The 72,089-nt window shown below is 37.4% G+C and overlaps 1 protein-coding gene across 1 annotated transcript; it reads left to right on the top strand.

The window, feature by feature from the left end:
- Positions 1-12,951: 12,951 nt before the first annotated feature.
- LOC126366988 (neuropeptide FF receptor 2-like) lies at positions 12,952-67,886 on the top strand. The gene is made up of 9 exons (XM_050010332.1): positions 12,952-13,070; positions 29,130-29,272; positions 37,910-38,136; positions 42,880-42,982; positions 47,170-47,267; positions 58,790-58,958; positions 61,559-61,674; positions 63,162-63,242; positions 67,707-67,886. Exons 1-9 carry the CDS (start codon positions 12,952-12,954, stop codon positions 67,884-67,886), a joined length of 1,236 nt encoding a protein of 411 aa, XP_049866289.1.
- The last annotated feature ends 4,203 nt before the right edge of the window (positions 67,887-72,089 follow it).

Here is a 72,089-nt window from a genome sequence, read left to right as displayed (position 1 = left end):
TCAAAACACACACACACACACACACATATAATATACTTAAGAACCAATGCATTTAACCTCGATACATAATTATTTATCTCCATTGGATGAACAAATTAACATGGACTATAATTTATACAGGTAGTAGGTAAGCTACAGTAGTAACTCTCGAATTACTAGTTACTAATGCTTATGGCACAGGAATTAATTTTCCTATTTTTAGCATCAGTCGCATCTTCATTTCACTGTAATATACCTGTACAACATAGTGTGTAGTTTATTATACTCTGTAATACTTTTTTATGTACAATAAATATAATTATTATTTTGTATGCGGTTTCCATATCTCGGGTCTATGGAATCCCGGACTTTTGGAAGGCGCGCGTGAGGATTATTATTATAATTATACAGTTTTATCGAAACTATAGTAGTCACAGATACGTTAGAGGTGATTTAAAACAGAACCGTTATAGGTAACTACCTATATCTTTGTAAACATCTGTGATAAATTAATAAATTTAACTTTACTTTAGGATTAAATAAATTTCCAACTCCATCATAAATATTAAAATTCTCCAAGAAGTTTCCTGTATTTCTGATAAAATGTATTATTCTGTACGAATATTTTGCCGAAATCCAAATTGAATTTGTACTCGACTTTCAATTTGAATAATTGGATAAACTAGCGGTCGCGTCGCAAATCTTCGTCCTTGAGTTTACACTTGAATACACATTGGTTCCCATAATCTTGGCCTAATAACGGCTGCAGGGTCTGCATGGCAACCAAGCCGCGCGCCGCGCGAATAATATTGAGGGCTTCGACCAATAAACGCAGCGAATGTTATCTACGTGGATGAAACGTCGTACGGCTATCTTCTATCGTGTAAATACTTCCGTGGTCCAGTGGTTGAGAGTTGGACTCACGATCCGAGTTCGATTCCCAGTGGGGACACATCACATAAATTACTTTGTGGTCCCTAGGTCAGTTAGGATAATACTGGCTGATCACCAGATTGTCCGAAAGTAAGATGATCCGTGCTTCGGAAGGCACGTTAAGCCGTTGGTCCTGGTTACTACTTACTAATGTAAGTAAGTAGGCGTTACATGAGCCATGTCAAGGGCCTTTGGCGGCTCAATAGTAACCTAGGGTTGATGAGGTTGGTACTCCACCAGACAACCTACACGATAGAAGAAAAGAGTACGGCTATTGGTCGAAGCTATCGATATACTTCGCACCGCGCGCGGCACTGTTGCCGTGCCGCGATAGCTGGTGTCGATATCAACTTAATTGAGCTAATCAATCTTGCGTTTTATTAATGCATTTTTTGCTTCACCTCCGAAACCTCCACACAGTGGAGCGGCAGCTTGTCCAGTTGATTTATGGGAGGCCTGTCCGTAGCAGTTACACTTATATTATGTTGTTTAATTAGGAATGTGTTTATATTTACGGAACTACGGAACTATGTGATATACAATCGTATTTATTTATGTCTTTATGTTGGACCATTTATTATAGACGGCGATACGAAACACCGCTGATGACGTCATCATATTTCTCAAGTTCTGACAGCGCGTATGATTCTTAAGAATCTGTATGTCTTTTCAGCATAACCAGCTACGGCCTCCGTGGTCCAGTAGTTGAGCGTTGGGCTCACGATCCGGAGGTCCCGGGTTCGAATCCCGGTGGGGACATATCACAAAAATCACTTTGTGATCCCTAGTTTGGTTAGGACATTACAGGCTGATCACCCAATTGTCCGAAAGTAAGACGATCCGTGCTTCGGAAGGCATGTTAAGCCGTTGGTCCCGGTTACTATTTACTGATGTAAGTACCTAGTCGTTACATGAGTCATGTCAGGGGTCTTAGGCGGCTCAATAGTAACCCTGATACCAGGGTTGATGAGGTTGGTTATCTAACCTCATCAAAATAGAGTTTAAAGATACTGAAGTACCACTTAAATAAAAGCAAAAAGTCTAAAATTACAATCCAAAATCACGAATAAAAATCGCCCATAAAGAAAAAATTTAATAGCCAAAAACTCCGACTGCGCGAAAACCGAACTAAAAGCAGGGATGCAGAATGACGAAGAGAAATAGTAGTAGTCGGTTATGGAATCAGTGCAGTCGAAGACAAACATGTGGGTAGGTGCAGTATATATCTAGTACATATCTAGTAGCAGTACATATCTAGTTATACCTACATCAATAACTTTATTTTTTGTTCTAACCTTAAGTATTTACGTATACCTACACCTTTGCAATAATATTTGTTTATGTACACTATTTCTATTAAAGTAATTTGGTGTTATATTATAATGTATGTACACCATTAACACATGTTTATCGAACACGATGTTCGTGCGTCACCCAATAGGGTCTACATAATATCAGCGTCGTGGTTCACGCCGCGACTTGTGCTGAGTGAGGCCCTTTTATCTCAGGACGTCCACCACCACCTTATGATCATTTCGACTAACATCCGTCTTGCTTTTTTGTAATTGTTTTAGTGGAAATTTGATATGATGTTGATGTCTTTTTTTTGTGTGCGGCGTCTTTTCATAATAAACTATTTCTATTCTATTCTATTCTATATCTAAACACGAATCTGTGTGTGATTCCATTATACACTCTACTATTTTCCTATGACATCTTGTTTCCCTCTGCTCAGTTTTACGTAGATAGTCGCGTTTCTAATCTAATCTAGCCTACAAGATCCCACTCTCACAAATTAGTGATGTGATGATGATTATTTTATTACGATATTGTGTACATACTACAAGTAAATAAAAAACATATCAGTTTTACGACCAACATTTCATCTGATTGGTTTTACGTATTATAGTTCGAATACAAAAAATAATTTATGTTATCGTATTTCAAAACAGATTACCCGAATTCAATATCAGAAAAGTACCTATCTACTTCTTTGATTATTTGGTTTCAATCATCCGTTCAATAGTATTATTTTCTGAGTAAGATTGAAAATAAAACATTTTTACTTTTCATTTCACCACGGTGTTCACAAGTCATTACATCGTCATCAGCCCATTAACGTCCCCACTGCTGGGGCACGGGCCTTCCCTATGGATGAATAGGAAGATCGGGCCTTAAACCATCACGCGGGCCCAGTGCGGATAACAGTCATTACATAACATAACATAAATAGCCTATACACGTCCCACTGCTGGGCACAGGCCTCCCCTCAATCAACCGGAGGGGGTATAGAGCACACTCCATCACGCTGCTCCACTGTAGGCTGGTGGAGGCACAAGTAATTAATCTAGAACAAAATACTAACGTGTTGGGGTTGAAAACCGATAAAGGTTAAGTAAGGGTTTACTTGTGCTGTATACAGAGTGTTAGTGACATCGTAACGAAAACTTTAAAGGACGATTCAGACCACGATTCTGAGTTTACATCGAGAGGAATTTTCCGTCGCAAAATTATTTATCATTCTATATTTTTTACGATGGAAAATTCTACTTGATATTCTATCTGTCTACTCAGCCTGTGTCCACCCACTGCTGGGTATAGGCCTCCCCTCTCCACTCCACTCCACTCCACACTACCACACCACCGCTCCACTCCACTTGATATTAACTCAGAATTAGCTGAATCATGCCTCTCATTATTCGTTATGATGTCACTTACACCCCGTACAAATAGCCATAGGAGTACTTATGGATATTAGTAACACCGTAACGAATCTTTAGGGAGATGGTTCAGACCGTGATTCTGAGTTGATATAAAGGAAAATTTCCTGTCGGAAAATTCATAAAAATTATAGTGTTAATTTAATTATTTTCAGTTCCATACTCTTTCGACGGGAAATTCCACTTGATATCAATTCAAAATAATCCTTTAAAGTTTTCGTTACAATGTGACTAACATCCTGTTTAATACGGCTATACAGGTTGTGAGAAGCTGCAGTAGTTTTAGGCGGATGAGACGTTCGTTATGTAAAAATTGACACTATGTTACCTACTGAATAAAGATATTTTTGAATTTAAATTTGAATTTATATTATTAATACCTTTGCCCTAACTAATAGCTCAACCAGTTCAATCTTTGCCTGGCCGAACGGGCTATACAGGTTGTGAGAAGCTGCAGTAGTTTTAGGCGGATGAGACGTTCATTATGTAAAAATTGACACTATGTTACCTACTGAATAAATATATTTTTGAATTTAAATTTGAATTTATATTATTAATACCTTTGCCCTAACTAATAGCTCAACCAGTTCAATCTTTGCCTGGCCGAACGTATTATACTATTATTTTGTGAGTAAATATTGTTGAAAGCTAATAATAGTAAGATAGAGGGATTTACATCAGTAGCGTAAATATAGGCAGTATTGATACACAATAATACTCTCAATATTGTCTTTATCGAGATATTCGTGCTTGACTCTCAGTATGAGGTCACAGGTTCAAATCTAGTTTGGAAGTAAACGATGGATATTCGGATTGGTTTTCGGATTCATGTTAGGATCTTAAATGATTATCATAATATTATGCTTAGCGGTGATTGAAAACATCGTGAGGAATCTCACATTCTCAAAACACCAATACTGACTCCGCCAGGGTGGTCGCTGAATGATGGTTTCAGCGCTTATCGCTACCGGTTCACTAGGGTCGATTGAATCTTTGAAATTTAATCTCTCTCTTAGAAGTCCTGAGCCGAGGTTCGCGCCTAAGTGGTCAGCCTCAGCGCTCCCCATATTTAAATGGTGTGCTCACATACCCGCTATGTGGGAGGATCTTTTCCAATAAGATTGGCTATATAAGCCACATGCGAGCACATGAACGTCGGAGTTGAAGCAGTCACCGTAGCCGACATCCGCTGGATCACATCATCATCATCATAATTGGTTTGCGGCAAACCCATAATGGTAGGTTTTTTTTTACATGAAAAAAAATATACTTCTCAATAACTCATTAGATGGCGCTGAACGTTACTGGTCTATTTCCAAGATTCCACGAACTAATAAAAGATTGATTTCTTTTTTCCTTGTCATTTGTTTATAATCAGAACATAATTATTGCGATATATAATACGTTTTGTTTTATATTTCCAACATCGAAGAAAAACAGAAATAACTAACATTTCGTTCCTTGCTGTAACCTACCGAGTTCAGCGCCCTCTATCCAGCTGTTAGGAAAAACATAAAAAGAAAATATCTCATCTCAGCCACGTCAAAGATAATGAATAGTCTATGGATACTCAATGGATTCGTTATTCGAGAGCAAAATATTTATTTCAGGTTATCGTACTTCAAACTGCAGACAACACCATTATGTTGTTTTTATTCTGTTTTATTCGTCTTGGCGTCGCTTCAATCTTTTCATTCACGACTGCCGGTTTGTTTATCTAATAGAATACAACGTACAGACAGATGGACAGGAGTATTTGTACTTTTTATGTGTTTATAAATTCTGTAAAATCTTTTGGCACTAAAAACGTGTTAGGTACTTGTTATAAAGCAAACTGAAGGTCTTGCAGCGATATTTTGGTATGACCACATACAAAAATCTTACTCATACCGTCTGTCTTACCTTACCTGTCCGCTTTACCGTGTAAGTGCTAGGAAGATACAGACGGTCCGTGCGCGCTCCCAATCTTCTTAGCGGTTCCAAAAGTTTTCTAAGATACTTAATAATATTGTTATAATTAAGCTGCTGTCACCTCTTACGTTGCTGTGCCCTTGCAGGGCGTCTCATGTACCTAACACCATGTATGTAATACTGCGGCACGCTGAGAGGTGAGGGTATGGTATCCCGACGTGCCGGCAGAGTAGGGGAATGATTGGTGATGACGATGATAAAGTAGAAGCAATAGCAATCAGGAATATATACAGTTTATTAAAAACACTTAACATATAGGATAGGAATATACATAGTTCACAATATTACACACTTCACAAAAGATTCAAGACTTAGGAATTAGAGGGCACGGCCCTAAACAGTATAATATACTTGTTGTTTTAATGAAGGTCGGGGATGCAGTGAGTCAAAAGTGAGTAGAATGAAAGGAAATGCGAATGGAATGGAATGAGAATTTCGTAATTTAAAATGATGATGGTCCGAACAACAGGCCAGTATATGCAGAGTTTGTACTCTGCTACAATACCTATTTGCTTGTGACTTTGCAATGAATAAATGAATGTGAATATGAAAAGGGGTGAGGAAGTATGTACTACCTCGGCGCCCGATACGATTTTTTACAGACCCGTGAGTTACCGTTCTACGCAGTATTGTTCTTTATTCTATGGTATGACAACATTATTATCTGTTATTAGAATCTCAACCCTTTGCCTTGGTATACATAGACCCTATTTATTGGCGTTATAGAACACGCGCAACTGTGTGTGTGACGCCTAAGGGTTGCCAATTTCAATACCTAATTTAATTTCATCCGTCATTACTCATTTAGGTTATACCACACAAATCATCCATTTCCCTAGCATTATAACCTAACCTAACCTAACCTGAAGATTTGACAGGTCCGGTTTTTTACAGAAGCGACTACCTATCTAACCTTCCAACCCATCATCATCATCATCAGCCGTACGACGACCGCGAAGGGAAAATCAGCCCAATTTAGGTTAGGTTACATACGTCCGAAATTTTAAACAATGCAGGTTCACTAAAATATTTTTTTATATGGCTTCAATGTCAAAGCGTCGCCGAGTGAGTTCCCGGCCATACATTTCAATTAGAATAATTTGACGACTGTCGCCGGATACTCATCGTAAGAGAACGCACATGTGAGATATTACAGACCTTTTTTTATGAATTTAGTATCTGTAGATTGCTTTAGACGAACACATACCTATATCATACATAAAATCTACAAAAGGATTTAACTATTCTAAATACAGTCTCACAAAGTGATATTTTGTGTAACAGGATTCCACTGAGATTCTAACCCAAGACTTAAGAATCGTGATCCTAATGCTCTTAGCACAACACTGCGAACTGCTATTTTTTTCCGCCCAAATCCCACATGTAAAAACCCAAAAACATACCCAAATATAAATACCCTTACCGCAACACAGGAAGAACTCTAAAATTCAACCAACCTTTTTTGCGTTAATCCCCGTGGTAATCTATACAAAGTAGAGGTATAGGATGGAATGTCCTTCATACTCAGGTTTTAATCTATTGGATTGAAGATAGATTTGTAATACTTTTAGAATTTTCGTTACTGCTGGCATAGAATAAAGACTCTACTAATATAAAGAATACTACGTATAGAACAGCAACTCTCCGCTCTCCACCAGCGGTTGAGCTAGGTTACACAGATGCGAGTGTACGATAACGTCAATGTGTAGTGTCTGTATAAAACGAGGATTTTTGTATGAAGTGTCCGGGATGTGCTACTGATTAAAATGTCTGATAGCCTAAAAGAACTTATCCAACACATAGTGGATGAGCCTTGAACATGTGTATTTTTCTTCATAGTACCCAGCAGTGGGTCGATATAGGCTGAGTAGATAAAAAGAGTTATGTTTACTTCTTTTTCGCGTAACAGAAAACTCGGTGAGGTGTGGGTACAGTTAATATTGCGATGGATGTACCTCTGACTATCCCAGTTGGGATATAGTCGTGAATTTATGTTATGTTATGCTTTTTGGTGGCTTTTGTATTCTCTACGTGGCCGAGCAAAAAAGGTAAGTTTGTTAAAAAAGACAACATGCTAAAACCACTTAGCAGTCACTTTTGATACGTTTTTTTGAGATAATATATATTATACTAGGATTACGAAAGAAATATATTATAAAGCAAAGGCTGATATTAGGTGTGGCAGAGAAAGACCTAGAAGGCCTTATATTAACCAAGTTGGAGTTGTCTTTAGAAAAGGTTCAGTACGATCTACACTGAACCCGCGTGCGTGTATGAAATTGATGTATGTGGAGGAAGCATTAGAAGTGTGTCAGGATTGAAGCAAATTTATTTACTTTTTTATTGGAAGACCAACAGCTAACGATACAAAATAATAGTTAAGTAATCCTAAAAAACAAACAGCCATTTACAGGTCCTCACCAATAGAATGATATGATTTGTAGCTAACCTAATCATGGTAATGGTACGTAGGCATGTCTCTTTCTTAGAGATAAGCTTACCTGTACTGACTGTTTTCTTTGTGTGTTTCTTTCGTCTCTTTTATTGTGTACACGTGAATTATGATCGCGGTAGCCGGAGTACTCAAAAAAAACCAAAAATTTCTAACACTAATTTAATTACGAAAAATAACAAGTTACAAAAATTACTTATATTAACTTAATTTTACGGGCGAGTTGACCTGATCGATACAAGAATCAAAGTGACTCGCAGTGGCGCGATCACGTTACGTTGGAGTCTCATCGGCGTCAGCAGTTTACCCCACTCGCAGGAATGAGGCCGTGACACGTGTGGGTATTGCAGCGTCTGCAGTTGGGGCCGTGTGCAATATTTCCCTGCAGATAGAGTATTCAGCATATTCCCTTCTGCGTGATGACGTAACACCTCCCTCCCGAAGACTGGCAACTATTTTTTCACGTTTAGTAAAAATGTTGCAGGATGCTGGATAACTTTGGAAGAACCAGGTTTCTCGTAATGATGTAGTTGTTCAGTGGTGGATGGGTTCTTATCGCCTTTCTTTGGGCGGTTGGAATATTTTTTGTACAGTACGATGATAGTGAGTGCACATGTACTTATCAATACTATGTAGAATGGTAAAGTAGTATGGTAAAATGATCCCGTGTTTAGTTTATCCAGTTCAATTGGTTCTTGCGACATGATTCTGGTCTGTATGCTTCTTAGCTCGTTGAGATTGATTGATTCTAGGTTAATCGGAGGCTGCGTCACGGATGCCATCTCGTAGTTTGGCGGAATGTTAATGATCTTCATTGGTTGTCCTTTGACGACGTCGTTGCTATTATAGATAGTGAATTCCTTGGTACGTAGTGAGCATTTGTGTGGTATGGTAACAAGGAAACTTCCCTCCAATGTCCGAAACTCGTCGCGCTCGCAGGTAAGTTGTATATTCGTAGGTCGTGGGAATACTATGACATAACGGCGATCGTCCAGTTTCTCCATAGTTTCTCTAAGCAAAGCAATGGTGGTGTGTTGGCACGATGAATCGATGATCTGGTTGGTGATGAGCTTCTGAATGCAGTCCGGCTCCGTCCTCATCTGTCGGCTTAGTTTGTCCTCACAGAGGTAGCGAGTGTCATACTTCGGGCATTCAGCCTCTACGTACACATAGATATTACCATTGGTTGCTACTAAAGGGTAAGGAGGGACTAGGATCTGTTTTTTTTTATTAGGTACTATAGCAAGTTTAAAGAGATCGTAAGTGTAAGGGGATATTATGGGAATTTTAAAGATTATAACTATTCTATTGCCGGTGTAATACGATCCAGTTTCTATAACGTCATAATATTCTCGCAAATCTAAATCTAATAATTGTTGCTTATCATAAAGGTTCGTAAGACCTGTTAACATTTTACTTAAAACATCTATACCTAAAATAGAATGATGCGTACTCGATGTACGTGCAAACGCTAAAACATCTTCTATTCTCAGTAGTTCATCCGATAGTACTTCTACGTTATCACTAATTATAGTTAAAAGTTGTGCCAGTTTGGCGTATTTTATAAGGCTACTTTGCTTATAGCTTTCGCTATCTAATACCAAGTGTAAAGTCTCATTTATCTTTTTTTGGTTTTCGACCAACTGTGAAATTATAGTGGCATGGCGACCCATCCAGTCTTTGCTAAGACTTATGTGGTTATTTACTTGAGAAGTTACTTTTACCTGATTGTCACTAAGCGCTTTAATTGCCTTGTTATACTTAATCGCGTCGGTATAATCTAGATTCCCGGTTAACGATTTGATAACCGAGCCTAGGCCATCAATAAGGCCTCGCTTCATCCTATGTGGTTCTAAGCTTTGTAATTGATACGATACTTTATCTAATTTCGAACTAAGGTAAGTAATTTGAATTTCGAATAATGAATGGGTATCATTAGGTAATTTGTTTTCCATTTCTGTTATTTGAGACCTTATTAAATTAATTTTGTCATCGATGTTAGTAAGCTCGATGTATTGCACAAAGCTATGGTGGTGTGTCACCATTCTCATCGACCCTAGTTTAAACGGTAAGATGCCCGGTCCGTCATCCATAGTCTCAAGTCTTATTTCCTGTGCCAGTCCTGCAGTCACTGTCAGCATCAGCAGTATCCTGTAACAATTTGGCGCTCTTGGGTACACGTTTGAGCCTAGATTTTGCAATGGGTCCGCGTTTTTTCGAAGTATAAATGTGAATGGGCAGATCGGCTAGGACGTTATCTTGCGTATAACGGGGTGCTAGTTTTTGTCTACTGGCCATGGGGTTCGAGATAAAGACTTGTTGTCGCGGTTGATATTCCTCCTCTGGCTCGCGGGTTTTATTTCGGTTTTCAATGAGGGCGGTTCGGTCGGCTAAACTAGAATCATTAATAAGGTCGTACACGGTTTTCATTCGTTCTCTATGGGTTTGAATATATTGTTGCATAAGATGTGCGGTCAGGTCAATGTCTGTCGGGTCTCTAGGGTCAATATGTCCTTGAATAACGTCATAAGGTCGGCATTTCGTAAAACTGTGTATTGAGCTATTGTACGCAATTACAGCATACGGCATCAAGTTAATTACAACTTCATCCTTATTTTGAAGACGTAAAATCCTAAGGTGCTCAAGAAGGGTCAGATGGAATCTCTCTATATTACCATTATCATTAGGTGCATTAGCAAGAGTTTGATGGTGTATGATCTTATGTACTCTTGTAAATTCAGCAAACATCTGATTGGTGAATTCTGTGCCTTTATCGGTAACTATAGTCAGAGGTAGCCCATGGTGGGTAGAATACTGTAATAAGGCTTGAACTACACTCAGAGCAGTGCCATCGCGAAGGTGATAAGCCTGACCATATTTGGAGAAGACATCAATGAAGGTGACATATTTTTCATTTTGTGCTGTAAATAAGTCCATATGGACTATTTCAAAGGGTTTGGATGGAGGTGGTACAATATGAAATTGTGGACGAATAGGATTGCGGTCATATTTAGCTTGCCCACAGATGGTACACTCATTGATGAAATTCGTGATGTGTTGTTTCATTTTGGGCCAGTAATACTTGCGGGAAAGGGATAAATAACATTCAGTTATTCCCCTGTGGTTACTTTTGCCATCATGATAATGTCTTATTAACTCTTGCTGCCTAAGATACTCTTTCACGTTTTCAATTTCCATTTTTGAAATGACAAGGTTCATTGCCGAACTCCTGAATTTCTCTTGCAAAATCGGGACTATTTTATAAATACCTAATGGGGGTTTTATCAAAAGGGCAGTTTTGACTTTAGGATGTATGTATTCTTTGACAGCATTGATTAAGTCCTCTTCTAAGCTTGACTCCGATAATTGGACTGAGATTCGGGTGTGTGTATCGAAAGGCTTAGTCATAGTCGGTCGTTTTTTTATGTCTCCTACGATTGTTAAACACAGTTGTCTGTTGAATTTGTTGAGTGGGTCGTCGGTAATAGGTATCTCAAGTATCGGATTCTCCTGGTCGGTGTGTACAGTGTCCGTGCGAGAGTCGTCCAAGTTAGCGGGGTGTTCAGTCGGGTTTACTGCCATTGAGTTCGTCTCTTCATTATGTAATTCTACTCTGGAAAGGGCATCAGCGTTCGTGTTAGCCTTTCCGGACTTGTATACAACATTGAAGTTATATTCACTCAGTTTTAGTCGCCATCGCGTGAGTCGTGAATTAGGCTCTTTTAGATTCATAAGCCACTGTAGTGGTTTATGGTCTGTTATGACCTTAAACTTGCGGCCAAAGAGATAAGGGCGGAAGTATTTTGTAGCCCATACTATAGCCAATAATTCTTTCTCGATCGTACTATAGTTGATCTCGCTCTCATTGAGTGTACGAGAGGCATATGCAATGGGTTTGTCAGAACCTATTGGGCCTTGCGAAAGAACGGCACCAATGGCGTAGTTAGACGCGTCAGTAGTTAGGTTAAAGTCGCGAGTAAAATCCGGGTATTGTAAGATTGGGTCGTTAGTCAGTAACTGTTTGCATTTCTCGAAACATTGTGTGTAATTTGAATCTAATGTAATTGATTTACCTTTTTTGAGGCAAATTGTCAATGGTTTTGTCATTTTAGCGAAGTCCGGGATGAATTTCCTGTAATAGCCAATTAAACCCAAAAATTGTTTTATTTGTCTAGTCGTTTTCGGTAAAGGATAGTCTCTAATGGCCTTTATCTTGTCTGGATTGGGCTTGATACCATCCCTACTTATTACGTGACCAAGGTAAGCGGTTTCCAATTTCAAGAACTCGGACTTGTCCATTTGTATCTTGAAATTAGATTCCCTCAATCTTCGAAATACCTTCTCGAGATTGATCATGTGTTCCTGTAAGCTGGTGCTGAACACGATGATGTCGTCAAGGTATACAAGACAAATCACGTTTTGTAGGCCTCTCAGAACATTATCCATCACCCTCTGGAAGGTAGACGGTGAGTTTTTGAGACCCATGGGCATTCTCAAAAATTCAAAGTGCCCATGTTCAACATTGAACGCGGTCTTGTGTATGTCAGCTTCGTTCATCTCGACTTGATAAAAGCCACTTGCCAAGTCTAAGGTGGTGAAGTATTGGCACTTCCCCAACTTGTCGAGTACGTCAGTTATGTTAGGGATGGGATATTTATCGTCAAGTGTTTTTTCGTTCAATTTCCGGAAGTCAACAACCAATCGCCACTTTTGTCTGCCCGAAGCATCAGCTTTTTTGGGTACTACCCAAATTGGCGAACTCCAGGCCGAGTCTGAAGGTCGAATAATTCCCTGTTCTAACATTTTAGAAATTTGGTCAGCGACTTCCTGTCTATGTATAAATGGGTATCGGTAACTTTTGGTGTAAATTGGGATTTCGTCAGTAGTAAACGAGAAATGACTTCATCGGTTCGTGGTGTCGAGTTCGAGTCAGTGCTCGTGCACTTAGTATCAAACAGTTCGGTGTTAAATATCTCCGCCGTTGCGGGCCTATCTAAAGAGAAAATAATGTCAAAGTTGGTTTGATTTTCGATTGTAACTATACCGCGATTATTTTTAACTTTTGTTAGGCATTCATGTATTAAACAATTGCAAAGTATTTGTTCTTCAACGATTACGTCACCGTTAGGCGCGTTGATAGGTATCCGATATAAATTAGAACTATTTGCAGGGATTACATTCTCATAAAAGTTTACATTCCGTGAGTTGTACATTTTTATAGGGTTCGTTGAAGTCCGCGTAATTAGAACGTTATCCTTAAGGTCTATTCTCGCTTCCCACTGGCTCAGTAAGTCTAGTCCGATGAGTCCGTCGAAAAAGTCGTGAAACTTATATACGAACAACTTAATTTCTTTATCATCGTTAAAATTTGGAAAGCAAGGCAACATAATGGAGTAGTTATTCTTACTTGAACCGTGTATATTTGTGACTTCAAAAGGATCAAAATTTAGCGTTAAGTGCGGGTAATACTCCTGCACGGCTTCAGGGTTCAAGAATGATTGGTTGGCACCTGTGTCGATAAGTAATTTTAACGGTGGGTTTTCTATTTGAATGTACGGGAGTTGCCTTTGACACTGTAAATTTATCTCTATTTTGACTTTTTTGAGCTGTTGGGTTTCCGAAAATCCTGACCATTTTCAGACTGAGTTATTTGTGCTTGCTCGTCCTGAACTTCGGGCTGCTGATAGCACGACTCAGGTTGTATCTGTGACGGTTCATCATAATGATAAGGAGTAAAGTTGTCGTATATAATACCGTTATGTGAATTGTAATCCGTGTAATACAACTCGGTGTCATAATTCACCTCGGGGCAATAGTTATAACAGCTGTTATAGTCGTAATAGTCGTCATATGAAATGCATTCATTCACATTTACGTCTCGAGTTTTAAAATAGTTCGACGGGGGTGGATTGCCCTGTCGTGACCAGTCATGTCCTGTCCGTAGTGGTTGTCCAGTTGGTGGCAAGACTCGGGGCGTAAAATGGCTAACACCGCTCATAGGTTTTGGGAAATTATTAGCATTAAAAGTGGGTCTTTGTGTAATTTTAAAAGCGTTATTTTGCGGGTTGTAATTAGGGGGTCGTGCTGCGAACATTTGTTGCGTGCGAGTGGGCATACGCATGAAGGGTTGTGGTGCAAATGGTTGGAATTGGGGTTTTTGCGGAACATAGTTATTGAAGCGGGGCTGTGAAGGAACCTGCATGTTAGGTGGGAACGCAAATGGTTTGGGCACAACATAATTATCGTGCATTGGCATATGTACAGGAGGTTTGTAACTTGACGCGTTCTGTAACTGCTTTGGCAATAATTCGTTACGATGTTGGAGGTATATAGCATTCAACTCTTCCTGTACATATTTCAAGGCATCTTCAATCGTTTCCGGACGCATGCACCTTATACGAGATCCGAGTGGATCCTTAAGTCCACGTACGAACGCTTGCATGGTTAACTTTCTGTACAACGTACGCTTCGCTTCTATGGTGGTAGGCACGTTCTCGTGTAAGGTTACATATGTCATTATGGTAGAAAATAACGATTGGCACTTTTCATAGAACTCTTGCGGAGTACTGTTACCTTGGGTTTGGGCAGCGAGGTCATTATATAGGGCGGTTTCATCCCTTTGATCACTGAAGTTATTTATGAGAATGATTTTAATGCCTTCCCAACTCGCAGGTATTCCGTTAGAGTTTATGGTTCTTGCTGCTGGACCCGAGATTTTATTTAAAATCCCATTTAGCAGAAACAATCTATTTAATTCATCGGCTCCTCCTCCATAGGACTTGACGAGTTGGTCACACAATTCAATGAATCTGGTAAGCACATTAGGATTTCCATCTAAATCCGGCAGCGCGCGGAGGCCTTTGAAGATAGTATCTGGATCTGTGGCCATTGTGCTATAATCGTCGCTACTGGTACTACTGCTATCACTATCAATATTCCTACGACTATCTATATCCTGATTACCACTGGATCGTAAAACAGCCTTACGGCCACTAGAATTACGGGGGTGAAAAATTTTGAAGGCTTATAATATTCAATTAAAAATAAGGAAGTATGAAAGGAGAGCAACGCAAATAATAAAATCTAGCGGTGCACTTACATACACATCTTCTTCTTGGTCTTCTCGAGTTGCAATCGATGTCTGGATTCTCCGGCACTGGATCGTAGATTCAGGATACTCTCGATTGTGACTTGAAAGCCACCCGGGGAGATCTTCCACGTTGTTCTTCGTTCTTCCCGTGAGTATCCTACCGACTGCGCCAATTATGATCGCGGTAGCCGGAGTACTCAAAAAAAACCAAAAATTTCTAACACTAATTTAATTACGAAAAATAACAAGTTACAAAAATTACTTATATTAACTTAATTTTACGGGCGAGTTGACCTGATCGATACAAGAATCAAAGTGACTCGCAGTGGCGCGATCACGTTACGTTGGAGTCTCATCGGCGTCAGCAGTTTACCCCACTCGCAGGAATGAGGCCGTGACACGTGTGGGTATTGCAGCGTCTGCAGTTGGGGCCGTGTGCAATATTTCCCTGCAGATAGAGTATTCAGCATATTCCCTTCTGCGTGATGACGTAACACGTGAATAAATGAATGAATCAATACATAAATAAATAAATAAATAATATATCTGAACGAAAATATTATTCTGAGCAACAGTGCCCGGAGCAAAAGCTAGAATATACCGATTCATCAATATTTGTAATAACTGTCAGTCATTATAAATATTGATGGATCGGTTTACAACGTATACCAAGAATTTGAGAATTCAACAAGGCGAACGTCGTGTCTTATAAGGAAGTCAAAGAATTGGCCTTTGATAGACAAGATTGGAGCATGCTACACCTACAAGGGCGAGGCGAGGGTGACTTGTAAATTAATGATCAATTCCCATAAACATGGATGTATATTCCTTCCCACTCCTCAACTTTCTACTCCAAGTCTTTCACGGTGCAAGCTGTCCGTTTGTGGAATTCTCTGCCTGAAAGCATTAGGAGAGCTTCGTCATTGGAGTCCTTTAAACGGCAAGTCAAGGCGCATTTCCTTACCTCTATTTCTTCTTCATCTTCATAATCTATCTACTCCTTTTCTTCCATAGTATATGTAGTAGTTTAAGTAGTGATATTTATTTATTATAACAATTATAATTATGTGTATTATTATTAAGTATGTAGTTTATGTAGTCGAAAGTGTATTTATTTTTATATGCACAAGTATTCCCATGCTGCGCTATCCCGCTATATTACTTAATATTCAATATCTCCTATACTTAAAGGTTGCCTGGAAGAGATTGCTACTTAGCAATAAGGCCGCCTATTGTACTAATTCTATTTCTCTTTTGTTTTGTATTTTGTTTTTTCCTGTTTGTGCAATAAAGTATTTGTTATGTTATGTTATGTTGTTATGAATGCTGTAGAAACTACATATTCCCCAGTACGTATGGGTGATGTGTGTTCCTGGCTAAGCATTGTTTATGGTCGGTTTGAAGTTTCATATTTCAAATGCTTTGAGAGTCGGTGTTTTACCAGTAGTTGTTACTAGTAGTAAGCTTGGTTGAAAGCCAACGACGCCCGAGGCTGAACACATACATTTAATCTATTCAGGCTATGGATTTGTCTTTTGAGGTCCGTCAGAACTTTAGAAGAAGTTCTTCTCTTTCTCATTAAAGTGGTAAAGTGATTGCGACGTAATAAGTATCGGTCTTAGGTCATAGAATAAACAATAATACTACTTATAGAACGGCAACTCATCGATCCCCACCAGCGTCCGAGCTAGGTTAAACCCCCCTCCCCCTCGAACACAATTTAGACTTAAATCGTATGGTGTCAGATGTCACGATAGCGTCACTGTGTGGTGTGTGTAAAACGAGGTTGCTTGTATGAAGTGTCTGGTGTGTGCTTAGGTACACGATAAATCCTTATACGCAACATCGTACTCGCGTAAAAAGAAGGAGTATGTGATGATGTGACCTCGTCGAGGCACATCATCCTGGCTAGCGCGTTATTTAATTTGTAGCAATTACCGTGCAGAGCCGTCCGTGCCGTCTTCCCGGGCATGTCGTAAAAACCGACAGAGGGATTGTGTCCTCTAACATGATGGACTAATGTTATGGGCGATAGGCTGATCCCTTATCACCATAAGGTTCATCATATCCATCTTTGGACTTCGTATCTACAGTGGCTGCAAGTTGTCTTTGATTACTTGTGGCTCTGCCCACCCCATTAGGGATTACGGGCGTGAGTATATGTATGTATGTATGTACCGTGCAGAGATCGCTGATGGCTGTGTGGCTGTGGTTTGTTGTGTTAACGCTGAGCTGTACTGTGCTGTACTGATAGAGTTTGAGCTGAGCTTGTATTTATTATTACGCAATTAATTTATTTAACAATCAGATTAATCCTCCTTTGTGGATTATAGTGGGTTTAGCGAGGAGGCTCAATCTTCTTCTGTCGTGTGGGTTGTGAGGTGAATAACCAACCTCATCAACCCTGGTGTCAGGGTTACTATTGAGCCGCCAAAGGCCCCTGAAATGGCTCATGTAACGACTACTTACTTACATCAGTAAATAGTAACCGGGACCAACGGCTTAACGTGCCTTCCGAAGCACGGATCATCTTACTTTCTTGGACAATCAGGTGATCAGCCTGTAATGTCCTAATCAAACTAGGGATCACAAAGCGATTTTTGTGATGTGCCCCCACCGGGATTCGAACCCGGGACCTCCAGATCGCGAGCCCAATGCTCAACCACTGGACCACGGATGCCGTTACTGGATCTGGAGGAGGCTCAATAATAAATTTATACAGGCATAATTAAACTTGTTACATTCGGTAAATTTTTAGTCTGTGATTTTATAAAGAAAAGAGAAGATTCGGGTTGTTATTTTTCCCAGCGGCAATTGTGAATGTTGTTAAACAAATACTAGCGTAAATATACTCGTACCACAGAATCAATTTAATATTTAATTCAGCGTTTCTTTTTACAAACTCTTAAGTAGATGTCGAATGACAGAGTGTCGATGGCGCCTTTCGATAATGTCTTTCGATAATCGATGAGGTATTTCGATAAGCTTTCCCCTTTTTATAATTAATGGGTTGTATTAATTAGAATGCGTATACATGTAACGAATTATCTCCACTCGAGTTTGTATTGATATTCGGGTACGACAGTTCTATGTAACTACAAATACTAATCAAATAATTGGTCATATTTGCTGGCTCGTGGTTGCATTTGAATTTCTATTGTAAACATGTATGTATGTATAATTACGTGAAAGCTTTGCAATGTTCAAAATTGCTTCCTGGCTCATAAATGAGTGAATGCTATTGGATACCACGTTTCGGTTTCAGTTTCACATTTGAAATTGAATCGGACTTCGATTATTGTCGAGTCCCAATTAAATTACGATCCACCAGCCCTTTTTTTGACGTGACTTATTGTAGATTTGCCGCAGATGGCATTAACTACTTGGCCGGACAAATGGAGAGCGCTGAAGGCTCTCACCCGGTACAACGTTTAAGACAACAGGCCTGAGGGTTCCAAGTTGGGCGCGAACTTCGGCTCAGGGCGTCGTCTGAGAGGAAAAATATTTGATAGCATTAATCGACTCTAGTGAGTCGACAGCGATAAGCGCTGATTGAGGGAAATCGTCGACCACCGGCCCTAAGAGTTGTAATGTAACTGTCAATCGCAAGTTGGCGATCCATTTTAAAAACATTTTCCGTTTCTTTCTCCAAAGTTTTTTGCGTCATTACCCGGTGGGATTTGACGGCAATACGAGAAGAAACATTTTAATGATAGGAGAATGTTAGGCTTTAAATGATACAAAGATATTGTTAAAAAAATATGAGTTGAAATATATCAGTTTTTGCGACCCAGAGACGGCAATCAATAGTTTCATTGCCGTTAATAATTGATGATTGTGATGAATTTTACTTTAACCTATAAATGAAAAAGACATTGTGTGTACTATACACTATACATTTATTAAATAGGTACAAATACATAATTTACGGTAGAGCGGAGTCTCCTAATACAAGCATGTTTGCCTGCTTAAAAGGAGATTCCAACCCTTAATTAATGCCATGTAGCAAATGTTACTGCAATAAACCTTTTTTTTTATACACGAATGCAAACGATCCCCTTCGGGTACATGCGTGGTGTTATGTTCTATATATGTGGGATAATGAAATAACTTGGATATTTCTTAAATGTCTTTACTCCTTTTTATAGACACACACCTTATATTAAAACCAAAATCCTCTCACCCGTCCGACACCGCACCAAAGACTCCCCTTTCTTACTTTTTAAAACTGCCTTACGTCCCATTCATTAACCATCCTCCTTTCATACCATAAACAATCAAATTCCCATTCATTATCCTTACATAGAATTCTCACTTTCCTACATAAATGAACTCATTTCAATCAAGAGTTTCAAAACTGTTCCAACGTTTTTTAACACTTTAACAAGGTTAAGTCTCTTCCAAATTAATCGGTTCGAATTCCTATTTCTCAGAAGTTGCATAGGAAATCCGACCGATTTAATTGAAAGACGATTTTCAATTGAAAAGTTTTGATCAAAAGATTTTGAAGATATTGATAGGGATAATTGGAGTTTTGAGTCTTAAGAAGTAGGGGAGAGTAACGACGACAATGGAAATAGGCAAGTAAAGCAAAACAAAAAACTCTTTATTGTACATATTCATATAATTGATAATGACAAAAATATAAATAGGTACAAAAGGTGGACTTGTGGCAGAAATAAAATAAAGCCTCATAAATAATGATGAAATGAGAAAAAGACATTTATTTACGTTTTATACTGAATCCGCTATACGTACGCCATCTAGATAACGGATAGGACATAGACTAAGGTCCCTACACCCTTAACGTGCATAAAAGTTATCAGTTATTATCATATAATAACATTATGGTCAACACAACACACATAACACAAACACACACACACACACATACACACAACATGTAGTCATTATAGTCATTGTAGTTATTATAGTCGAATTGGGACTGCCTGTAATGTTTATGTAATTTGTTGTAATAAATAAATAAATGTTTTTTTTTTTTAATTATGGTTTTGTACAGGTTTTTCCCATTTTAGATAGCAACCCAAAAAAACCGAAATTAAATTTTGCGCTTTAATTTCTCTCTTTTCGATATAATAAAAACGCAGCACACAGGAATCCAATCCACTTGGAAAGTTTGCTCTCGACAAACACTTATATTAGGGATTTGCTGGTTTATACTAAAATTTCCTCATCCATTCAACAAGATTACATCGTCTATTCTGTAAAGAATTATGTTATGATTGTTATCGGAGAAAGCAGAGAAATTAAAAAAATATACAGGGTGATAGTGACAACGTAACGAAAACTTTGAGGGATGATTCAAACCATGTTTCTGAGTTGATATCAAGTGGAATTATCCGTCGCAAAAGTATGTAACTGAAAATAATTTAAAAAACCTAAAAATTTTCATGATATTTCTGGCAGGAAATTCCACTTGATATCGAGGTGTAAGTGACATCGTAACGAATAATGAGAGGGATGGTCCATCTCATTATTCTGAGTTAATTTAAAGTGGAATTTTCCATCGCAAATGTATAGAAATGAAAATAATTAAAAAAACTAAAAAGAAATTATGAATTTTGTGACGGAAAATTCCACTTGATATTAATTCAGAATCATGGTCTGAATCATCCCCCTCAGTATTCGTTACGGTGTTACTAACACCCTGTATATCGTCACTGGAAAGGCAAAATTACGTAAGCGCCAAAATAGGTATTTTGGGTTTTTTATATATTCGGAATCAGCGTTTCATTCTGCGTCGATCTGTCTGGGTAGCATTGCGATACGAGCACTTTTTTGGCGCTTACGTAAATTTAAAAATAGTTGACTTTTTTCAATTCCAGTTTCTTAAACGACAAGATTTTGGTGTTTTTTTCGTGACTGGTGTATAAGTAATATTGTGTTCCTATATAATAACTACATATTAACTTTAAGTAAATTTGGCATTCTATAGTTTGAAAAGTATCATTTTATTAGTAATTTTGGACTACTGAAAATAAAAAATAGACTATTTATAAGTCATTTTTATTTACAGCTTTTAAAATAAGTAAGGCGTATAAGAAAAAAATGTCTTAGCATGTTTATGCAGTGAATGGCGAATAAGTAATTTTGACTTACAGTATTTAGAATAAGTAAGGCGTGTACGTAAATTTGCCTTCGCATTTTTATGCTGTTATTAAGCAAGTTTGTGGGCTAGCAGTAAGTTTCCCAGGAAGTTATTTTTTAACAATAGATCTAAAAGTAAAACTATTTTAGAATTGATTTTATAATTTATTAGCGACCCGCCCGGCTTTGCTCGAGTGCATTGCTGAGGAAAAATGAAAGTATTTACGACATCACATTAAAATCCTCAAAAATAACAGTATTTCTACACTATTTATTGGATGTTATTATACATACCTATAAACTTTCCCTCTATCTATTAAAGAAAATTGCATCAAAATCCGTTGCGCAATTTTAAAGATTTAAGCGTACATAGGGATATAGGGACAGAAAAAGCGACTTTGTTATACTTTTTAAGTTCTGTCATTTGCATATTTAGCGCCAATTTTGAATTGAGAACTCAAAATTCAAATTTGTTGGAATTTCGAATATCAAAACAATTGAAAGCATTAGGATTAATGCAATTGTTTAGTCACAGCGTTGGTTTGAATCTGTCAGGTCACGTCCGAAAATGAATCTCTATTCTCGGTATGTCACATGACGATTTTTGAGGATTAGTTGTCTTTATTAGGCATTTCAGGGACAACCATTTAAACGATATTGCATGAGGCACTTGGTGTGAGGAAACTAGTTTGCCGTTACATCCCGCATTTTCTGACGATCATAAGGTAACCCGCGTCAGATGGTGTAAGAAAACTCTTCTGAGGTTCAACCGAGGAGAGTCAAATCATGTGTACCACATCATCAGTGGTGACGAATCTTGGATTTATGATATTATCCTGATTCCAAACAACAATCCACAGTTTGGGTCTTCCAAAACGAGTCAAAGCCGACTAAAGATGTTCGCTCTCGAAGCACTTCAAAGAAGATGGTGGCTACTTTCGTGGAGAAAATCGGTCATGTTGCGACAATTTCACTTGAAGATCGTTGGACGGTTAATGCGGATTGGTATACCTCAATTTGTTTACCACAAGTCATCGCCGAACTTCGAAAATCTAACCCAAAGCGACGCATGATGATGCGCAGGGGTGCAGGATGCTGCACCATGACAACGCAAGCTCACACACCGCTCGTCAAACGATTATTTGAAGCAGGAAAACGTAGAAATTCTTGACCATCCTCCATACAGTCCTGACCTAAGCTCCAATGATTTCTTTACATTTCATAAAATTAAAAAGAAACTCTTCGCGGTCAAAGGTTCCAGTGCGGTGAAGAAGCGGCCAACGCTTTCAAGTCAGCCATTTTGAACACCTCTACTTTGGAGTGTAATAAATGTTAAATAATACCTAGTTCGAGCGAATGGAAAAGTGTATTAAACTTCGTGGTAAATACTTTGAAAAACAATAAGGGGAATTATTGAGGAATTAAAAAAAAATATTGAGGAATTAAAAAGACTTGACCCTTCCAGAGACTTGACTTGACTTAGAGGCACGTATGCTTGTCCTAATTCAAACAATTTTGAGCCCAAATATACTACTGCATGGTCGACTGTGCTGCCCTGCATATGTTATGTTATGTTAGTGGGCTCTGTTTTCCGCATTTAGACTCTAAGGTGGCCCATTATGCGTGTAATTGTTGACTACATAAGCCAACCTAGCTCCTTCCAGAAGCTCAGAAGCCTCCTGGGGATTTCACAGGTTTCGCGGAGCGACCCCATTCCTTTGAGGATTTTTACCCGTTGTGCTGACACTCCCGTGCATTCCAGGATTACATGGGGGGGGCAGTTTCTTCTGCGTCCAGACAGCCTCTGCAAAGTGGGCTGTCCGTTATCCCTAAGTTGAATAGGTGCTTGTTGAGTGGGCAGTGACCCGTTATACTGCCCACTACTATTCAGAGGTCATTGCGGTTTAAGAGAAGCAGTCGGCGAGTGAATTGGATATCATAGGCATGATATCCTTCGACTGTCTGCATGTGGGCAGCTGTGCCCATCTGTCGTTGTGTAGTTGCTGGGTATGGTCCCGTAGCCACGAGCGTAACTGATTAAAAGGTATCGGCAGGATTGGTTCGGGTCCATATACCCTGGTGTCTGATCCTCTCCTTGCCAGTTCGTCGGCGGCATCATTACCCAGCGATCCACTGTGCTGCCCTGCATATTATGAACGGTGGATGCCAATGACAAAATTAAGGGCAACATCCTTCTTTCAGTCATTTTGTAATATCGTCCATCTTGGATTTGAAATTTTGACATAATGACAGTATTCTACTAGTGTAGTCCTATCATTTGATACCCATATTGAGGGGGTTGTGGAAAAATATGTACCTAGTCCGCTATTTTGGAACGGCGGCCATCTTGGATTTTAAATTTTGACATAATCACAGTATTCTACTTGTGTAGCTATTTCATTTGATACCCATATTGAGGGGGTTTGGAAAAATATGTAATCCCCCATTATGTACCGGCTGCCATCTTAGATTTATAATGTTATTGATTTTATTATATTGTACTGACATCGGAATTAAAGGTGTGTACCAAATTTCAGATCAATCTGACAACAGGAAGGTACTTAAATTGCAATTTCTAATTTTGATACAAATAAATACCGTACGGGTTTAGCTAAATAAAACCGTTTAACCCTTTCACGGACAGAGACCATGGGTCATTGGTGGTTCATAATAAGTAGTATGACACCTTGGAATCAGAATGTCGGTATACGTTCTGTCTTTGAAAGTGTTAAAAAGAAACTTTTACAAACAGATAACGGGTTGTACGCTATTATTTATATTTTATGAAACTTTATTTCTGGCACTTCAGTATTTTAATAGCTATTTTTATAAATCAATTGAAGTAATAAGTAATTTAAGGAGGTATTAAGAATAATTATTTGTCTCTTACGTCTTTTTACCCCTGTAAAATAAAATAAATAAAAATAAAATAAGCCTTTATTGCTGTTACTTATGTTACTTACATTGTACTTACATCTAATTGCCAATACTTTATAAAATAAACTAAATCTGTTGTTTAATTAACTGTATCGGCGAACGGTTGATGATTTGCGACAGCTTGTCTTTCGACAAAGGCCTCCTCTAAAGATTTCCATCTGGTTCTATCCCTTGCTATTCGGGTCCATAATGGTCCCGCTACTTTTTTGATATCGTCTTCCCACCTTGTCATCTGTCTACCTCTACTTCTTTTAGCATTTCTTGGGTACCATTCTGTTATTAATTTGGTCCATTTCTCTTTCTCTTCTCTCATTATGTGTCCTGTCCATCTCCATTTCAGTTTTTTAGAAACTGTTAACGAATTTTTAAATTTTGTTTTTCTTTTTATTTCGTCTATTTTAAATCTATCTGTTCTCTTAACCCCGACAACACTTCTTTCTATACCATTCTGGCATACTTCTATTTTCTTCTGCTGTTGCTTTGTCAATGCCCATGTTTGACAGCCATAAATCAAGCAGGGTAAGATGCACGTATTAAATACTTTCCTTTTTACATTTACAGGCATTTCTTTGTTCTTCATGACTTCGCTCAATGACCAATATCGCTTCCAGGTGTTAGCTACCCTTCTTTCTATTTCTTTTTGCATGCAATCTTCGGTAGATACAAGCTGTCCTAAGTATATATATTCTTTTACATATTCTATTTGTTCATTATTTACTTTTATGTTTTCTATTTCTGTAGAGTTAGTCATTACTTTTGTTTTGGAGGTGTTCATTGACAGCCCTGCTTTAGCGCTTTCATCAGATAGTTGTTGTAGCATTATTTCTAAATCCTTTGAACATTCTGAAAACAAAATTAAGTCATCTGCGAAGCGTAGGTGTGATAAGACTGTACCATTTATGTTAAGTCCGTTTTTCGTCCACTCTAGGTTCCTGATTATCATCTCCAAAACAGCTGAAAATAGTTTCGGTGAAATCGGGTCCCCTTGTCGAACCCCTCTTTCGATAGGAAATTCGTCACCAAGAGATTCCAGTTTTACTCGTGCAGAACTCCTCGAGTAAATATTGTTATATATTCTTATGTATTTTATTTGTATCCCTTGAGCCTCTAGAGCTTCCCATATATATTCATGTTCTAAGGAGTCAAAGGCTTTGTTAAAATCCACGAATGCCAGGAAGTAATCTTTATTGTATTCTTTATATTTTTGAAGAGTCTGTCTGAGAACATGAATGTGGTCTATAGTTGAAAAATTACGGCGAAATCCTGCTTGTTCCTTAGGTTGATTTTCTTCTAGTGTATTAGTAATACGCGAAAGTATGATTTTCGAGAATACCTTGTAGATATTTGACATCAAGGATATCGGTCTGTAATTTCCAATGTCTCCTTTGTCTCCTTTTTTATGTAATAAAACTATTGTTGATTTTGTCCAGTCATCCGGGATTACTTCTGTCTCAATGATTTCATTAAATACATCTGTTAATTTATGAACTATTACTGGCAAAGTAGTTTTTAATAATTCGTTTGTTACTAAATCTGATCCAGGTGCTTTATCTAGCTTTTGTGTTTTTATTGCTTTTCTTACTTCTTCTTTTAGTATTGTTGGTGTAGGTTCTGAGTCTACCGGTATAATGTATTGTTTTTTAACTTTCATTTTATTTTGACTTTGATACAAGTGTCTGTAATATTCTGTAGCAATTTTTAGTATTTCGGTTCTTTTGCTTGTACTATTCCCATCATTTTTCTTCATTCTTGGCATCCAATCTCTTTTTATACTCAACTCTTTTATAGCCTTTTTAATTCCACCTGTTCTTTCAATGTATGTTTTTAGAGTACGTGATCTTTTATGTTTCCTTTCTTTTCTAAGTTGTTCACTTATACTTTTACTTAGTTCTGCTATCTTTTGTCGATTGACTTGTTTGTCTTTTCTTTTTATTAATTCCATTCTTTCTCGTAACAATTGTTTGGTTATATCTGAGGTTTCTTTTTTGCAATTCATATTTACTTTCTTGGTTTCATTCTTGAGTATGTTTACTAAATCTTGGTATTTTCCTTGCGTTGATGATGTGTTGTCATTTTCCATTTTATTTATTGTTAATTTTAAATTATCAAGAAGGATGTCACTGTTGCCTGTGCATTCCAGAGCTGTTAATTTATTGTGGAATTTTCTCGACTTCTTAATGTTTTTCCCACTTAATGTTGCCCGAACCATTCTATGATCTGAGTTGAAATTTAAATTGTTTAGAACCGATACATCTTTGAAAACTTTTATATTGTTGGACATAATATAATCAATTTCGTTTTTGTAGAATCCATTTGGCGATATCCATGTCCATTTATTTTTGTATTTCTTTTTGTAGAAGCTGTTTAGGATGCTTAATTTATTTTGTAGAGCAAAAGTTACCAACCTTGTCCCGTTTAAGATATTACAAAAACTTACTTTAAAGAATCTTTGGTGAACTGACATAATCAATCGATCACTTTTTACGCAATTTTCACATAATGAAAGCAGATGTGTAAAAGTCGTTACAGTAACTTTTACTCCGCTAACATTACAGTATTATTATATTTAAAGAAATATTGTCGTTCTCGTATGCATTGTCGTAAGAGCTGTAAGTAATTTTGCTTCCAAATAATATTTTAACCAGATGGCGGTTAAGTAAATTTGCTTTACTGTAAACTGAAGTCATTTTTACGTAAGCGCCACTATATCCTAAAATAGCAATCCAACTGTTATGATATGTATTGCTGGACATAGAAAATTAAAAAACAATGTAACCTTACATTGACATCATCTAAATTGGATAATTGGGTAAAAAGTTATGATAAAAAAACGAAAAAATGAAACTTTAAACGGCTTTTTCTCGAAATGGCCTTTTGGCGCTTACGTAATTTTGCCTTTCCAGTGACGATATAATGCCGGGTGACACCTTTAACCGGGAAGCTCCCGGCACGTGCTACCCCTGCCGCCCCCATAACCACAACACCATTTTGTGTAAGATTGCATCTTCTATCTGTAAAATATGATTTCATATTTCATGAAAATAACGACCACTGAGATTTTCCTTTTGTTGGTTTTCCCAGGGCAAAGCAAAGGGAACTATGCCCATACAGCCATGTCTTATGTATTTTTTTCGTGATGATGATTAATGAAATGATGAAAGGTGATGGCGATGAATGATGAAACCTAACCCCCACCCTCGGAGTAGACTCCTACTTCGAACCCCAAACGAATTTACTTAAAAGTTTCCATAAACTTTACCATTTGTTGGTTTTCCCAGGGCAAAGCAAAGGGAACTATGCCCATACAGCCATGTGTTATGTATTTTTGTCTTGATGATGATTAATGAAATGATGAAAGGTGATGACGATGAATGATGAAACCTAAGCCCCCACCCTCGGAGTAGACTCCGTCTCCGAACCCCAAACGAATTAACTTATAAGTTTCCATAAACTTTACCATAAATTACGACTTATGAAGCGGCTTGTTGGCGCTTAGCGAAAATAGATAAGTACATTTTGTTTATTTAATATTCCGGTATAATAATATATTATAATAATAACTTAATGCGATCATTGACCACAAAACACCACTTCGTATTAATTATTTAGATTATTCAATGAAGAAAGCAACTGTCCCGTTCCCGTTCCCGCCAAAAAGTCTCACCACTGAGAACGATTATAGTAGGTTCGAGTAGTAGTACAGATTCAATTGCACTTGACATTCGATGCAACCGATAGTGTTGCTATGTCTACAGTTATGTTCCAATATAGACAGAGTTCACTTTGACAATCTGATTCTCTAATGAATAAGTAAAACGGAACAGTGATAGCACCGACACAATCACTAGTAGATATACTTACATAATATAGATCAGGCACTAATAACGTGTGGTTTGCTGTCGATAGCTTTGATGTACCTTAGCTGATAATGTATGTAGAATGCGGTAAAGACACTCCTTACCCAACAACCCCCGCACCGCTTCGTCGTCCTCAACCCCTCTGGTTATGTTATTTCAGGTAGTACATTACGTAGACTGCTAAGAAGTAAAGTAAGAGAGAGCGCGCGCGTCAGTCTGTCTCACTGTTGCTTTCTACTAACTATTAATATGAACTTCATACTTCCTACATTTCGTTAGGTTATCGATAATAAAAAGACCATCACTATGAGAAAAATATTACAACATCTATAATTTGGTATCTGCAACTATGGCAGCTTCGGTCGTTAAGTTAAAATATTGACTTTCAACAAGTTTATCGTTGACAATACATAAAATATCTTGGAAATAAATCAAGAGAAATGGTTGGCTGTATAGATGCTCATTTTCGTAACGTCTCTCGGGAAACATCGCATTTCCGAATACAAACGAATGCCAATTTCCATGTCCATCAATTATTAGATTTATCGTGTAACATAAATTGAATTCAAAACTAAGTACTTTATTGTTTGAATCCAGCATAAAGAATGGTTTCCTGAAATATATGAGGTACTTTTATAATACTTACATTAATATCTTAATGGGATTGGTAATCCACTTCACAACCCACACAATAGAAGAAGATTAATATGTGACACCAACACAGAATAACAAATAATTGGTTTAGTGCCGAATACGGAATACCAACCGAATATTCTTAGAACTTGTCTCGAATGTGGCTTCCAGTTGTATTCAAATTTCTTGTTCTATGGGTATGAACTTACATATTAATTTATGTAAACCCCACACGAAACGACAAGCTTAACTTTAGTTTTAAACCCCAAAGTAATGCTTTATAGCTACAGTCTAAGCGATGCATCGAAGCGAGGCATCACGGCGCAATATAAATGGTACGATATGAGACCGACAGACGACTTGTATTCAAGACTTTTTGCGACGGCGATGTGTTCCGAATCGCTACAGACAATATAGTAACATTTTGAAATATTTCTGTGTTGTTACAGTGTAACGAACATATTCCTGGTGAACCTGTCGGCAGCAGACCTGCTGGTGACCGGCATTTGCATGCCCATCCAGCTCAGCAAAGCCATCACCCTCGTGTGGTTCTACGGAGAGACTGTGTGCAAGATAGTCAATTACATACAAGGTAAATAGTTTACTTCTACCATTAGTTGAGTCAATGACGGGTTTCACTTCGAACTTACAGTACACGTGCTCAGCGGTGAAGGAAAATATCGCGAGGAAACGCGTTTCGGTGGTATGTGGCCCCACCTGCATAAGGCTGGTTTTCCTTTCGCGAGTTGGAAGGTCAGACAAAACATATCAAATCTGCAGGTTAGGTAAGCAGCCCATGTGAAAACGGGATAGCGTTAGGGAGATGACAACTAGATGGCGCTCATCGATGCCCCAAAACGCGCTAACGAAGTTTGCACAACGCGACGCATATACAGGTTGTTAATAACACCGTGTCGAATATTGAGGGTAATGATTTAGCTCATGAGTCCGAGTCAGGTCATGAAGAAAAATGCAAAGCATGTGGGTACACACATGCCTATTCGTGGTGAGGCATGTACTACTTAGGCACGTTAATAAATGAACGAATTTATTTATTTTAAAGGCGGACGGTGTACTTAGGAGTATAACAGAAGTTTTGTGCCATTCCCGGAAATTTTCCTGTTGTAAAAGATCTTTAATAGTAAGGACACTGGCTGCTTTTCTTTTTCAAATTGTTCTTTCTTGTATTCTGGTATTATCTGCCGAAAGGCATCTCGGTGGCGCAGCGGTTAACGCGCTCGGTCTGCGATTGTTGAAGTTAAGCAACTTTCGCAAAGGCCGGTCATAGGATGGGTGACCACAGAAAAAAAAAAGTTTTTATCTCAAGCTCCTCCGTGCTTCGGAAGGCACGTTAAGTCGTTGGTCCCGGCTGCATTAGCAGTCATTAATAACCACCAATCCGCACTAGGCCCGCGTGGTGGTTTAAGGCTCGATCTCCCTAACCATCCATACGGAAGGCCCGTGCCCTAGCAGTGGGGACGTTAATGGGCTGGTGATGATGATCTGCCGAAAGGCTAGGTTATAAAGCAATTGTTTTAAGTTTACGCGGTTATTATCATAATTAAAACACATAATCCATAATCAATTTTTTACTGCTGGGAATGTTCCCAAAATGAGAACGGCACAACACTGGTGGCATTAATAAGTGCGAGTATAAGAAGTATCACAACCGCGTGTAAACTAATATACTTACCTTATTTTTATTTTTTTAGAAATCTTGTATTTATAATTTTACCTTATCAGGGGGGTGAAAAGCTACGTAGAAGCAATTCATCTAAAAAATCAATATTACAATTTGATATTTGCACATTTATATAAAAGTTAGTGCGCAATGCACACCAATTTAATGTCAAATAGCAATATTGTTGTTTTTTATATGAATTGTTTTGATGTGGCCTTTTTAACTCCCCAGATTTTGCGTACCTAAAAGTAAAATATCAAAATGTACTCGTAGCAATTAAGGTTCCCACCTAATGTCAATTTACTCAATCCATTAAAATTGGTAATGGAATCTGTAAAGAAAGTAGGTCAGTCTTAGAAACCTGCATTCGAAGCGTCGTCAAGACCATTTGAAAATAAATTTTGTTGTGAAAATCTTAACTACGTGCTAAGCTAGTGACTGTACCTACCATTTTTAAAGCGAATAAATGATTTATGAATTATAATTATGGTCTGGAAGTAAAGAAGTTATATATGAATAAGTTTAGCTGCTTATTCCGAGGACATCGTAAACGTCGACTGCAGTAGGTAATTATGGGTTGGACTCCCTGTGGGGACATATTACGGAAATCGCCTTGTGATTCCTAGTTTGTTAAAACATTATAATTATAGACTCACCCGATTACGAAAGTAAGATGATCAGCAAGATAAGCAGTCGGTCCCGGCTAGAAATTAGTTGATTAGGTATGTAGTCATTTCATGAGTCATGTCAGGGGCCTTTGGTGGCTCAATAGTAATCATGACACCAAAGTGGCGAGGCCGTCCGCACGTGTACCTACTACTTATGAAAAATGCCTGATACGAATTGGTGCGGGGCAGAGAGGTTTATTTTTTATATCATTACATTGTTAGTTAAACCACTGATACCGTTAAACCACAATAAGTCACCGTTCTACAGCATTATTTTGTAGTTTACACAAGTTAGAGTGTGACTAGGACTCGCCAATCCAACGGTGGAACTTTGGAAGTTGTACATGTGCATCGCGCTGTGAGAACTTCGTTAGCGCGTTTGAAGCATCGCTCAACGCCATCTATGATAAATGTGCGGAACTAGATTGTCCGCCACAATCTTATTAGGGATCACCAGGCGTGTTTTTTTTTTTTTACTTATTGTAGATTTGCCGCAGATGGCATTAACTACTTGGTCGGACAAATGGGGAGCGCTGAAGGCTCTCACCCGGTACAACGTTTAAGACAACAGGCCTGAGGGTGCCCAGTTGGGCGCGAACCTCGGCTCAGGGCGTCGTCTGAGAGGAAAAATATTTGAAAGAATTAATCGACCCTAGTGGGTCGATAGCGATAAGCGCTGAATGAGGGAAATCGTCGACCACGCCGGCGGGGTCGGTATCACCAGGCGTGTGTTGACGTGTCTAGGTATGCAAATGTCAGCAAGTTGTAGACAACTTATAAGTCTATTTGCTCTAAGGCGGCTGCGAGTTTACTTATGTAAATTGATATAAACGGTAATATTAACCAGTAATAACATTCCCCTGCGTTTATTGCTTTTAGTCCCTGTATGTTATATTATTTTACAGACCCACGGCCCTGTAGACCCTCGTTAAAACGTGGGTCTAATGATAGCAGGGTTGAGGAGTAAGAAAGCTGTCAGTAGATTGATTGTTTCATAATAGGGTTGCACTATGGAGCATTTACGCGAAATTGGGTTATAAAGTAAAGATTAATACTTACTTACTAATAGAGTGGTCATTTTCCGCCCCACGTATATTCGTATCGGTGCCGATATAGATTTATCTTAGAACCCTCCCGTAAACAAACCATCTGTGTCTTATATTAGTCTAAATGGCCGTAAGCTGTAAAAGAGTAAGGGAACGCAGACGAGTTATGTGTCTCGCTCGCACTTACGCGGTAACGCGGCAAACGGTAAGAACGAGATTTTTGTATAGAGTGTACTTGCTATGGTTGCGTTTATTCTATGGTTAGTGACATCGTAACGAATACTAAGGGGAAGACTTAGACCATGATTCCAAGTTGATATCAAGTGGTTTATATTTTCTTTATTTTTTAATTATTTTTAATTCTATTAATATATTAAATTTAAAAAAATCAAAAAATTTAATTGAAATTTGAAAAAGTAGATAAAAAGTATTTTTTGCGATGGAAAATTCCACTTCATATTAACTCAGAATAATTAGCTGACTACTCGTCTCTATTACTCCGTACAGGTACATGAGAGAGGACACCAAACTATACTATACAGGGTGTTAGTGGCACCGTAACGAATACTGAGGGGGATTATTCGGACCATGATTCTGAGTTAACATCAAGTGGAATTTTCTACCAAAAAATTAATGAAATTTTTTGTTTTAAAAAAATATATATTCCGTACTATTGCGATGGAAAATTCCATTTGATATCAACTCAGAATAATGGTCTAAATCATCGCTCACAGTTTATGATGTCTAACACTCTGTATGTAAACATACAAACATTGCATAAACAGGTGTCTGTGACATAAATATAAAATTAAAAGACGACCTGCAAGGCTGACATGTGACACGTGTTAAAATTATCGATAAGTTTGTTTTTTCCCAAACATGCGTGGCACGTGATTTTCTTCGTCTTTTGACAGATCGACGTGACTTATTCGTGTTCACGTATTATTAGCACCAATCGACAAAACGACGTAAATGAAACTGTCTTTTCCGTTAGCAGTCGTTACATGAGTCATTTCAGGGGACTTTTACGGCTCAATAGTAACCCTGACACCAGGGTTAATGGGGTTGGTAATCGACCTCACAACCCGATAGAAGAAGAAGTGAAACTATGTTTAATGAATAAAGATATTTTTGAGTATGAATTTGGACTTGAAACCTGACTTGATATTGATCAGTCAAATAGACAGATAATTCAGTTACAATGTTAAAGGAAATATAATATAAGTATCCGTATTTACTTATGAACAAGGAAGAGTAAACTAAACTAAAAAAAAGAAGAGTAAAAAAAACTACAAGCCACTTTCTTACTTACCTGTGCCAGTTTTACTTACTTAAGCTTTTCGCAGGGTCTTCGAATAGGCTTTATTAGAAGACCTGTTCAACTTTATTCATAAGAAAGTTTCAACAGGACTTGTTACTTGATCTTGTAAAACTATCGTATTATTCTTTCCTTTCTAGGTTAGTTATACAACATTTTATGATTATACCGTTTGTTTTAGCCGTGGTAACCCGGTTATAAGAACGTTTGATTCTTAATTTGAGGTTGTAAGTTCAAATCACCCAATGAGATACATGTACATAGATGACTATACATTTTGTTGCGCTATCTCTATCAATCAATCAATCATTAATTTGCAAGAACACAAAGTTAAAGATCTTATTCTAAGTAAAACAGTGCATGTATTCAACCTGCAAGCAGGTGTGCAAGGTGTGTGTCAGATGGGCAATAAAAGTAAATTAACTTTTGATTTGTTCCATTATCCTTATGTACCTCATCAACAAATCCCTAGTCCCGTAATCCCGTTTTTCACAGGGTCCGCTTACCTAACTTGAAAATTTGACAGGGCTGTTTTATTTTTATTACAGAAGCGACTGCCTGTCTGACCTTCCAACTCGCGAAGGGAAAACCAGCCGAATATAGGTTAGGCCATAAACCTCAGAAATGAATTTCTCGGGAACATCCTTATGTATCTTAGGACTTCGTATCAACAGTGGCTGCAAGTTGTCTTTGATTACTTGTGGCTCTGCCCACCCCATTTGGGATTACGGGCGTGAGTTTATGTATGTATGTATGTATCCTTATGTACCTATAACCATAATAACGTTACACGCCTACCCCATCCCACTCATAAGGGGCTTTGCTAAATCCGAACTCATTAAGTATAAATGCGGAAAAAAGTCTGTGGGGCACTTCCTCACGTACACATTCTGTATGTATAACGTAAATACTCCGTCATTTTCCGTATAGAATTTATCTCCAAATATAAAACACATTAACAAAAGAAAGCACGTTGTCTTAATAAATAAAACTCCAAAATAATATAAATAAACTAGCGACTCCCCCCCACCCCCGGATTGGCTCGGGTGCAATGCTGAGGAAAAAATGAAATTATTTATATTACGACATCACTTTAAAACCTCATAAATAACAGAATTCCTCCACTATTTAATGGATGTTATTATACATTAAACCTTTCTCTTGAGTCACTATATCTATTAAAAAAAACGCATCAAAATCCGTTGCGTAGTTTTAAAGATTTAAGCATAACATAAGGATATAGAGACAGAAAAATGACTTTGTTTTATACTATGTAGTGAAATGTAAGTTTAAAAACTAAAACTTGACTACGGAAAAATCACGCTCTAAAAAGTAAGAAACAAGAAAACATTTCTCCGAAAATCTTCCGAAGAGTGAAGTTTAAGAGATAGCCGTAGTCATATGCCAATCATTATGTCAACCTGAGAAATCGCTTACCACGGCATACGAGCATAATATAGTTGCATAGATAGTGCTCTCAATAGTCTTAGTGAGTCATGTCAGGGGCCTATGGCGGCTCAGTAATAACCCTGACACCAGGGTTGATGGGGTTGGTAATCTACCTCACAACCCACACGATAGAAGAAGAGTGCTTTCAATTTGTTACTTCAAATTATATTAAATAAAAGTCTAAGCATACATACCCTTTGATTATATCTCGCAGATATTTGTCGCTTTCTGTGGGTTCTCTTACCACAAAGACCTCTCCATTAAATTAATTAAAGGTTACCACTGGTGCCAGCTTAATGAATACCGTAAAAAGCGGCCAAGTGCGAGTCGGACTCGCCCATGAAGGGTTGCGTAACAGCAAGTAACATAATATAAAAGTTTTCTTTTTAGTTCGTAGTAACTTTTGATGTATTAACTATGTGTATTTTTAACTCCCGACGCAAAAAGAGGGGTGTCATAAGTTTGACGAGTGTGATGTGATGCGTGCGATTTATGATGTATAAAAAAAACTACTTACTAAATCTGGTTCAAACCAATTTTTGTTGGTAGTTTGCATGCTAATCTACATCATATATTTTTTAGTTTTATCCTCTTCTTATTTTAGAAGTTACAGGGTTGGGGGGGACACATTTTACCACTTTGGAAGTGTCTCTCGCGCAAACTGTTCAGTTTAGAAATAAATGATATTAAAAACCTCAATACCATTTTGGAAGATCTATCCATAGATACCCCACATGTATGGGTTTGATGAAAAAAAAATTTTTGAGTTTCAGTTCTATGTATGGGGACCTCCAAATTTTTTTGTTTTTTTTTCTATCATTGCATAAAAATCTTAATGCGGTTCACAGAATACACATATTTATCAAGTTTCAACAGTATAGCTATTATAGTTTCGGAGAAAAGTGGCTGTGACATACGGACGGACGGACAGACATGACGAATCTATAAGGGTTCCGTTTTTGCCATTAGGCTACGGAACCCTAATTAAAAATTAGGCTCTATTTATGGGAACAAATTGATTTTCTTTGTGATTTATATACTTTTTAACCCCCGACGCAAAAACGACGGGGTGTTATAAGTTTGACGTGTCTGTGTGTGTGTGTGTGTGTGTGTGTGTGTAATTGTGTATGTGTCTGTCTGTGGCATCGCAGCTCCCAAACGGATGATCTGATTTTTTCCGTTTTTTTTTTGTTTGAAAGATACATCAGTCTAGAGTGTTCTTGGCTATGTTTGGTGGAAATCGGTTTAGGTCTTCAAGGTCATCAGGTCGTTTGTTAAGCGTGATAGGAATGTTACACGCTCAGTTTGCTTGCAAGCATTGGGATAAGTTATTTTTTGCTTTTTATAGGTTTTATCATTTCTAACCTTATGTCTGTTTGTAATTGAGTATGTTTTTGGTCGGGGATTTTTTAAATTTTAATTTTAATAATTATTGAGTGTGTTTTGAGGAGCTCGGTGGCGCAGCAGTAATCGCGCTCGGTCTGCGATTGTTGAAGTTAAGCAACTTTCGCAAAGGCCGGTCATAGGATGGGTGACCACAAAAAAAAAGTTTTCATCTCGAGCTCCTCCGTGCTTCGGAAGGCACGTTAAGCCGTTGGTCCCGGCTGCATTAGCAGTCGTTAATAACCATCAATCCGCACTGGGCCCACGTGATGGTTTAAGGCCCGATCTCCCTATCCATCCATAGGGAAGGCCCGTGCCCCAGCAGTGGGGACGTTAATGGGCTGATGATGATGAGTGTGTTTTGAATTATCTTTTTTTTCTTTTTTTGTACAGCAGGAAAAAAAAAAGAAAATGCAAACAACTCTTTTCGGAAACCGGTTGTGAACACATCTCAACACCCTGAGTTGCTCACAACCATGTTGCCGCCTTACTGTCCTGTCGCCGGCTAGGTTTAACCCATCCGGAGCCATCTGTTTATTAACATTGGTCGAGCATGCGCCACAATAGTCCCCGATAGTGATTCGGTCCACTAACCCTCAACGCATTAGTCCATTTCCGTTTGTTCCTATAATCAGCAATAGTCTTGCTGGGATTGTCTTTTGATGCACTCCCATGGTGCATACAGGGGTAATCCCCGATTGGTGTCACACCACATTTAAATTAAATTGTCTTAAGGCTTCTACGTTGGCTTCGGGACTCGTACCCGGGACGCTTAAACATTGTACGGTCACGAATACTAATAATATGTATACACTTTGAAACCATGTCACATTAACTTTTTCGCAATTGAAACCGTAAGTCTTATTAAATGTCAAATATGATAGTGTGACAAGGTTCTAAAGTGGGTACATGATATTGCTCATGGCTGTATCACGGAGATCGCCATAAATGCTATCATTGATTTTACCTGGAGCTGCTGTATATTTCTATTTAAAGTCCTCTAGCCCACGTGTCGGACGACGCTCAGTGGGTAGGCCCGCTACAAGGTGGACCGACGATCTGGTGAAGGTCGCGGGAAGCCGCTAGATGCGGGCAGCGCAGGACCGATCGTCGTGGAGATCCTTGGGGGAGGCCTATGCCCAGCAGTGGGTGTCATACGGCTGATGATGATGATGATGAGCCCTCGTTGACAATTACTTCCGCACAATATCCCAGGTAGAGGAAATGACTGAAAACCAGCGCTGGATGGCGCCATAGCATGGCATCACAATCTGAGCCATTTCCTTTTGCCCGTATTCGTACTATGCATAATTACCTAGTTCTTATAGCAAACTAGCGGCCCCGGCTTAGCTCGGGTGCAATGCTGAGGAAAAAATGAAATTATTTACGACATCACATTAAAAACCTCACAAATAACAGTATTTCTCCACTATTTAATGGAGGTTATTATAATATAATTATACATATAAACCTTCCTCTTGAATCACCCTATCTATTAAAAAAACCGCATCAAAATCCGTTGCGTAATTTTAAAGATTTAAGCGTACATAGGGTTATAGGGACAGAAAAAGCGACTTTGTTTTATACTATGCAGTGATGTAAATTGTTACTGGCAATAAATTTATTTTATTGTTATTCTATTATTCTTATTCTTGATTTTAACATAATATTTTCTTACCCTCAGGAGTAGCAGTAGCAGCAAGTGTGTTCACCTTAACAACGATGTCAGTAGACCGGTGGCTCTCCATATCCCCTGAGCCGAGGCTGCGCCCCCCCGGACGGAGGCAGGCGCTCTTTCTGCTCACCCTACTGTGGATAGCAGCGCTATTCATCTTCATACCCCTGGTGCTTGTTGCGAGTGTCAGGAAAGAGACGGTTCCTGTTATATCGAAGGGTATACGGAATCTATCGGTATGTATTATTTTAATTTTTAACGCAGTCAGTTATTTTCTTTTTGATATGACTAGTATAATACATACAGGATGTTAGTGACATCGTAACGATTACTGAGGAGAATGATTCAGATCAAGATCCTGAGTTCATATCCAGCGGAAATTTCCTGTCGGAAAATTCATGAAAATGTTAGTGATTTTTTTAACTAACCACTTGATATTAACAGAGAATAATGAGCTGAATCATCCTCTTCAGTATTTGTAAGTAGCCATACAAGTCGATAGTGACATCGTAACAAATATGGGGATGATTCAGGCCATGATTCTGAGTTGATATCAAGTGGATTTTCCTGTCGAAAAAATTCCATTCCATACTTTTGCGACGGAAAATTCCACTTGATATCAACTCAGAATCATGGCCTGAATCATCCCTCTAAGTTTTTGTTACGATGTCACTAACACCCTGTATAGTAAAGTATGGTGTCCTTGTGAGATAAAGCTCTAATAATAATAAATAAATACTTCTGCGACGGATATTAATGCCCTGAATTAGATTCCCAGTAGGTAAGATCTTTATGATACCAAGATCAAAGATCCAAGATCTTTATGATACACGAATCAATCAATTAGGAATTATTTATTATAAATTGACTCTGCTCTTATTGTCTTTATTATTTATCTTCCTTAATAATAGATATCCTGCTTATTCGAGGACAATCTTTATTAGCTATCGAAGGCACTAGGGAGGATCGATCTAGGTTTGACAAGCTTATTAGGGTCAGATTTCGACTATTACAGCCACGTTTAAAATGTATTCCGAGAGGCTGATCCGCCATAACGCCCCCTAATATGGTTTATGTTACGACTACCAACTTACTTAAGTGCCTTAAGCACCTAATTAGTATCTAGGATCAGTAACTTAATGTTCCTATCGGGTCAATGCCCATCATAACCAACCTTGGTGTCCATACCACCAATGGCCAGGGTGTGAAACAGTAAGGTATACGAGCAGTAATGTTATGCTATCGTTATCATATCGGTATGAATTTCCGGTACCAATTTCTATCGGTCCATAAATTACGGTACCGATTTTACGGACTAATAGGTAATCGGTACCGTTATTAATCTTTCGAACGCCGGAACGCGGATCTCGACCAGACACAATGTAAAATCTATTGTGTCTGGTATCTCGGCATATGAGAAGTTAAAAAGTTTCAGGTATACTTACAAGCAGTTAAGGTACAGCAGCGGCAGCGGATAAGCAGATAAGGTATAAAAATAAATCGGTAATATCGGGACCGTAATTTTATATCGGTATGATAACGGTATTGTGTCTTATATACTTACCCTAAACGTTTTCCATCTAGGTGGAAGAACTTTCAGTGGAAAGTGGAAAAAATCTCGACAAAGTCTAATTAAGATAATGGCAACTGGTTAGTTGTATATAAAACAGACAAGTTTCTTAGCAAATAGCTTACTTTGCCTTTGAGACAGTTAATTTAGAGTTTGAAAAAAGTTATAGTAACTGCTAGTAATGTTACACGAAAACAAAGAGAAAGTTTTAATAAGTAGTTGATTCGGCGACGCTTGCAAATAGATACCTAAATAAGGTCATCGTATCATTGGTAGGTACTTGAACGACGATAAAAACTGCCTATTTCTCCCATTAGATGTCGCTACTGTTGAGTATTCTTGAATTTTGACAGTTTCCCAAACTACCGACCGAGAAGACCGAGAAGGACTTACATTGACTAAATTGGAAATGTCCTTAGAAAAGGTTCATACGATCTACTCTGAACCGGCGTGCACGTATGAAGCGATTGATGAATGTGGAGGAAGCAAGAGAAATGTGTCAGGATCGAAGCAAATGGAATTCTATAGTCTCTGCTTACCCCTGTGGGAAATAGGCGTGAGTTTATGTATGTATGTATGTCCCCAAACTATATGAAAAAACAGACATAATGTTTTGATTATATTATATTTTTACAGCGTAACCCTTTGCGCGGCGTTTAACTGCAAAGTCATAGTGGTATATTTATTCTCTAAAGTTCGGAAAGAAAAAACTTAGATAAACTTATTTTCAATCAAAATTGCCTTTTTCAACTGGCTGTTTTTTTTTTTCGTAGCCCATTCTTCAGACAGGATGAATTCCACGTTGCTTCACATTTTATAGGAATCTATCACGAATTTTAGCCGGGCAGTATGGAGAACTGTCAAAATTTAGGTGCTAATTCCTATAAATACCATCTAATTTTATTTTAAGTTATATCTGTCATTTTCTTATCCGCCGAAAAGTGAAAATATCTACGTGGATTATTATTGCTGCAAAAAAAGAAAACAATTACAAAAGTACAAGAAGTTTATTTTTAGAGCCGTGGTAGCCCAGTTGATAGAACGCTTGCCTCTCACTCTGATGGCGCAGGTTCGAAATCAGCACAGGCCTAAACCAATGATTGTCGAATTTGTTTTCGAAGTCATTTTTAGATCATAAATGTTTATCACGTGTTCACGTGTTCAGAGGTATGTGACCTAACCTATATTGGGGTGGTTTTCCCTTCGCGAGTTGGAAGGTCAGACAGCCGCTTCTGTAAAAACCGGACCTGTCAAATCTTTAGGTTAGGTGAGCGAACCCTGTGAGAAACAGGATAATGGAGATGACGATGAAGAGTAAAAGAGGTTTTCATCTATGGAAATTATCATTATTACTACTTTTAATAGATAATACATCAAGTGAGGGCATTTGTTGCCCTAATCTCTAGTACACTTCCACTCTATTACACAAAAACCTCCAAATATCCCCAAAATCAAGACTATGTGGGTTGAACAAATATAATAAAAAGGCTTTAGACGAAAATACTCGTGGGGTAGCTTCCTGGTTCATGTCTTTTGGAAATAATATAACACCTACAGAGCGATAGAGAGAATAGTCTTTATTTAGTCTATTTTCAGAATAGTTTCTATTCATTTGACAGATACAAGACAGGTAATATTAAAATGAAAGTAAAACACAACCACACATCACACACACCTAGTAACCATTCATTCATTCATTCTTCTACATCTAGTAACCTTTGTAACTGAACAGATAAGATAGATATATGTTTAATTACTTAATTTGAAAAGTTCTGATGACGAATGATGAAGAATTCTTCGTGTAATGTCACTGGATGGCATCCTATGTTTTCAAATTCATCATCATACCCCTAGCATTATCCCATTTTTCACAGGGTCCGCTTACGTAACCTGAAGATTTGACAGGTCCAGTTTTTTACAGAAGCGACTGCCTATCTGACCTTCCAACCCGCGAAAGGTAAACCAACCCAATACAAGGTTAGGTCACATACCTCCGAAAATGAATTTCTCGGGAATGAGGGTTTCCTCACGATGTTATCCTACTTTTTCAAATTGTAAAACAAAAGTCGACCTTCTATGTCCTGCGATGGTGATTATTACTAAATGTAAAACTCAAAAATTCTCATAGCTGTTTGAAATATTGGCAAATAGTACCAAATTTAATTTTCTGGCACGTTTATAGAAACGGTTTGTATAAGAAGGTGACTGATACTAATAATTTCACACAAAACAAGCGAATATTCTTAGTAAATTGAAAGCGTCTCGGGATTTATCACCAAAATTTCCTTCTACTGGCCCAATAACATTACAGATTGAAAAATTGGCTCGGGCAAGAATTAAGCTCGCTTTCGTCTGGAGTTGACAAAAGCTATGAATCCTTATTCCGCATGATTGAGAATATTTCAATGTTTTCTGGTTCCGTAGATGTGTATTCGTAGATGTAATTATCTGGATACATTACCTTGGCGAATCTGACATTAACTTGACAAGTTAGCCTTGCGAAATTTTTACTTGACAATTTTGTTATGTTTTTAACTCTTTATTTCAAGTTCGATAAGTCTATTTCTATAATGTTATAAATTTAGTCTAAAGACCTATTATGTGAGGAGATAAAAAAAATTGCAAAGGACCTACAAATCTGATAAGAGTTCCACTGACAAGAGCCTAGCAACCAGGCCAAAACCCCACAAAAAAATACTGTCTTGTTTATGGTGCAAATAAATTTCATTTTATATCAAACAGTGGACCGTAATCAACTTCTGATTTTATGCGACTATGTGACCTAATTTAAATCGTTACAATAATGACTAATATTTCAACTATCATTTATTTATTATTTTATTTATTAAAAACACTTACATCTACCATTACAGTTTATATAACCAATTCGATAGAGTAGGAACATAACTTGACATCTCTTACTAATTTATTAGGTACCTAACTATTGTTTATAAATATTCATTTTATAACTTAACACATATAGCGTAACCTTTGTAAATTCACTCATAGAGCATGAAAACAAATCTATAATTTCTGCAACCTCATTTAACACATGCATGACTCGCGTGAGAGGGGTGTTATTCAGCAATTTGGTTCGTCCGCGAGGAACTGTGAATACCTATTATTATACAGAGTGCGTAACGAAAACTTTGAAGGATGATTGAGACCATGATTCTGAGTTGATATCAAGTGGAATTTTCCATCGCAAAAGTATGGAACTAAAAAAAAAATTTAGAATTTTCCGACTGAAAATTCCGCTTGATATCAAATCAGAATCATGATCTAATTCATTCCCCTGAGTATTCGTTACGATGTCACTTACACCCTGTATAATGGCGAGAATTGCATACACAATTGTATGAATTTAATAGCCGGACAAACTTTTCTGAAATTTTTTGTTTGTTTCTAGATAGAATCAAGAGACGTGCACTTCTGCACGGAGGAATGGCCCAGTCAGGACACAAGAAAGCAGTTTGGGACATTCAGCTTCACATTAGTATACGCCATACCTGGTAAGTACTTACTATACATAATATACTTAAAAAAAAACTTAAGGCAGTAAAAAACTTAACGCAAGGCTGGACGTGGACAGTGCTATTATGCAGCACTGGACCTGTGTCCAACTTGCCAAATTTTTTACTAACATAGATATAAGACTTTTGTTACTAACAATTGCTATGGGAAAACACCCGAAATATTTTTTTTTTTTTAGTATACAAAAGAACGTTTGGTCCGTCATACTGTTGTCGATCTATCGATAATTAGAAAGAAAGAAAGAAACATTTATTATAAAGGGACACCACAGTAACAAACATAAAACAAATAACAAAATAATATAAAACACGGAGTACCACATAGCTTACAATCAAAACACAATAATTAGATACTCGAGGTGACCTAACGGCTACGATCCGAAGGCCCCGGGTACGAATCCCGATGGTGACATATCACACAAATCACTCTGTGATCCCTGGTTTGGTCAAGACATTACAGGCTGATCACCTGATCGTCTGAAAGTAAGATGATCCGTGCTTCAAAAGCCACGTTAAGCCGTTGGTCTTGGTAACTATTTACTGATGTAAAGATAGCATCTAGGGTTGATGATGCTATTCCACCTCACAGCCCACACGATAAGAAGAACAGGTGACCTTGAAAATCGATAGAATCGATAGCTCAGTTAGATCAATACTAACATAACAAATCAATACTATCTACATATTGATATACAAAATACAGCAACGTGTAACCCTACACAACACCCAGTCTACCGTTCCAATCCTTTGGCCAACTCCCCTCTACTCGTATCCCCTTGTGCAAGAACTTTCAAAAGGCTGAAACCTGATAATGTATTTACATATTCAGACGACGCAGCGCTGGCTGCATTGTTCTAAAACAGTTATAATACCGAAACAGACCTGATAAATGGTCTAACGACTGGTGGCAGATTACAAAAACTGTTAATTGGGTCCGAAAAATTGTGGAATGGGGCATAAAGGAAACGATTATATTTATTTACCCTTGTTTATTAAACTTTTATATTTTTTAACGTTTTTCCTTTTAAAAACAACCGACCGCCATTTCCCTGTCATTCCGCAATCCTCTCTCTCACTCACTCCCCTCTCTCTCTCTCTCTCTCTCTCTCTGTCTTTCAAACACCTATATTTAACGTTTTATTCAGCCTACCATTCCTACACTCGGCCATCCTAAGTCAAAGACAAATTATGAAATTCTGATTACTAAATAAAGATAATTGTTGCTTGATATTTAGATTACCTTATGTAGAGGTATAGAATGATGTTGCTATTTATATTGCTTTTCTTTATTTTAATCAATATCAAAACCTTGGTGTTATAAAAAAAAGATATAGATAGATATTATTTATATCCAAATTCAAAGATAAAAGATGCATAATGTCTGTTATTCATGAAATTAGAAGTTTAAAAGAAGACCTTAACAACGCCATCTATCGTGTTTTTGGGGAACGCCGATTGGAAATTCCCTCAATGTATACATTTTTTTTGTGATGCGACTGTGGTTGCGGTGGAGACAACAATTTGAATTTAGAAGGCATGGTTATCTGTAACCAATTAGAACATTAATTGTTGATTTTGACAAGGGTACGGTATCTTTAAAGAATTTTAGCAATGTTCTTGAATTTAAATGTAAAATACAGTTTCAGGCCGTGACGAGAGCAAATCGATAGGAGAAATAAATCAACGCATTAACTTGTCGTACCTTTGAAATGCCAGTCGAAAGGATTCTTTGCCATTCAAATCGGATTAATCGCCTTATTTTTCTTGCTTTGTATTTAAAGGGTGTTATAATGTAATTATGTTCAAAAGTCGTAAGACAGAATCTCCTTTTAAAATCAATATTGTTTTAGTATTATGTCTGGAAATATCGGCCTTAAGAGGTTAAAGTAAAGCCAATAAACTTTCCTTACGTTTGTTATTCGTCAGTTTACTTAAATTTTTCCAGGTTATGTTCGTGTAACGCCATAATTACCTATTTTCTTATTGCCCGGGCTGCATATTTATTCAAATACCTATATCAAATAATATCTAATGGCAGAGGCATTATAAAAATACTTGTTTCTTGATATTTGGATCATTTATGTATAGAATTATGTTGCTAAATTGCTAAATTATGTTGAGTTATGTTGTTGGTTGTTTAAGAAAAGTAAACCTATATTGCTTCCCTTTATTTTGATCAGAATAATAATGGGTGGCAGATGTGTTGTGCCTAAGTGTAATAAGAAAGGTCATCATTTATATCTAAAAATAGAGATAAAAGATGCACATGTCTGTTATCATAGCGCTATTATTCACACTTCTGGACACAGGCCTCCTCTCATTGATATCAAGGGTGGGGTTTGCAGTATACTCCTCCATGCTGTTCACTTCAGATTCACAACTTTTTATTTTAATGTATAATTTGAATACGTAATCATAATTAGCATTTATTTACCGTGTTTACAATTTGAAAGTGTAGTTGAAATTGGTACTTATTTCAAATTCAAATTCGTTTAATGGAAAAAATAATTATATATTAGTATATATTAAATACTATTATTATTTTTGTTTTATATAATATTATTTATTATTGTATTATTATTGTGTTTGTATATATTAGTTATTATTATTTTATTAATTAATAAAATTCATATTTGCTATTAAATAATAAAAATCTTAAATAACTTAACCGTGAATAAAAAAATACACACGGGCAATATTTGAAACAAATATTTTTTTCACAATATTTTCACACTTTACTAGTTATCCTTTCATCTCTGGGACTAACACAATTTATTACGTCAGTTTACTCACAATTTATTAAGAAAAGTAAACAGACGTGTCCTTTCATTTATAAAATTGAGTAAAAAGAAAAAGAGCTTATTCCTGAGGAATTGCCTTTTATAAAAACATGGCAAAAGGAGGACACGGGGGTTAAAAAGGCCTGATTCATCTAAAAAGTCGGTCAAGTGTGGTTCTGACTCGCGCACCGATGGCTCGACACAAATTGCCATCTGGTTATTATCAGACCCTCAATGCCAACCACCAATCAAAAAGCTCATCAAGACTGCAAATATAAGTTTGTAAATGCAAAAACAGGCTATAAATGGTAATATTTTCAGTTTTCATTGATTTAGAAGCATGATTTTTATACAGCTTCATAAGACCGCAGACATAAATATTACATGTTTATTTCAATTTGATACCTCCACGCGTTTCCGAGAAAAAGGTCTTGACAGATAGATGAACAGACGGACATATCCTATAAGGATTCCGTTTTACCTTTTGAGGTTCGGAATCTATACAGCAATACATATTTAACTTTTACACACAGCATTATAAAAAGAAAAAGATGGTAATATACTTGCCAATTACATGCGTACACAGCATTTACTATACATGAAAACAAACAAACTATATAAGTAATGTACAATATAAATAATATTCGGTATGGTAGTGACATCGTAACGAATACTGAGGGGGATGATTCAGACCATGATTCTGAGTTAATATCAAGTGGAATTTTCCGTCGCAAAATTCATGTTTTTTTTAGTTTTTTTAATTATTTTCAATTCTATACTTTTGCGATCAAAAATTCTACTTGATATTAACTTAGAATAATGAGTTGACTCAGCCCCCTCAATATTAGTTACGTTACATCCCGCACAAGTACATACAGGTAGCGCCATACTAGTAGGTACGCGTGCTAGTGACACCGTAACGAATACTGAGGGGGATGATTCAGACCATGATTCTGAGTTGATATTTAGTGGAATTTCCTGTCGGAAAATTCAAGATTACTTTTTTGGGTTTTTTTTTCAACTATTTTCAGTTCCATACTTTCAACTCAGAGTCATGGCCTGAATCATCCCTCAAAATTTTCGTTACGATGTCACTAACACCCTGTATATATTTTCATTCATTCATATAATAATAGACTTGGTTGACATTGTCATCTTACTTCTATAAGTGCAAATTTGTAAACAAAAATTGTAAACTAAGTGATACCTACACGTTTCATATGTAACCCGGGGTAATCTATAATTGGCTTTCTTGTTACTTAAAATATTATATCACTACTATGTATACTATATAAGCTGTTGATTACCTGAACAATAAATAAATAAATAAAATTTTAATGTCAAATAACAAAAGTATTGATTTAAATATTTCTGTTTGTGTGTCAGGTTCAATAACGATCCTGTCGTATGCGTGTATGGGACGGACGCTGTGCTCCGTGCGACCGCCCTTCGACATTGACGAGGGGAATGTCAGTATGCAACAGGTAAGAATTGATATCCAGCGATTTCCATCCACCATTTTCCTATCCACCTTCCTCGTCATCAGGTGGTTATTATTGCGTATGGCAGACAAATATCCTGCTTGGATCAAATATCCAGCTTAAGCTCCCGGTGGTTTAAACGAAATATGATCAAATAACTGAAATTCTCCTTTATGATATAGTTTGGTTACATTGTAGGCTGATCACCAAATCGTCCGTTTGTAAGGAAATTCGTGCTTCGGAGGGCACGTTAACCAGTCAATCTATATGATATATTAGCGACAATAAGTAAAATATTTACCGCTTTTATGCAGTGCGTCAAAAATATTTGCCGATCATAATACAGATTGTTTCTTTGAAAGAAAGAAAGAAAGAAAGAAAGAAAACATTTATTTTAGAAACAAGTGGTACACACAATAGAAAAATGAACAAAATAGTGAATTAAAACCTTATCTCTAAAAAGGGACATCAGCTCAGCGAGATGTTGTGACACTCCTACATTGAGGGAGTGCCACAACGCTGATTTTCAGCTGAACCCCAAAAAATATAAAAATAATGAGCTTAAAACTAAAAAATCAAATCAAATCAACTGTGTTAATAATATGTATTATACATTTAACGGATTATAATGAATTTAAGTTCGAGGGTGAGTGTGTGTGTTTATTAAGTGAGAGTGTGTAAGGGTGCATGTGCGTATTAGTGAATAGAGAGTGAAACGTATGTCGTGTATGTACATGTGTCCGTATGTTAATGAGGATAATTACTGTAGGAAAATTGTGATTATATAAAATTATGAAATTAGTTAAAGTAACATAGGTATTGCGCATGAAGAGTAAGAGGTAAGATAACAATTTAAATTAGAAGATGAGAATATTTTCGACAGGATATTGAAGCTGAATATTAAGGACAAATGATTTAATTTTATTCTTAAACGTGGTAATGGATTTAGCGGTACGTAAGGGCGGAGGTAAGTTATTCCAAATTTTAGCTGCGGCATATTTGAAACTACCTCTGAAGGCATTGGACTTGTGTCTTCCAATATGAAGATTGTGAAGTCGCATGCGAGTTGACCAATTAAGTTTTGAGTATAAATAACATGGATACTGAGTTTTAATAACTCCAAAAAGTAGAGTAGCGAGATGAATGTAGCGTCTACTAGACATTTTAAGGATCTTCGAAGTATTGTAATAAGGAGTGACGTGACTCCGTGGGGGGATTGTATAACAGTATCTAAGGCAAGCGTTTTGAACACGCTGAATAATTTTTTTAGACTTCTCTAAAAGCCGTGGACCATAGACAGTGTCGCAATAATTAAACCTAGACAGTATCAAAGAATCAACGAGCCTTATACGTAATTGTATATTAATAAAGTCTCGAATTTTGTACAGAATTTTCAAACGATAGAAAGAGTTGCGAGCTACATCTTTGCAATTATAAGGAAGAGGAATTATTGAGGAGCTCGGTGGCGCAGCGGTAAATGCGCTCGGTCTGCGATTGTTGAAGTAAAGCAACTTTCGCAAAGGCCGGTCATTGGATGGGTGACCACAAAAAAAAAAGTTTTCATCTCGAGCTCCTCCGTGCTTCGAAAGGCACGTTAAGCCGTTGGTCCCGGCTGCATTAGCAGTCGTTAATAACCATCAATCCGCACTGGGCCCGCGTGATGGTTTAAGGCCCGATCTCCCTACCCATCCATAGGGAAGGCCCGTGCCCCAGCAGTGGGGACGTTAATGGGCTGATGATGATGAAGTAAAATATTATAATGATATCACGCGGTCCAATGTATAATTCTCATGGAATAGAAGAAGGAGATTTGAAAGGCCCTAACGCGCATTTTGTATGAGAACCGCTGTCGGCGGTTCAACCCTACTCTCTTTTACTACTCCTGCATACAGATAACTACGATAGCTCTACTGGTTCTCCAACTCCATGGTCACTTTACCGGCAATGTATATTTTATGTGATACGTTGCAATTTTATCATTACTTTTTGTAAGATACCGCATACTACAGTATTTTTTTGATAAATAGCCGATCATACTAAGGTTTTTAGCTTTCCTGTGATAAGGAGGGATATCCATATATGATAGCCGATATTTGATTTTTTCCCTGCAGATTATAATACACAAGACGATCTTTTAATATACTATCGTGGAGCTCCGTGCGCCGTAAAGTTTGCGGACGAGTGGAGTGCAAAGTTGAAGTATGAAATATTTGCTCATACTAGTATGGCGCGCGTTTCGCACTCCTGCCAACATCTTTCTTCTATTCCGTCATGTTAGTGATTAAATGATTTGATTTTTGTTCTTGATAGAAGTAATAATTACTTATTACAAACAAACGTTTTATTAAATATTTAAATAATATAAAAAACCACTCGTCTCCTTAGGTAACGAAAACATTTCATATATAGTCTTTATGTATGTAAGACTATTAAATATATTTCATAACAATATTACAATGTTCAAGTTTCCAAGGTTACGTGTTTTAAAGGAAATCAAACTCCAACGTTATTCCTTATTCTATGCTCCAACTGAAGTACTTTCTCTAGGATTTCTAAACAAATATTCACAAAAATAATTACTGTTTCGTTTTCAAGACTTGTTATTGTTGTAGAATTATGTCTGTGGAAGAATAGAGTGGTTTTAACTCTAAATACTGAACTGGGTGGGTTGAGTTTGAATACTGTTTAGAAAGGTACATGCATCCAAAACGTATTACTCAAAGTGGATTTCCTCACAATATATTTTACTTCGCCGCTGCGCATGTGTAAATGTGCAAAAAACAAGGTCAAAAAAGAATAAACTAATAAAAAATAAGCTTTGGTGCGTGATGTTGGTCGCCGTATAAGGGTTGGAGGCGGAGACCCTCGAGCTGGCTTTTTCCTCGCGCAGCGTATTTCACTTGCGGTCCAGAGGGGCAACGCTGCAAGCATAATGGGTACGTTCGGGAGGGGTTCGCTTTCCGGAGGGCTTTTTGACGCCTGATATGTGTGTATTTTGACGTATTGTAGTGTAGGTTTTTGATTTGACTATGTTATATATTTTATTAACAATGTATTTAAGTAGTAATAATAATTGATAAATAAAATTTTATTTTTAAAAATAATATTGTCTATTTGTGGTATACATAGATATTTTTTGGAAGTGTTTAAGGGTCTGTATCTACAAACATACTACAAAGCAACGAGTATTTCATTCGAATGGTTCATTATTGGGCTGTGTGGCAGCCATTTTGGTATGGTTTGACTTTTTATGACGCTCTCGTTGGGACATAAATTGCGTTGAAATTGAATGAGAGCCGATATGTTCGAAAAGCCCGCTGGTTTTTAACCTAGTTATGGAAGCAAAAGATCTTCATCTATCGTTTTCATAACTTGGTTCTGTATATGTATCAGTGTATCTACACAGAAATAGAAAAAGAAGGGGAAAACTAGCTATAATAATATTTATTTTCGTTATAAGTTGCATTGTATAACCACTGCACGTACATTCACTGCTAAGATCGGTTACGTCAGCCATATAAGAGCGCATCTTAGGCGTTCCTAGATTGGAGACTTGTCGCCATGGCCGAATACGGCTGGAACGATATATATATATTGTATAACCGCATCACATTCAGATATGTGTTGATTCAAATCAAGTTATTACAAGTATTAACTGCTCAAGATTAAAAAAATAAAATAAGGAATACACACACAGATTCAGAGACAATAGACATTAGTGTTGGACCTTTCAAAATACAAACGTAGTACCTGTCATTTTCCAAACCCTCGATCAGATAAGGGACGGATGATTTAGAGGTAAAAGGTTTTTTTTAGAACATTAGTGACTCAACACAAAAGCGCAAAGCGTAGAAAATAAATTATAAAATAAACGTTTACTTCTTGCATTTTCACGCTGATTTTCCGTGACTTTTCATTTCATTAGGAAATGTTTATTAGGTGGAATACGAAAATAAAAGTCAACTTATGTTAGAAGCTTCTTCTTGCTGTAATAATGAAGACGATATCATTTCTTCCGAGCAACGTAGACTTGTTGTATGCTAGCCGCAAATGGCACTAACTACTTGGCTGGACAAATAATTAGTGTTGCCGATCAATAGGCCACAATCGATTAATAATCGATAGCATGGCGATAGCAAGAATATCGATAGTTTAATCGATACTGTCAATCAATCAATCAATCAATCAATAATACTTTATTGCACAAGAACATATATAAAGGACATAAACATACGAATAAAACATAAGCACAATAGGCGGCCTTATAGCCTGTCGATAGTATCGATACAATGGATGGCTCAAAATGTGACAATACTATCGTAATATTGATTAGTAATCATTATGCCTTCTTAGAACATCAATAGTGTCGATACTATCGATAGTATCGATAGTTTGTTATTTTCGAACAACAATACCTACTATCGATAGTATCGTTACAAATAATAAGCGCTGAAAGCTTTCACATAATACATCTCGTACAAATTTTACGACCATGAAGGTGCCCAGTTAAAGCGCAAACCTCTGGTCGGCTCAGGGCGTAATCTGTGAAGGTCAGATTTGAATCGAACCTAGCTGATCGGTAGCGATAAGGGCTGAACGAAGGAAATCGATGACCACGCCGGGGTCCTAAAGGAACAATCTAGAGGTAAAAGATAAATTTCTCAAAGGTATTTTTCCACGACCACTAAAGAGAGTTTTCTATATCACAGTCACTGGAAGAGTATAACAATTTTCAAGAACAAAATATGTTGCTTAACCCTTTCACGGACAGACACCATGGGTCATTGGTGGTTCATAATATGTAGTATGACACCTTGGAATCGGAACGTCCGTATAAATTCTGTCCTTGAAAGTGTTAATGGAAAACAGCTCTTACGCTTGGTTTCTTTGAGAACAATATAATTTCCATATTACAATTTCACGTTTGCTGTTTAATGCAATGGTAAATACTGTTTGTTGTTTAAAGTTTACGTACTTACAAACCAACATCTTATATGTAGACCAACACCAACATTCTCACTGCCGGGTAGACCCCTTTTCAATTAAATGTGGTAAGAAGCATAATACTTCTCTACGGGGCTCTGAACTACATTAGTGGAAAAAGTTACAAACTTAAATCAATTTATAAAATCCGATTTGTACCTTTACCGGTAGGTACCGGGTTAATCTAGGATTTACCACTGAGTACCAATCTATCCTAAAGTTTGCTTACCACACAGCATATTAAAATTTTATGAACACGGTCATCTCCTAAATACATCACTATTCGGAAAAAGCGCAAAGAAATATTTTCTTGTTTCATACTATTTGTTTTTAACCCCCGACGCAAAAACGACGGGGTGTTATAAGTTTGACGTGTCTGTGTAAATGTGTATGTGTCTGTCTGTGGCATCGTAGCTTCCAAACGGATGATCCGATTTTAATGCAGCTTTTTTTGTTTGAAAGGTATGTTAATCGAGAGTGTTTTTAGCTATGTTTGGTGGAAATCGGTTTAGGTCTTCAAGGTCATCAGGTCGTTTGTTAAGTGTGATAGGAATGTTACACGCTCAGTTTGCTTGCAAGCATTATTATAAGTTAGTTTTTGCTTTGGAACAAGTTTGTATGGATAGAACGCTGCCTGCGTTTCCACAGAATTTAATGTTAAAGAAACCTTTGAAATGAAATCTCTACCGCGTAAGTTTCACCGTTTCTGTACAACTTGTTACCCGAGTGCGGCGTAGCAAAAGGAGGGTTATGTGTTTGACCGCTATGTATGTATGTGTGTATGCACGTCTGTTCCAACGTTACTTCGAAACCATCTGGCAGAATTTAACAAATGCGGCGTCACTAGAAGCGTCTTGATTATCCGATGGTTATTATGCAATGTGACGTCAAGCAAAATTCAATGTGGAGGACAAAAAAATGTTTGGGTATCAAATGAAAGGGCTTAATTTGCACATTTCAAATATTTACATATCACTAGCTTTTATTTGCAGGTTTCCTTGTATTTACTCGATAATTAAGTTGAATTGTTGACTGCTCGAACATGTTTGGGATAGGTTTTATCTCCGGATCTTACATAAATTCAAATTCAAATAATTCAAATAATTTATTTTCAGACCATAATAACGTCCATAGAAAAAATAAATAATAATAAACACTAAATAAGTACAAAAATTGTTAAAAAATAAAAGTACAAATACATAAAAATTATAAACAAGAAATTAAAATTGAAAATCATTAATAAAATTTACGTAACAATAAAAAAAAACACAAAATCAACCTAAATTAGATGGCAGAAATGTAGTGTGGAATATATAATATTATCATTTCTCCCTTTATAAAACATGTTTCGGAAATGAATTATCTTAAGAAATAAGACCCTAATAATAAAAGTTTAAAAACTCTTCTTCTTTGCGACTCGATGGCGATTAATACTATAAAAACACAACCCCGTTTAAAAACTAAACCCAGACTACGGCAAAATCACGTTCTAAAAAGTGTGAAACAAGAAAAAAGGAATTTCTTTCTAACAGTGAAGTTCTTCCTAATAGTGATGTTTAGAAGATAGGCGTGGTCGTATGCCAATCTGTCCTAAAAGTTTCCTAATCACGGCACGTGGGTTGGGTTTTGGGTTCGCGTAGTCGAGTTTTAGTTTTCAAACTTTTATTTGTTTTAAACAAATATCCTCCGATCACGGGATGACGAGTTATCCCGTGATCATGGCACTTGCAACAGTGTCGAAATATCGGGAGTCTCATATCCCCATTTAAACGCGGTAAGAACCCGTTATTATGTGTTTTAATTATGATAATAACCGCGTAAACTTAAAACAAAATATCCTCCGTGGTCCAGTGCTTGAGCGTTGGGCTCACGATCCGGAGGTCCCGGGTTCGAATCCCGGTGGGGACATATCACAAAAATCACTTTGTGATCCCTAGTTTGGTTTGGACATTACAGGCTGATCACCTGTTTGTTCAAAAGTAAGACGATCCGTGCTTCGGAAGGCACGTTAAGCCTTTGGTCCCGGTTACTACTTACTGATGTGATGTCAGGGGCCTTTGGCGGTTCAATAGTCACCACCACCAGCCACCAGGGTGAGGTTGGAAATACACCTCACAACCCACACGCTAGAAGAAGAGAAGATTTGTTTTAACTATTATACAGTTTGTTGCTTGTTGTAGTTGGAATTGCCTGCCGTCGATACGTGTTTCTTCCCTCAGTCAGCAAATATTTAATTTAATTTAATTTAATTTAATTTCATTTCATTTCATTTCATTTCATTTCATTTCATTTCATTTCATTTCATTTCATTTCATTTCATTTCATTTCATTTCATTTCATTTCATTTCATTTCATTTCATTTCATTTCATTTCATTTAATTTAATTTAATTTAATTTAATTTAATTTAATTTCATTTCATTTCATTTCATTTCATTTCATTTCATTTCATTTCATTTCATTTCATTTCATTTCATTTCATTTCATTTCATTTCATTTCATTTCATTTCATTTCATTTCATTTCATTTCATTTCATTTCATTTCATTTCATTTCATTTCATTTCATTTCATTTCATTTCATTTCATTTCATTTCATTTCATTTCATTTCATTTCATTTCATTTCATTTCATTTCATTTCATTTCATTTCATTTCATTTCATTTCATTTCATTTCATTTCATTTCATTTCATTTCATTTCATTTCATTTCATTTCATTTCATTTCATTTCATTTCATTTCATTTCATTTCATTTCATTTCATTTCATTTCATTTCATTTCATTTCATTTCATTTCATTTCATTTCATTTCATTTCATTTCATTTCATTTCATTTCATTTCATTTCATTTCATTTCATTTCATTTCATTTCATTTCATTTCATTTCATTTCATTTCATTTCATTTCATTTCATTTCATTTCATTTATATTATCCGGCCAAATAGTAAATGCAATTTACGGAAAATCTACAATAAGTACAATTTAATCCACATTTGGAGCTAGCAAGAGAAATGTGTCAGGATCGAAGCAATTTGAATTTCATAGTCTCTGCTTACCCCGGTGAGAATAGGCGTGAGTTTATGTATGTACGTCTGAGTTGAGTTATCAATTAAACGTAATGATTGAGTTGATTCATGTGAATCCGCGGAAAAAGCTAGTAAGATTGTATTAATTAAGTCCTTTCATTTCATATGTAACACGATACCCGTGGATTTTTGTTTTTCTTTATCAGTTGTTGTATCTTATTTCCTTTACTTCGGCGCCATATTGAATTTAGCGTGACGTTACATGGCTTATAACTAACAATCCAGTCGCCTGTAGTGACACCTCATTTGTCAAATTCTGATAAGTGGTTTAGACGTTGCAAATAGGAACACACACTATAGACGTCAAACACATACCTCCTTTTTGTTTCACCACAGTCAGGTAAAAAACTTTTCAACTCGCATCCAGTTCAAATGCATTCCGTCTGCACAGATTGCGAATTCTAAAGTGAACTCAGCGGAAACAAATGCTTCTGTACGGAAATTTGGTATTACATACGTTTTAGAGGAATGTTTCTATGATTTCGCTGGATATAATAAAACTTATATCAAATATTTCCTTATTTGATACCACTAGATGTATCTAGACTAGTATATATTGTCCGCTGGTGTCAGGGTTACTATTGAGCCTCCAAAGACTCCTGACATGACTCATGTACGAGTAGCGACTAAATACTTACATCAGTAAGTAGTAACCGGGACCAACTTAACGTGCCTTCCAAAGCACGGATTATCTTACTTTCGGACAATCAGGTGATCAGCCTGTAATGTCCTAACGGAACTAGGGACCATAAAGTGATTTTTGTGATATGTCCCCACCGAGATAACCGGCATGGGGCAAGAGAAGTATGTCAGAATCGAAGCAAATGGAAATTCATAGTCTCTGCTTACTCTTTTGGGAAATATATGAGTTTATGTTATGTCCTCACTGGGATACAAACCCGGGGCCACCGGATCGTGAGCCCAACGCTCCACCACTGGACCACAGAGGCTGTCTAGTTACGTACATTTATATCATTCCAAAATTTAGAATAATGGAGTTTTTACGAGTTACGGATTTAATATTGATAATTATAATGTTGTCATTGTATTTACTTAAGCGTACCTAATGAAATTAATTTTAATCATATTCACATTTATATTAACTCACATTATTTTAATATCTAATTGAAATTGTAAATTAAATATATTGGAATTAAAATTGTACACCTAGACTGGTATGCTGCAGTGGATGTATGTAATATTGTTTAAGACCTTCTTGACCTGTAGCAATGCAATAAATACATTTGAATTTGAATTTCCAAAGTTGATCATGCTTAAGTGTAATTATGGTTATGGGTTACTTGGGTGCATGGGGAAAAAATTGCTACTATTAATTTAACATAACGTGTAGATCAGTACAATTAGTGATTATATTTCAATACAGATAAACTTTTACAATAGCTTCAATGTGAGGTACGAGTTCTCTCGAACGGTACGAGTAATCTCCCTATCCATGAAGGCCCGTGCCCCAGCAGTGGGGACGTTAATGGACTGATGATGATGAGGTACGAGTTAGATCTGTAGACAGAAGCGAGTATTGTGAGATTCATTAGCATATTGTATCACTCGAGATTATGCCAATTCTGTTATATCTAACACTACTATAGCAATCATCTTATCGGTGTAGCATTCTCCATGCTACTTTTTTAGGGAAAAGTAGGGCAGTGGTTTCCCTTTTTCCTTCCGCCCGAAACAATTAGGCAAATTGATTTTTTCTTATGTTTTTATCATTTTGTATTTCCTGTGTGTCTAAAAAAAAGTTCGGTTTTGGCCGAGTTTGACCACCAAGTAAGGAGTTGGGGACGTAGCGAAAAAGGCAACCTGCTTGAAATGGGACTGGGTTGGACATGTTGCCCGAATACCCGATGACCTCTGGACCAAAAAAGCTACAGAGTCGGTTCCTGCAAATGTTGCCAGATGTCGGGGAAGACCACGAGAAAGATGGCGCGACGAGTTAGACCGCTTTTCGAAACGGTGGCACGAACAAGCTGGGGACAGGGAAGAGTGGAAAAGGGAAGAGAAGCCTTTGCCCCGCAGTGGGACATTGCGGGCTATTAATAGGAAATGTTTCGAAATAAGCCCACCTTTTGTAACATCTTGGACTTTCGGTTTTATGTTTTTTAATATTTTGCACAATAAATAATATATGCATAATATTTATATATATATATATATATATATATATAAACCTACATTTTCTACGGTTTTCACATCCATTATATTACTTCACGTCAAAATTGACTGAGCACGATGCCTGTTATATTATTTCGTACCGGGTGAGAGCGCTCAGCGCTCCTAATTTGTTCGGCCATGTAGTTAATCATATATATATATACATATACAGTAAATCTATACGTTAAAAAACCACCGGTCAAGTGCAAGTCGTACTCGCGCACCGACGGTACCGAGGCTTTGATTTTGCCGTTGAAGAACTATTGTCTCTGAACTGTCGAAAAATTGTGAAACGTAATATACTGCTTACAATTTAACGTATTATTATTCGTCAGATTATAATCTATCGAAGTAAAACTGTTAAATCACAATCTTACAATTGTCAAATTGTCAACTGTCCGACGGCTGTCCCAGATTGGTCGGCCTTACAGTAGACCGTTCTGTGTCCATAGAGTTAGGAATAAAACACAGGTGTCAGTCAAATAAAATAAATGCTCTTCAAGATTGTGAAATCAAGTACGTATTTATTAATCTAAGTAATCTATAATTCTGACATCACATGGTAAGAAAAAATGTATCAAAATTTAAAAATCTGAAACGTATCATTCAGTATACTTTTCGTGTGTAAGATAAATATGCTGGCGGCATAGGGGTGGCCCAAGCCTAATTATTCGACAGTTCACAATCTCGCGAGATTCAAATCGATAGATTATAATCTAACGTTATTTACAATTTTACGGTGACATCTCCATACATCTAAACAAGTCGCTATTAGTTTACCAACTGCCCAAAGTTACCCTGCGATTGCGACGGAAATTCCACATGATATCAACTCAGGAACATGAATCATTGTATAACAAGACCAGGTTTGCTCAATCCTATGACAAATCGCCATTGGTAGCCCATTGATGACGTAAGTATTACCATTCTATTGGTATCTCCAACATTCCAAGGACGTAAATTTTATTATTAAAAATTAAGTGAATTACTGACTAATGTATTTAATTACTATTATTTGTCACATATATGAACATAAATCTTTAGTTCATAAAAAATGTACGTACTTAAATCTTTTACTAAAAGTACAAAATTTCCTTGCAAAGTAATTGAAAACATTGGACGTGGGTAACTTATTTTTTACGAAATGGCAACACAGGGTCGGATAACGTCAGCTGGGCTAACCTTGAAATTCTAACTGTCACTTTTGAGCATACCTGTTCTTCTTATACCATGGTCTGAATATCATCACCCTATCACCCTGTATGTTACATATGTCTTCCTTGTCCAGGGTCTAAGGCTGATGAAGGAGAGAAAGCGAGTCGCGTGGATCCTCCTTCTCCTGGCGGTTCTCTTCGCACTGTGCTGGATGCCGTACAACATCATGCAGCTACTTCTGGACATCGATGCTCTCAATACCAAGGACCTGAGCTTCTACTTGCCTTATGCTCTATTCATAGGTGAGACTTTTTTATTTGGTTTATACTTAACTTTAAATGTAAAAGTGGCCTGTTGGTGGACAGCTAGCTAAAGGTAACAGCTGTGAGACGTCATTCGGTAGCCGTGTACAGTCATAATGAGCAAAATAATGTACCCACTTTAGGACTCTGTCGCACTAACATATTTGACATTTAGTGAGACTTAGAGTTCAATTTGTAAAAAAAGTTAATGTGACATGGTACCAAAGTGTATCGTGACTGTACATAATAATAATATATTTTTTACAGGAGGATCGACTCACAACATAATTCAATTTTCAAATACTCGTAAGTGATCACTTGGTTTAGGCTCGGCCTTAAAGAGCCGAGATGGAGTCATTCCAGACATAAACAATAATAATCCGTTATGGAAGTGACATATAAATAATAATTAAAACATAATATAATGGGGGTTATAAGTTTCATTAAGGACCTTTCGAAGCATCTCGAGGCAACGCACGACCCGAGGGCTGGCAGCAACTTTTGTCAAAGGGTTGTGACTACGCGCCGCCTTGGAATGGTGTTCTTCAATAGAATTCAGTGTTGTTTCAACCGTTTATAGACTTTTATTATATGAAATTACAAAAATAGTATGTAGCTTCGTCAATGACGGAAAACGCAGTGCCGGCCCCTTCCTCTTGACAAGTACGAGTAAATGTCACTTTGACATAATATGAATTTTGATACACGCTCAAACAAGTTGGTTGGTTAGCTCTTCAAAAGAGAAGTGCTGCCAGTGTTTGGGCATTTTGCCTCGGTGTGATGTAACTATGTGTTTAATAGGAGGAGGAGCTCGGTGGCGCAGCGGTTAACGCGCTCGGTCTGCGATTGTTGAAGTAAAGCAACTTTCGCAAAGGCCGGTCATAGGATGGGTGACCACAAAAAAGTTTTCATCTCGAGCTCCTCCGTGCTTCGGGAGGCACGTTAAGCCGTTGGTCCCGGCTGCATTAGCAGTCGTTAATAACCATCAATCCGCACTGGGCCCGCGTGATGATTTAAGGCCCGATCTCCCTATCCATCCATAGGGAAGGCCCGTGCCCCAGCAGTGGAGACGTTAATGGGCTGATGATGATGATGATGATGTGTTTAATAAATATTTTTTGATAAGGGCATATACTAGGTTCAAGATAAATTATGAATTCTGATTACTAAATAAACATTTTCTTTTTCTATTTAGCTTATTTTATCAAGAAAAACGTAATAAGAAGTCCACCATTAATTTTATCACGTTATTTTATGATGTCACAGTATGCTTTTTCATACAAGTGTCATAGTAATATCGTGTTTTGACGTTCAGTAAAAAGTAACTGATTGACTAGTTGGAATATGACGACCGGTTGCCATATAACCATAAAGTTGAAGTTGACTAGTTGGAAACTAGGCTATACCTGGTTCTTACCGCGATTAAATCAAGGATATAAGACTCTTTTTAACCCGGTATTGGTGCTAATTCCTGTAAATACCATCTAATTTTATTTTAAGTTATATCTGTCATTTTCTTATCCGCCGAAAAGGAAAGGGACGGGTAATCGACAAGCATAAAATTTATGGAACACACGTCAATTTTAAGGACAATCTAAAACAACCGGCTAAAAATTTTACATCAGTCAATAACCCGACACAAGTAAGTAGACAGCACGTCAAACGGATTGCATACCAGCGACATACCTTTTTGATTCGCCCGGGTTATTCATTCATTTACTCATTCTTCCTAAAATTAAGAGCTGTGAATCATCCGTCCCTTTCCTTTTCGATGGAGATGAAAATGACGGATATAACTTAAAATAAAATTAGGCGGTGTCTGCAGGAATCGGGGTCATTATGTATTTTAATTATGATAATAAACGTGTTAACCTTAAATAATGATACAAGTAATTGTTTATTTATTGTACAAAAAATATACAATAATATAGAACATCACATGCAAAGTAATAATTATTTGGTTTAAAAACTATTAATTTAGAGCCAGACAGAGGTTCCCGAACTAGGGAAGTGCCTGTGTTTTGGGCAACCAATTTAGAGTAATTTAGCGTTAATTATTTGCACAATGTAGAAAAACATGTTTATAAAAATAAACACAGCCTCCGTAGTATAGTGGTTAGAGCGTTAGCGGGTTCGATTCCCCATGGGGACATTGTCGAAATCACTTTGTGAGACTGTCCTTTGTTTGGTAAAAACTTTTCAGGCTTGAATCACCTGATTGTCCGAAAAAGTAGGATGATTCCGTGTTTCGGAGGGCACGTTAAGCCGTTGGTCCCGGCTATTCACAACACCTCTACCAACCCGCTCCATACCCCCTCCGGTTGATTGAGGGGAGGTCTGTGCCCAGCAATGAAATGTATATAGGCTGTTTCTGTATGTTATGTATGTAATTTTATTGAGAAAGAAAAAAACAATCTATTTTGTTTTCTGTGCATTTCTGTCTTGAATCACAGTAATAATATCATTGTAAGTTTTATGACACTCTAAAAGTTCCGTTTCTTTCTTTTTTCTTTCAACTTCCACCACCATTGAACAATCAATCTCGCCTGTCTTAACTGCCAAATTGTAGGGGAGTACAAATTAATAAGTTGGTTTCGCAGGTCACGCCAACTCAGCCATCAACCCTATAGTGTACTGCCTGATGACTCGCAACTTCCAAAGGTCGGTGAAGAAGTTACTATGCGGTCGAGGGATGTGCCAACAAACTAAGTTTACGGTAAGACAAATACACCTATACATATTATATTAAAAAAATATGTCTATGATACGGTTGAATTACGATTCATTTATAACAAACATTACAGAAGGAAAAAATTAAGGGAAGAGAGGAAGGGGTAGATCTAGGAGAACATTTTGGAAACAAATAAAAGAGAAGGTGCAGGTCGTGTCGTATCAGGAGGTGAAGGTTTTGGCGGGAAGAAGAGAGGAATGGTGATTACTCCACCGACAAGAGCGCAGCAGCAGACGGTTGAATTATTTATCGAGCTATACTCGAATATAGTCGTTAACTAAATGTTATGTTAGTTTATTAGATAGATAATAATCAATAGGGCTAAACTCGACTGACTGGACAACACTGCCTACTTTGACAGATCTCAAACTTAAAAATATCTTTATTAATTATGTTCTTCTCTTTCTATCGTGTGGGTTGTGAAGTGGAGTACCAACCTCATCAACCCTGGTGTCAGAGTTACTATTGAGCCGCCAAAGGCCCCTGACATGGCTCATGTAACGACTACTTACTTACGTCGGTAAGTAGTAACCGCGATCAACGGCTTGACGTGCCTTCCGAAGCACGGATCATCTTACTTTCGGACAATCAGGTGATCAGCATGTCTTGTAATGTCCTAACCAAACTAGGGACCACAAAGTTATTTTTGTGATATGGCTCCACCGGGAATGGTACCCGGGACCTCCGGATCGTGAGCCCGACGCTCAACCACCACGTAGGTCGTTCATTATGGTTATGTTATGTTAAGTTATATTTTAAATCCTTAATTTTTACATTAATGGCCGCCTCATCCGCCTAAAACTACAGCAACTTCTCACAATCTATATAAAGCCTAATTCGTACCATGCATTGAAGCTACTCGTATGTTACCTATAATGTTCTGCTCTGCCTAATAATTTCAACTTATTTAACTTTAGTTGAGATTAATAGGAGAGGATAATACGATATAGCACTAAAGTTTCAAATGTATGAATGCATAATAAGTTCAAAAGTAAGCATCTAACTATGTCTTTCTGTTAGCTTTTCACGCTTAAACTAATGAACCGATTTAAATTAAATGAAAGAATATATATTTCATTTATATATTATATATTATTTTAATAACGGGATAAAAAGGGGATGAAAAATAACTTATCGCGCGCGATAATTATCATTACACGAGTATGATTTAAATTTTATTATGAATTTAATGTATGGAACGGTACGGACGGCGTGTATTACAAAAATATAGTTCCCAAAACCCACGAACTTTTTGTTAACTAATGGAAATTAATTGGACCCTGAAGCAAACAAACTTTGACAATGAAATATTACTCGATTAGAAAACGCAGACCACGAAAATAACCATAGATGTATTAAGCCTAACAAAAAGCTAGTTTTCCATTAGGTAATAAATTACAACCAATTTTGCCAAATATGATGATTAAAATTTAATATTCAATAATTTCCAATCAAATCTATCTTTGTTACAGTGGCGTTGCACACAGAAGCCCGAAGGTTCATCCAGTGATTATGAACTCTATCACGAACCTCATAAAAGGTGCTATTTGCAGGTACGTTGCAGGCAATATCAATTATTATAATAAATAGAAGCGGACGATGTTACACGTGTTCAGTGAATTACGGACATTTATTTATTTATTTATTTATTTATTCGTAGGGATATGCCTTGTGACATGCGACATGCCTTCGTTTCATACAATTTAACGAACTAAAATATTACATTGAGTAGCGAATTATAAGGAGGGACTACAAATCCCAATGCGGTGTTATAACATATTAATTCAACAAGTAAATATAAAATAATAAAATAACGAAGGTAAGTGGTCACCACAGCATACGGCATTGGGTTGGATGGATTGTAATGTCTGAAAATATTTTTTTATTATTATTATTGGGATTGAAGAGCTCGGTGGCGCAGCGGTAAACGCGCTCGGTCTGCGATTGTTGAAGTTAAGCAACTTTCGCAAAGACCGGTCATAGGATGGGTGACCACAAAAATTAAAGTTTTCATCTCGAGCTCCTCTGTGCTTCGGAAGGCACGTTAAGCCGTTGGTCCCGGCTGCATTAGCAGTCGTTAATAACCATCAATCGCACTGGGCCCGCATGATGGTTTAAGGCCCGTTCTCTCTATCCATCCATAGGGAAGGCCCGTACCCCAGCAGTGAGGACGTTAATGGGCTGATGATGATAATGAATAAAATAACGGTTTTTTGCTTATATATTTTGCACTACATACTAAATACTGACATATAAGAATACAAACATACACACATACACGAATACCTTTTATTTTATTTAGTTTTTTTATTAAAAATATATTTTACTTTTCAGCACGTTCATTTAAAATATGTACTTAATTATAAATTTCAAAATATGCCTAGACTTCGCGTCCATTTTTTGTTTAATGTGTTACCTGATTACCTTATCGGTTCCAACTGAAAATCAGCGTCATAGTCTAGGCTATGGCATTATGCTGAGGTGGAACCGTTTCGGCATACATTCATAGTTGCATTATTTTGTTTTAATATGTGAAAACAATAAGTATGTCGAATAAATATTTTTTCTTTCTTCTTTCTTTCTTTTTTAATTAGAATACAGATGGCGCTATATAGATTTCCCTTCGTTAACTTCGTTTAATTTCATGGATAACAGACATATAAAAACTGCCTATATACGTCCCACTACTGGGCACAGGCCTCCCCTCAATCAACCGGAGGGGGTAACAGACATATGGATCTTCTATCTTTGTTTTTGGGATTTGAGTCGGTGGTCCCGGTTACTACTTACTGATGTAAGTGAGTAATCGTTACATGACCCATGTCAGGGGCCTTTGGCGGCTCAATTATAATCCTGACACCAGGTTTGAAGAGGTTGCTAATTCACCTCACAACCCACACGATAGAAAAGAAGAATGATGACCCTTTTTACTACACCCAGGCACAACACATTTTCTACACATTATTATTCTGATCAATATAGGTAGCAACTGCAAATGTAGCGAAGCAATATAGGTAGCAACATAATTATAATATGCGTACCAGATACAAATATCAAGCTAAAATTATTTTTATATAATATGACTCTGCCGTTAGATTATATTTTTTAAATAATTATGTGTGCTGATATATATTCTATCTGCATGCCGTAGTACTTGTCTTCTTTTTAAACCTACCACACTGCTTTATTTACATACAATTTATTTGTAATAATGGAAGAGCGGGGCCTCCAAACACAGGCTATGTCGCTTAAATGGAGACCCCAATCCACCAGTAGTTAAGGCTTTATTGTAAAAGAAAATAAACATTTTTAATTTTTTTACCTACCCCGAGCAAGGAGAAAATAGGTAAAACGTAGCGTGTAGCCTGGAAATCTTATTAAATTTTCTGTATCTAAAAGACACGATCATTTCGAACATTGTATAAATAAATAAAAATTGTTTAATTAAAACACATAATAACGGGTTCTTACCGCGTTTATATGGGGATATGAGACTCCCGATATTTCTATTTTTTTTTATTGTTATTTTTATTTATTTTATTTGTTATTTTGTATTTTTATTACACATACATACATACATAAACTCACGCCTATTTCCCACCGGGGTAAGCAGAGACTATAGAATTCCATTTGCTTCGATCCTGACACACTTCTCTTGCTTCCTCCACATTCATCAATTGCTTCATACACGCACGCCGGTTCAGAGTATTCAGAGTATATGTTCGGTATTTTTATTATGTGTTTTAATTATGATAATAACCGCGTAAACTTAAAACAATGTATAAAAATTGTTTATTTTCAGACAACTTAAGTCCATAGAGTGTTAGTAACAATACCCTTAAAACTATGTTAGCAATTATCATTATACTAGGTAGGCAAGAATTATATAAAACAAACAAACATTTAGATTAGTGGGACCGGCACCACTCGGTAGCCTCACCGACCTTTAGTGACATGTAGTTCGATGAACCTACCGAGTAGAGCAGAGTCCCATCTATCCCCAAGCATCCTTAGGACACTATTCCCGCTCCCCCGCACTCGATATAATAATGACGCAACCTTTTTACGCATAATTGCATAAAAATCGTCCACGCTAGCGTCAGCAAACATGCCAGACGCACTACAGTACCGGGGAAGTCGGAACAGAGCCCTAAAGGCATTATTATATTGGACGCGCAGAGAGTTGTAAGCGTTCTGTGTGAAGTTCGCCCACAGACTGCTCGTGTAGAATGTCTGCATTAGCTGCGCTCTTGAAATAATTAATCTTTCGTTATAAATTATAGTTTGCCAACTACCTCTGTGGTACAGAGGTTGAGCATTAGGCTCATGATACGGAGGTCCCTGGTTCGAATCTCGCTGTGCACATACTACAAAAGTACTTTATGATCCCTAGTTTGGTTAGGACACTACAGGCTGATCACCTGATTGTTCGAAAGTAAGATGTTCCGTGCTTCGGAAGGTACGTTAAGCAGTGGGTCCCGGTTATTACTTACTGTTATAAGTAAGTAGTCGTTACATGTGTCATGTCTGGGGCCTTCCTTGATGAGGTTGATGAGGTTGGTAATCCACCTCACAACCCACATGATAGAAGAGAAGAACTACCACTGTGAATATTTATTCAAATTCAAAATATCTTTATTCAGTAGGTAACATACTTACACTTCGAATCGTCAATTTTTACATAACGAACGTCTCATCCGCGTAAAACTACTGCAGCTTCTCACAACCTGTATAGCCGGCGAAAAGAAGCTGCAAGAAAAACCTCGGCACAAGGCCCTAGACGTTTTTCAAAAAAATAAATAAACATAAATAAATATTGTTATACAATTATTTATTAATAAATAATCATAGAATTTTGTTATTATGTTTTACTTAGCTAAGGTTGATTAGAGAAGAAGTACTAGTAGGTATTCGACTATCATCTGTATTATAGCATGATATAAAGATTAATACTACGTAGAGAACGGACAATCTTCGCCCCGCGCAAATTTGCACTGACCTCCCCGCTGGGTGTCATTTTAGTCTAAAAGGCCGTTAACCGCTCAGGAGAAAGGGAACGCTCGCACACGATAATAAAGATATTTTTGTACGAAGTGTCTGGTCTGTAGTTATAGTGTACAACATAGTGGGAGCAAAATCAAGTACTTACTGAAATTGAAAACCTCAGGTCATAAGCTGTATGGTTTTAGATGAGTCACGTATAATAGCATTCTATTGTTTACATTTTTCATGGATTTTCTTTTGACTACATTTAAGCTTAGTATAATAAATTTTATATCAGGTTGTTTTGTTAGTCTACTCTCAGTGGTTTGCGAGTTTACATTATTAATGGATTAAGTAAATAACAGACTCCGTGGTCTAGTGGTTTGAGAGTTGGGCTCACGATCTGGAGGTTCGGATTCGATTCCCGAAAGGGACATTGTCGAAATCACTTTGTGAGACTGTCCTTTGTATGGTAAGGACTTTTCAGGCTTGAATCACCTGGTTGTCTGATAAAGTAATATGATTCCGTGCTTCGGAGGGCACGTTGCGCCGTTGGTCCCGGCTATTAGTCGTAAAATCACCTCTAACAATCCGCACTGGAGTAGCGTGGTGGAGTATGCTCCATACCCTCACCGGTTGATTGAGGGGAGGCTTGTGCCCAGCAGTGGAACGTATGCAGGCTGTTTATGATTTATGAAGTAAATAACATCAAAATCTTGATGTCCAAATTCCTATTTAATACGTAACTAACACCTGAGGCTCCTGAGACCTGAGGGTCAGTAGATGTATTTATATCTACAGTCATTAACATACGAGTATAACCCGACCGAATTAAATGGACACCGCGTCACGAACAATGCGTCTTCGTGTTAAGGCAATGGATTCTTGCAAGTAATACGTAAGCCAAAGTTCTGTAAGCAAAATGGCTAAGCCCTCATTTTCGTTTTAAATAAAATTTAAGTCTTACATAAGAAAAACCTACTCAAATACAGATTTTATCTATATCATCTATCTATCTTTATGTCTACCAACAGATGAATGCCCTGCGCTACAACGGTCACACATGCGGCGGACAGATGGCGCGCGGCATCGAGACTCGTGCGCACACGACGCAACTGAGCCACGTAACACGCTCCTCGCGCCGCACCGCGCCCGCGCATGCGCTCTCCGTCGAGATGCTACAGCGACACGGCCATATTGACTTCAAACGCTGATGTTACGACGACGCCTGGTCTAAGTTCTAGGCGGATTTGTTTATGTAGACTATACTCGGGTGACAGCTGTCAACGCTCACTGTAATGGCGTTCTGGTCCCATTTACTACTTATTGACAGAGGCTTATTACGGCTAAATAATAGGTAACCAGGGTTGCTAAGATTGGTAATCTACCTCACAACCCACACGATAGAAGATGGCCGGATGACAGCTCTTAACGCTCTCTGTAATGTCCAGGTGAGAGCCCTCAGCACTCTCCTTAAGGGTGTAGGGACCCTCGTTTAGTTCTCTCCGTTGCTTAGATGGCGTGCGTATAGCAGATTCAGTGTAAAACATAAATCCCAACAAAAACATTTTAAAGAAGAAAGAAAGAAAGAAAGAAAGAAAGTATTTATTATTAGAGGACACCACAGTAACAATACAAACACAGTAGGGGAAAAAAAAAAAAAAAAAATATTTTCATGTCAAATGTGCCAAGAGGAGATCATATCAGATCTCAAGTAGAGCCAAGTTTGTAGCTCTACACGTGCTAACTATATACAAACCCAATGTCTACAAACTCTACGTGTTTGGCAAAATATGGGGCTTGTCCATTTCGTTCCCACAAGAACTGTAATAACAGAATGGCAATGAACAGTCAATAAAATTGCCCATGGCGACTTTATTAAAATAGTTTTTTTTTTTCACTTTAAGCTCATGTGATGGTGGCGAAACGGCCAAGACACATAATCGTTTACAAACCTTTTTTATATGTATGTAGTTTCTAATAATAAGAAATAAAAATAACATTTAAATGGGAAGTTGTCAATAGCTTCAGACCCAGACTAAACCTGAAGAAATTAAGAAGGGTATATAATATTTTTTATTGTTTGTAGGTTCTTTAGACCTTCAAGTAGTGGCAAAAAGGTGTAGAGCTCATTTAACTTAGTTTATTTATGAAAAAAAAAACAATCACTAAATGATGTGGTTACACTTACGCCATCAACTGTCGCCGAAAATTATATAGCGGTGGTCCCAACACCCTTAAAGTCTACATGAGAGCTCTCAGCACTCCTCACTATCTGAGTAAGAGCCCTCTGTGCACCCCGTTATATCTGAGAAGCGTTCAGTGCTGCTCATAAAACTATAGTCACCACAAAAGGTGATTGGATATAAATACAGTGTTGAGTAATTTATGAACAGTTCCCTTTCACATGTTTCGAGTGTGATATTAAATAGTAATTGCGATATAACTTTGCTGGTAAATATTTGGTGTAATTCACTCTCTTTATTTAAGAGCTGTGCTATTGTCGGTGGAGTAAACGCCATTGGTCTCTTCTTCCCGCCAAATCCTTCGCCTCCTGATACGACACGACCTGCACCTTCTATTTTGTTTCATAAATGATCTCCTAGGTCTAACCCTTCCTCTCTTTCCTTAAATTTTTCCTTCTATGATGTTTGTTTGTTGGTGTAATTAAATGTATAAATTGTATTATATTACTGGTAGTATTTAATCTTGTGAATTCACTTAGATTTAGACTTGACCTGAGTTTTATTTGGCTGAAATTCTAATTTTGATTTTATTGGTGAACTGGATTTTCATAATTCTGTTGGCTGATATAATATACACAGTGAAAATCAAGTGTTTCCTGTTTGTGCAATAAAGTATTTCGTAATCATTAAAGCTCTAAAGTTCAAGAAGAACTGTGAAAGCGTTAGGCATAAAGTCACTGCCCGCAACAATTTCCTCCATAAGGTGACATCAACGGAATGGGGAGCTTCGCCTCAAGTTCTGCCAACAACTGGTTTGGTTTTATGTTTTTCAGCCGGCGAATATGCGTCTCCTGTGAAGAGTCGCTTTGCCCATACATAACTGGTGGATGCAGCCTTAAACGAAACATGCCGGATTATCACTGGTTCTCTTAAATGACCCCGGTACAGATGCTGTATCCACTGGCTGGAATTGCGCCACCAGATGTTCGCAGAACGGTTGCAGTTTAGTTGAAAAGGCTAAGCTCGAACTGGACTCTCGTCACCCTATGCATAAGTACCCCACAGTGCATCAAAGGCTCAAGAGCTGTAAAGTGTCTCAAGAGCGGGTGTCGAACCAGCTGAGAGTGAGGCTCCCCAAGCTAGATGCAGTCTTTGGCGCAGGACAGCGACGCTACCTACTCTGTTTCTTCCCCTCTTAGAAAACCTTTCACCGGATCATGAGCTGACAAGGCCGACCTGGAAATCTTTAAATAGATACCGAACACAGGTTGGCCGAAGTAAAGATAACCTGTCCAGGTGGGGTTTTCTCAACGGATCGGACCTGGGCTGCGTGTGTGGTGTTACGCCACAGACTATGGCTCACCTGACATCTTGCCTCGCGAGCCTTGATACCTGCACGCGAGAGGAGTTGAAGGATGCCGCCGAAAATTAAGTCCGGGTGGCAAAATACTGGGCTGAAAAAATCTGAATGCCATTGAAACGACAAGAAGAAAAACTGAACTAATTAATTGCATTCGCATTCTTTTTACAAAAAGCGCTTAGCCATGTTTGCAAATTATTATTAGTTTTGATGAACAATCAACATGAAAAATAAATATTTATACGTGCCCCGGTGCGCGCAATCACTGTGCGGGCAAATATTCGAATCAGATCTGACGAAATAACGTCGTTGTCCAATTTCAGAACTCGAACATATAAACTAAACTGATAAGAAATAATAACAACGGTTCGCGAGCAACCTTCACGCTTCAAAACTAAAGTATGAACGAGAGGCGGTGAGGTAAACCTAGCTCAGACGCTGGTGAGGAGCGGAGAGTTGCCATTCTATATGTAGTGTTAATCCTTATTCTAGGGCGTAACTCTATTTGTTATGCGACGCTTTACTCTCGAGAGGCTAATTTCGAGATTTCTGACTCTGCGGTTCTTGGTTCGAGACGCTCGAGTAAATCGTCCGCAATTTGAAAGTTTCCCAGACTAGTTAACTTAGATGTTTCAAATGAATAGAGTCAGCTGTGTTATTCTCTGAGGCTCAATTCAGACTCAGCGGATGTGCCGCGAACGCGCCGCATTTGCGCAGACACAGTAACAGATAGATATTCTTCTTTAGGTGTGCTGCTGCCAAAAGATTTTTTGGAGTACCGAACTGAGCTGGCTACAAGTTGGTAGTAAACTAGGGCTCGGCGATCCAACTGTGTCATGTTAGAACTTGTAGAAGTGCATCGTGCAAACTTCGCTAGCACATTCTAGGCCATCTGCAATGTGCGCCTTCTGTCGGATTTGTGGGGAGTTAGCTGGTCAACTAGTTGCTTCCTTCAAACACAAATGTAGTTCGCGAGCGAATAGCCTCTTAATAGTGCTCGCCTCGTAGGTAAACACGTGTCAGGGACAGATAGAAGTCGTTGAAAACTCCACTGAGAAAATGGACTTTTGTCAATGTGGACTACAGCGTAGCCGTATTAGAAAACCTTTAGTTTTAATGTTTTTTTTTTCTTATTCGTAACTGGTTTTAAAAATATTAAATTTTGTGTGCATTCCTTTGTGTGGAACATTCTGGAACAATATTTCTTTTGAACACTCAAGGGTAAGGTAGTAAGCGTGATGCTGATTGGCGTATCTGTTCACCACAAACATAATATTTAAAATTCACGCCTGTAATCCCTAACAGGAAGAGCGACCGCAATTGCTAGATAAAATATAAATATAGCATCTCTGTACAACGAATACCGGGACTACACATACGCCGCGCGTGTAAAATATTAGGGACACTTAGGTACTTATAATATATTTTCTTCGCTAAAAGCGTTGTAATGGTATGCTAACTACTCACCGCTTAACTCTTTCATCACTATCTTGAATAATATCATAATATCCTTCATCTTGTACCAGTAATTTTCCAATCCCCGAAAAGTAAAGGGACGGATGATTGGCAACCGTTAATTTTAAAATGAATGAGGGGATTAATGAATAACCCGGGTGAATTTCTTTATTCTGTCGGGTTATGTATTGGTGAATATAAAATTATCGGAGGGATTTTGGAATTTCTGCCTAAAGTGTATTCTTTAAATGTTATGCCTGTCGATTACCCGTCCCTTTCCTTTTGGCGGATGAGAAAATTAAACTTAAAATAAATTTAGTTGGTGTGTACATGAACCGGCACCAATAGATGGTCTAGTAATGTATATAAATAAAAAAGGCATTTATTTGCTTAATAAAATTGTAATACATGAAATA

Source organism: Pectinophora gossypiella, chromosome 5, assembly GCF_024362695.1.
Source record: "Pectinophora gossypiella chromosome 5, ilPecGoss1.1, whole genome shotgun sequence".
NCBI lineage: Eukaryota > Metazoa > Arthropoda > Insecta > Lepidoptera > Gelechiidae > Pectinophora > Pectinophora gossypiella.
The sequence above is the reverse complement of the archived record's forward strand: the minus strand, read 5'-3'. Positions and strand labels throughout refer to the sequence as shown.

Bases quoted from the DNA above. Each gene is read 5' to 3' on its own strand.
- LOC126366988 (XM_050010332.1), top strand. From the start codon at position 12,952: ATGACTTCATCGGTTCGTGGTGTCGAGTTCGAGTCAGTGCTCGTGCAC. The intron at 47,268-58,789 runs GTAAGAATTGAT...TTCCTTGTCCAG, and splicing joins GGAATGTCAGTATGCAACAG to GGTCTAAGGCTGATGAAGGA. The intron at 61,675-63,161 runs GTAAGACAAATA...TCTTTGTTACAG, and splicing joins GCCAACAAACTAAGTTTACG to TGGCGTTGCACACAGAAGCC.